A 72,089-nucleotide genomic window follows, 5' to 3' on the forward strand; every position below is an offset into this window, starting at 1 on the left:
TTTATATCACTCTCTCTCTCTCTCACACACACACACATACACACACACACATACACCCCCTATAGCCCTCCTACTCCCTAATCCCTACCTTTTACATCTCCTAGGTCCATCTTTTTTGGATTTAGTCTTATTTTTTATTTTTATCACACACACACACCCCACACCACACATATACACACACGCATGCACATGCACACGAATATGCACAACTATAACTAATTGTCTCAAGCCCCTTAAAAAAATCCATCCCCACCTCCCATTCAATCCCCACCTCTTTAATTTTAACCCCCCCAATCATCCACCCTATCTTCTTTTTTAATGTTTAATGTATAATTGATTTTTACCTCTATTTTTATCTAATTTTAAATTTTAAACCCAAAACCCCTCTCTACTTTTTATTTATTACTTTTCCATTATTTATTATTTACTATCTACCTCCTTTTTTAAAACAAAAAGAATCAATCAATCATGCCCACCACGATGACCCACCTACCCTACCCCCAAAATCATGTGAGCCAGCAGCCACCCACGTGAGCCAACTACCTTGCTCCACTACCCACATGGCTCCACATGCCAACCCACACCACGAACACACACCTAGCAATGCCCACCTAGCAAGACTGGCAAGCCTACTCAATCGCACGCAAGCTTAGCATAGCACTGGCACGAGATGCAGATCTAGGAGTACATGCGTACATTACATTGTAGATCTGGCATATGATGTAGACGGAGCAACAAGGCGGTGCTGCACAAGCGAGCACGTGAGCTAGGCACGTAAAGCAAGGTGGCACATGCATAGGACACAGATCTAGGAGTGCATAAGAGGTGGTTTATGGCAGCTAACTAGGCGGACAGCTAACTAGATGGACAGCTTCGACGGGCCCCACCAAATTTTCTTCAAAGCATTCGGAGTCATTTTTACGAGTCTTTCATCTGTCTCTTGTGTGTGAGTGAGAGAGTGAGTGTGAGTTTGAGGGTTTTCTTCTTCACCTCCAAAGCCATCAACATTGTTCGGTGACAAGCAATGGAAGCTACCATTCGAGCTAGCTGCTACACATAGCGGTTGGAAGGCCTCCCTTGGGAGCCTGAATACAGGTACAACCTTAAACCCCATGACATATTAATCAATAAATCTAAACCTTAAGCTTGATCTACGAGAGTGTATGAGTACAATGCATTTCTATTTGATTGCTTTGGCAGTTAGTAAATATGATTAACATTGGCGCCACTGCCAAGAATTTATGGTTGTTATCCTAGCACGTGTGGTAGTTTGTGATACTTGTCCAAGTATTGTTTCCATTCTGTGAGCGCACTGTGTGAAAATATAGTGAGTGGGAGAAGAGTAAAAAAAGGATAAGGTTGGTTCACTCAGGGATTTGAGTGGGTTGTTTTGTGTTTTGGTTGTTTGATTTTGTGTTTTTCATTTGATTTGATGTTTCCAGTAATAATGTGTGGATTAGATTTGGGTTTATTAGGTGTTTTCTCATTAGATTTGTAAAAATCATGGAGTCGAAACATCAATTTTTGCTCTCTATAAAGTTATGGTACAGTGAACTAAATAGATCTAGTTAATCTTTAATCTCTGTTAATTAAAATTTTAAAAAATTTAACGACTTACATTACATTAATAGCATGAATAGAAGTATTTTTATATATTTTGTTAATTGAGATAGGGAATAATTAAGCACTAATTAATAGATAAGCAAATCATCATTTTTCTTAATATTTTCCAACATGCACGAAATTAGTCATAACTTGAGCTCCCAAACTCAGAATTTGATTTCGTAAACACCATTGGAATAGAGAGATTGAGCTCTATAACCCTATAGGTTCAGTTTGCGCTGAGTGGAACTGTTAAAAATTACTATTTTTAGATCTCTAATTAACATTAGTGATGTAATTAGTCATAATCTAGGCATCTTTTGCTTAATATTGATGTACTTTGCATTTTAGCTTAGGATCTTGTATGGTAGAGTAATTTTTATTTCACTATTATATTATGCAAAGAAAGCTAAAAAAGAGAGAGTGCTTGAATTTGCTTAATTTTATCCATTTTGAAAGAGGAATTGTGTGCAATTTACTTGAGACTGTTTTTATTGAGTATTGTGTTGAAGTCCCGGCTTATTGCTTCAATCAAATGCATGCTTTTCTTGCATGTTTTCATGGCTAATCATCCCCCTGGCTTAAGTCTTGTGAAATTTGCATTGAAGCATGAAAGTTGATTCAGCCTGGAGGAGACAACGGAATAGTAAAAAGTATTGTTGGGTAAACGTTTGTCTTCTCTATCTCACCAAAAGTTTGCAACTTAGGCCATGAGAGCTTTGTCTCTCTTGCCCATTCCATGTATGCATGCATATCTTTTGTGTGGTGAGTAAGATGGATTTTTCATCCACATTATATGTTTAATACATTTGGTATCTTAGTGGTGCTTACAGGTGCAATTTGGCCCCATAGAGCACATCTTTGGAGATTATAGTTTGGCTACGAACAAGAGAAATGAAAAGGTGAAAAGCAAGGCAAATGCAACCTCGTTTGTGGCTTGAACTTCTTTGGTGACTACGGTACGAAGATCAACTGGTATAGTTGCAAGGTATCATTCCTACTTTCAACACGAAGGAAGTGAGTATTTGGTGGGTGATTGGTAAGACTTCTGAGCTCTAAACTCATCACAACTCACATACACTTTATGTTACAACATACCCTGTAAGGTCCCTGTTGTGAGTCCTCACAGAGTCCACGAGCACATACAAGACTATATATGCCATATCTATCTTCTTGGGAATACTTTCATTTATTCGGTTGATTTAAACTACATAGCAATCAAGTCTACGCATCGATGAGGGAGTGGATCAAGTAGAGCTTATAAGGAGATTGGAGACCTTGATTTCTCTAACCTTTTGAGCTCTATAACGACCACTGGTTATGATTCAAAATACGTTGACGTATTAACAACTTCCTACCATGTTGCAAATGATCTTTTGGAAGGTAGTTTTTATGTTATGAACGCAGGTGAGATGTCGGAAGAGATCATACCAAGCCGTAACTCGATGGCCAAGTACAAATGCAACCCTAATTGGAAAGATCATACCATGAGCATGATGCTCCCCTCTGGAGTAATCACTATATATATGACTAATAATATGACAACAAAATGGTCCAGCTCAATAAGGGAACCAAACAACTACATGTTAGATACAGAAGGTAAGATTATAATAAGTATAGCAGAAGCAGAACCAGATTTCAAGACATTGTTGCCCCCTGAAGGCTGAAATCTTTCCAAAATCTAACCAAGTTCCTGCTAAAGAATCTCCTAAAGTCTCAATTCTTCTAAATGTAGACATGCCCAACGCAATATGGACACTGATGGGTGGCACAACAACATTTAGTGAATCCGGCTTCGCCCTTAAGCATAAAACTTGCTTTTGGGTCCCAAAAAGCAAGTACATCACTTGTCAGAGAGCAAAAGATGAACGGAGCCCTCTAGCAGTGAAACCTCAAAGAAATCAAAAGAGGCAACAAAGTAACTATGCTCATCTTGCTATACTAAAAATATATACGTCACTACTAATAGCAAAATCTATTGGGGAACAAGGTTAAAATGGATGTCCACTGGGAAGTTAGTTGTAGTTACATGGAAACCCACAGATGTAGACTTATATGTAGTTAGTGAAAGAGGAATCACTCCAAAAATGATAGGTGAAGTGGCTGCTAAAAAACAGGCTACAAGTCGGTTGGGAGAAGATAACCTAATCTCTCAATGGAGATCCACTTGGAGGACGTGTGAACCCACCTAATCTCTCAATGGAGATCCACTTGGAGGACGTGTGAACCCACATGGCTTTCACTTGACAAAGATAAAGATATAGCCCACGGTTCAAAATGACAAAGGAAAAAAAACTTTGAAGAGTTGATAAAAGCCTTACTCTCAAGATCTAGAACAACTCTTGGTATAATCAACACTCCTATGAGTCTAACACGTGTAATACCAAAGACCCGGACATCACAAATGTAGGTACAATGCTTAAAATCAAAGATATCATCAAAAATGTATTTGCAGTTAACAGGATATGCAAAACTGACATTTTCCTAAACAGCTATAACTTTTGATAAAGCACCCAGTTTTGTAAACTAATTGTGAAAATGGGAAGCTTGTTTTCTAAGAACACCCCAATTGGACCTGTGAGTCAAAAGTTATGCTCCTGGCAAGTTAGGGTTGTCTTGGCTAAGTTTTCTCACAAACTGCAATCATGGCCAAATTGATGTCCACGCCTGGTAGTTTGAGTAGCCAAATGAAGTTAGTATCAAATGAGGCTAAGCATGTGTGTTATCAATATCAATAGGATTTACTTTAACCATACCAAATCCCATGGTTATTGGACACAGGAAGCACCCCAAAAACCCTCATGATAAATGTTGCAGATTGGGCCCTTTGAGCACAAATACCTGGATAAATTTTCCTGAACTATAATAACTTCTACAAAAGTGACCAGTTTTACAAACTAATTGCATCAATGGAAATCTTGGAATCAACAAATAAATTTAGACTACAAGAATACCTCGATGGACCTGTACAACTCAAGTTATGATCTCGGCAAGTTGGGACTGTTTCTGGAGCAATCAAGAATCTTGCAAGATGCTTAAATTTAGACTACAAGAATACCTCGATGGACCTGTACAACTCAAGTTATGATCTCGGCAAGTTGGGACTGTTTCTGGAGCAATCAAGAATCTTGCAAGATGCTTACAAGAAAATGAACAAAGGTTACAAAAATTACCCAATCCTTTCTCACAGATTCAAATCACTTAGAAGCTCCAGCTCTTTCATAGTGTACAAGTGGCTTAGAAATTGTGCCTTATGTGCCAAGAGGAGAACAACACCATGATTGTAACATTCCAGAGACTGACCAATGGTGGGCTGAAGAAGCATTTATGGAAGAGGAACAACCATTTGATCCCAACACTTCTGCAGAGGTGCCAGTTAAACAATGCAAGCACAAAGTATTTAAGGACATTTCCATGGTAGCTCTAACAGCATTAATAAGATATTTGCAGGAGAGGATGTCTTTGAATTCCTGCCAGATAAGGACTACTTGGAAAAGAAGAGATTCCATGGTTATAGTCTCAATTATTTTTTCAAGCATTAATGTAGGTAACCACATTTGACCCTACTTGTCCTTATGATCCCTCTCTTGGAGTACAAACTCCCACAAACAAAATGATTGAAAAGAGGCCATACTTAGCTTATCCACCTATGGGTAATATGAAAGAACACATAGAAAAATATAGATGGAAGGTTACATATTTATGGGTGCCTGTAGCCCATCACACACTGTTTTTAAGAACCCTCATCTGGCTAACCTATTGGATGTGAAAATAGTAGCATTTCTTATAGCATGCATTTGATAAATGGAAGAAGATTATCCAATAGAAGAAAGAGGTGGATATGCTTTACCGTCAAAATACAGTGAAAGGAATCAAGGATGGGAGAGTGAACAACCTGAATGGTGGCAACAGTACTTACAATTAGAACAATATGCTTATACTTATTTCCACTCCCCATGCAGATTAAGGGTTGATCCATGTTATATGCTACATGATGGACAAGGAAGGAATTCACAGGTTACTTACGCCTAGCAAACATGTGTGTAGCTATGGTTTGTATACTTATGGAATATTTATTTCACCAATTTATTGTTGGTTATTTTATAGATGAAGAGGATTCCGAGCAAAGATTAAGAAAAAGTTACACAAATTTATTACTTGGCACACCATTTTTGTAAACAAGCTTTGTATATACATGTGCTAGCTTGTGCACATTTTGATTTAATTAGAAAGCCTTAGTTATTACTATTATCCAAGGGGCAAAGACCAAAAGTTAAGGGGAGGGTGGCAAACTACTCTACAAAAAACCATGAAACCACCTTCTTCTTGAAAAGTGGTTTTCCCAAATCTAAAACCTCTCTATGATCTACCCGTATGATGGAATTAGCTCTTGAAGGGGGTTTGAGTCCCATTATCCAATTGCTAAACCAATGCTACAGAGAAAAATCCATAATAGAGGACCCTTGTTTATCTACAAATCAATTTGTTCGAAGAAGCTTTAATTGCTTTGCAGGCTAAATTTTTATTTATTTTTTAAATAAAGCTTAAAATCTCCTTCTCCCTCTTCTCTTCAATCGGACGGTAGTGAAATTTTTCTTTTCATCTTTCCCAACATTGCAGCGGTAGATAGTTTGAATTTTTTTTTCTCCCTTTTCCACAATGCACAGCCGCCGACACGACGGGAGAGAGAGAGGGGTTGTAACTTTTGTAAAGTTCAAAAGCTTTGTTAAAAGCTTAATAGAATAAGCTTGAAAAAAAAAAGCTTTATAAAGTTTTCCTAATAAAGCTTTAAAGCTTTATAAAAACCCACCTTTAAAGCATCAAAGGGTTTATTCAATGGAAAAAATTTCAAAGAAAATTTAGATCTTCTAGAGGCATAGGAAATTTACAGAAAAAATTCAGAAAAAAGCCCTCTTTCCTTTTTCAGATATTGAAAGCCTTTTGCTCTTAAATTTTTCGGCATCAAGAAAATATTGACTTTCATAAATTCTTGGAGGACGATATCTAGCCAACTATTGGACGACAAATTCAAGAGCTAAGTCTTACGTCTTCATTTATTTGCGTTATTAAATTCCAATGGCTACTTTACCCGCACCACCCAATGTGCAAGAACAAATCTTAGCACTTCAAGAATAAATTGCCAGTGAGTGAGAACTTCGATGCAAATTAGAGCGTCAAGTGAAGTGTTCCAAGTGCAACGTAATTCTTCCAACTCTTCTGACTCAGATGAGGAGGAAAGTGATCATGTTAGACACACTTTTAAAGCTACCTTGCGTGCTTAAAATTCTCGAAAAGACTCACAGATCAGCCGAAAGGCATTCCCTTTCTGAAATTATGATGACAAGAAGGATGCACGAGTTCTTATTGCATGGATTAGCCAACTAGATGACTATTTCTCGAAAGTGCTTCCTTATGCTGAAATGTGATCAAACAAGGTGAACATAGACCTTCAACATGGAAAGAGTTCTAAAAACTCTTAAAGAGACATTTTCTACCATCTCAGTACAAGGCCAAATCACGTCAACGATGGGACACTCTATGCCATATTGACAAAGAGAATGTCCAAGCTTATATTGATAAATTTTGGAATATTCTTTTATAAGTTCAAGTAGTTGAAAAAGTCAAGGAAAAAGAACAATGTAGAAAATTCATTTTGCTAAACTTAAGTCTACCATTAGAGCTTACGTTAATATGTTTCATTCACATGACCTTAGTTCTGCTATGGACCTCGCTTTAAATTCAGAACGTAAAACGTCTATATTTAGAGATTTCAGGATACAAGATAAATCTTTTACAAAGTCTACTAAATCTTCTTTTCCTTCTAGTACTTCTGATAAATCTAGGATGTATAAGGGTAAAGATGTGACAACAACAACAAACCTTCAAATGGTCAACCAAAGAATCGAATCTTCAGATGTTACAAATGTCACAAGGAAGGACACCTCGTGCAAGATTGCCCTAACAAAAAGAAGAATTCTGCATCTATGGCTTGACTCAATGTTATTGAAGAAGAAGATGAAGATTCTTTCAAGTAAGAGGGTAACTCTGATCTCGACTATTCGGATGAAGGTAAGTTTTCAATTGATGCTTTATTGAGAATTCAAGGAAAAATAGAAGGAAAATTAATATTTATATTGCATGATGATGGTAGTTTGCATGATTTCATTTCTAAAAAGCATTGAAAGCACTTAACCTAGATGCATCGTACTCTAGTTACAAAGTAAAAGCTACATTTCAAAGTAAAAGCTACATTTCAAGATACTAAGTACAATTGCACCAAAGAGATTAAGAATTTAGAATTACAAATGGGTTCACTAAAAGAAAAGAGAACATTCCTAGCGGCATCTTGGAAAGGTGTGGATGTCATCTTAGGTATGCCATGGAGACAAGAGCATAATCCCCAGATTGACTATGAAACCCATAACATGTGGTTAATAAAAGGTGACCAAGAAATTTATCTTCAATGTCAGACCAAAGGTGAATTAGGTCTATTCTTAACTCAAACTCAAGCAAAAAGAGCTATACAGAAAAAGAAAAAGATATTTTTTATTTTTGTCAACCAGCTTACTATTCAAGATGACTCCAAATCAAATGTGCCTCATGACCCTTTCATCTCGAAGTTCTCTAATTGCTTCATAGAAGATTTACCACCTGGTTTACCCAAGCCTCGTCTAAAAGACCATAGAATTGAGATAATTCCTGGTAGCTCACCGCCATGTAAAGCTCCTTATAGAGTCAACATGCTTAAGCAAAAGGAGATCCAAAGGCAAGTCAAAGAACATTAGAAAAAGAATTGATTCGACCCAGTAGTTCTCCATTTAGTGCTCCAGTTCTTCTCGTTAAAAAGAAGAATGAAACATATCGATTATCATACACTAAACAAGATTATTGTTAAGAATCGATATTCGATACCTCGAGTGGATGACTTGCTAGATAAGCTTAAGGGAGCCCAAGTCTTTAGCAAGATGGACCTAAAGTCTTGTTATGATCAAATTTAAATGGATGAAGAGGATATCTTCAAGACTGCCTTCAGAACCCAAACTGGTCATTATGAGTTTTTAGTTATGCCATTCGGTTTAACTAGTGGTCCGGCTACTTTCAACAGAATGATGAATAGAATATTCTTGAAATATCAAATCTTTGTTATAGTGTTTTTCCATAATATCTTAGTTTTCAGTAAGAATTGTCAAGAGTACGAATAACATTTAGAAAAAGTGTTCTCACTTCTTCAAGAGAATCAGCTCTATGTCAATTTTGAAAAGAGCAAATTCTTTCAAGAAGAAATTGAATATCTAGGACACATTGTTTCTGCTGATGGTATTCGAGTAGACCCCAAAAATATTAAATTCGAGTAGAAATTGAATATCTAGGACACATTGTTTCTGCTGATGGTATTCGAGTAGACCCCATTGAGCTACTGGTCGAGCACCTTTCGAAAATGTGTATGGAAAACCTTTGTCTATTCCGACAACTAGACTTTTCCACAAAATCGAAGCTGTTGATCAATTCACTATCGAATTTAGTAACATTTTGAATGATGTAATACATTCTATTGCTCATGCTCAAGAAAAATATGTTAAGAAAGTAAACCATAAACGTAAAGCAATATCTTTTGAACTTAAGGATTATGTCCTTTTGAGAATTGAAAAGCGTCGACTTAAGGGGGTTGAAAAATTCCCAGCTGTTAAGCTTGTCCCAAGATTTTATAGACCTTTTAAGGTGATTCACAAAATTAATGATGTTACATATAAACTTAAATTACCTTCTCATTGATAGATTCATAACTCATTTCATGTTAGTTTATTAAAACCTTTCAAAGGATCACTTCCCACTTATCCAATGTGTAAAGAACCACCTCTTATTTTGAAGGTTAGAAAGAAGTTTTACTTCCAGACACTTACATCAACTCGAACTGAAAATCAATATAGCAAATATTTAGTGACTTTCCAAAATCATCCTCGTCCTCGTGAAGATGCAAGATAGGTGCCTAAGAAATATTTTCGTGCTTTCCTTGAGATCCTCCATTCTTTTCAACAAATCGATAATTGAGAGCAATTGCAAACTCAAGCAAGAGAGAATGTTATGGGAATATATTTTAAGTCCTCTTAAAAATATTATTCTACCCTCTTAGATAATTTGGAGACGCTTGGATTATCTTTCTGTCAAGCCAAAATATATTAATATTATAGGTGATGCCATTGTAAATATCTTTCATGAGTAATGCCATTATAAATATCTTTCCCTGAGATCCTTCGTTCTTTTCAACAAATCGACAATTGAGAGTAATTGCAAACTCAAGCAAGAGAGAATGTTATGGGAATATATTTTAAGCCCTCTTAAAAATATTATTCTATCCTCTTAGATAATTCAAGGACGCTTGGATTATCTTTGCGTCAAAACAAATTATGTCAATATCATAGGTGATACCATTATCAATATTAATATGTTTGGTGGATATTAACGTCTATTTAGAGTCTCCAATGTTTGTTTCAGTTAGTTTGTATGAGGGGTGATTCCCGAGTTACTTACGCATGACAAACATGTGTGTGGCTATAGTTTGTATACTTATGGAATATTTGTTTCACCAATTTATTGTTGGTTATTTTATAAGTGAAGAGAATTCCAAAGATTGAAGAGAAGTTACATAAATTTATTACTTGGCACTATGACACAATTTTTGTAGACAAGCTTTGTATATACATGTGTTAGCTTGTGCACATTTTGATTTAATTGAAAAGCCTTAGTTATCAAGCATAGACTTGATCTTTAATCTTTTGTAAAGCATGATATGCTTTAAACCCTAACCTCAATTTATGAAAACTCTATTTTTGAAGATGAGAGAGTGTTATGCAAGAAAAGTACCTTTTTGTATTTTTGGAGACTATGACCTAATTTGGAATAAAGTATCTCGTAAATGCTCGTGTGAAAAAAACAAGCCAGACACACATGAGAAAGGATAATTACACCCAATCTTGGAGTCGTGCTTTGTGAGAAAAATACTTTCTTGTGTTATTTGTGTTTTATTCAATTATTGAATATGTGAAACATATGAAATTGAAAGAGTTAATTTGATTTAATCAATTCTTGCCTCACAGGCGTGCCAGCCATACTTAACTAGGTATTATAGGACCTTTTCTCCAAGTACAAGATTTCAATAAATTTTATAAATTACTTTAAATAAGTTAACTATAAGTTAATACATCAACCTTAGAATAAGAATTAAATGAAAAACTTAAACAAAAAAGTATTTATGAACACAAGACAAAAGCATTGGGTCCAATCTACCCCCTCCCCCCCATATGTAAGACCCGCGGTCTCACATATGGTAACTATAAGTTAATACATCAACCTTAGAATAAGAATTAAATGAAAAACTTAAACAAAAAAATATTTATGAACACAAGATAAAAGCATTGGGTCCAATCTTACCCCCCTCCCCCCCATATGTAAGACCCCGCATATGAGTTTCAATGATTTATTAAGGTATGAAGTAATTTGATACAATCATACATCTTCTCATCAAAGGAGAAAAGAGAACATAGAAAGAAAAGAGAGCTTCATCCAAAGAATCTGCAATTCTTACAAACCATGTTTAATCTCTCTCTCTCTCTCTCTCTCTCTCTCATGAAATAATTAAACCATATAAGAAAAACAATAAGAGAATTAATACTCCCTGTAGACGTTTCCTTGTCTCAGCCTGTCTTGACTCCCTGTATACAAGTACAGGCCTTCAACTTGCAGCCATTGTATCTCTGGTTTTTTGTCAGAATATAGTCAAGTTGATACTTAAAATTACGGGAATAGGCCAAGTCTACAACTCAACGTAAACCGTTTTGCTAAATTCAACCGTATGAAAAAATTAACCTACTTTTGAGAGATCTTTATCATAAATATGTCATTTCATCATAAATTTATTTTCTTTATCTCTCTCTAATTGTTTAGAGATATTCATGTACTCTCATCTCTAACTATAATTTTTATTGAATAAATATGATTAAATTTTCAAGAAAGTTCACTCACATAACACTAGGTGCTTTTATAAGATGGTTAGTGTCCTCTCAACACTAGACCAAGGTGATGTGCACTCCCACAATCGGCAAGGAAAGTGGCGCTGCAGTGGTCGGGGAACCTCTATCGTGACCATCAACGCGAGGAGTGCCAAGAAGCAACTTCACCAAACTAGGGTTCTCTACCAATGGCAAGACCCATGAGACGTCTGACCTCGGACACACACCATCTATTGTGTCATCACGACACCTAGTACACAGTAGTAGAATTTGCTTCCGTTGATTGGTAATACTGGCTCATCTTTTTTTGTGTTTTTTTTTGGGTGGGGCCCTTTAAGAGAAGAAAAACGAAGTGCAATCGTGACTCCATAGCATGGAATCTACCCACAAAAGCTTCAAATCATCAACTCCATGCATAACATGCTATAACATCCCACTCAGGTCATCATCAACGCCCAAGAGTAGGTGCAAGTTCATGCATTGGTACTAGGCAAATCTTCATAGATAAACCATGCATTGAAAGCTATGTCATGATAGTAGACAAATCTTCATAGATATACAACCATCACTCCTTGGGAGGTGAAGGGCAGACTCAACATGATGAAGGCTGGCAATAAAGAGCACACACAATGTCAATCTATAACAGTTGATATATGGAATAGCCAAAGCTACATATCCTTTGAAGTCAATAACCAGCAACAGGACAAATTGATTCAAGAAACAGGCCTACCAATATCCAATAATAATAGAAATACATAGCCTTGACGACACTGCTAACAAAGGAGCTCAAAACTGCTTCGACAATAAAGAGTGTTGCCTTCAGAACAGGGTTATCTTCCATAAGCAGGAGGTACTCACCCCTCCCATGCACTTCTCAATACAAAACAAATTCAAAACTGCTTTTCTATTGGGGTCAGTTTATTGATGGGATTAATGCTCTCAAAACTGCAGTATAAGCCACACATAAAACAGCTCCCACAGGGATCGTCACGATCCACGATGCAACGATCTCTCTGACTGTATCACCATGAACACTGTTGAAACCCCTTGCAAATCCAACTCCCATTACTGCACCAACAAGTGTGTGAGTAGCAGAAATTGGAAGCCCTAATCTTGATGCCAGCACAACAACCGTTGCTGCGGCAAACTCTGCTGCAAAACCCCTTGTTGGGGTCAATTCCGTGATCTTCTTGCCGATGGTTGCAATCACTCTGTAGCCCCAAACAAGCAAGCCAGCAACAATTCCAAAACCACCCCAAGCAAGAACATCCACGGGCATGGCCACATCACCACTTAGGCTTGCTCCTTGAAGAATGGCTAGAGCAACTGAGATAGGGCCTATAGCATTTGCCACATCATTGGCTCCATGCGCAAAGGACATAAAGCAGGCCGAAAGGACTTGCAGGTAGCCGAAAACTGTGTAAACAATTGTCAGATTTGTACCGGTGGGTCCCTCAACTTTTGACATGAGGTTGAACCTCAACGGAGGCCTGGGCTCTGACAACCTCAGAGAAGCGCCTGATGTTGAGTCCTCAAGGAGTTTGCCAAGTTGCCTATGGATAATGAAACTCACAGAAAGGGCCCCCACAATGCCACAGCCCAATGCCTTCACTGCTGCTAAAAGAGGACTGCTGCCTAGAGGGAAGGCTGCATAGACAAGACCAGTGATGCCAAGGAACACTAAGAGAGGCGCTGCGGTAGCAGCAGCACGGCCAGGTTTTGCAGCACTGTAGACAAACTGTTCCAATATTTATGTGAGTCTCACCACTTGAATTTTGGGCTTAAAAATGTGAAGTTACTAGTCTTACCACTCGGATGCACTTGTAAACCACAAAGGCAACCGCGGCACCAATAAACGGAGATATCACCCATGACGATACCACTCTTGCAAGAGATCTCCAAAACACGGCTTCAGAACCTCCAAAAACCAGGCCAAAACCAACCATGGCTCCAATTATACAATGGGTCGTAGATACAGGCCAGCCATAATATGATGCCACCTGAGGAACACAAACCAATAATTTGAATACCTCGCATATCCAATAGCACAAAGATTTGGTATTTTCAAAAGCAAACCAGTCTGGCTGACCCATCTAGGTAAGCTTGATGCAAGGTTGCCAGAAACATTTCAAGAAAAGCATAATGGGCACCTCCAGACGTTTTCAAACATTAGATCTGAATCCAGACTGCGCATGCTAGCAAATATTTATGTCATTGAAAGTTTGAAAGATGGACAAGTGAGTGGCTTCTACATATAAGCAGACAAACATGTGTGGCATAGGCAACCTGGGTATTCAGACATGCGTGCTTACACACACACACCCCTAATCCCACACATAATTGAAACGGAAGCAGAAGCGGTTGATGGATGCTTATAGCATGAGCATATCCTAGAGCTTATCATAACAAAAGATAAAAATGAGAAGGAAATGTGAGGTGACTGAGCATGTAAATCATATCCTAGATCTTATCATAACAAAAGATAAAAATGAGAAGGAAATGTGAGGTGACTGAGCATGTAAATGATAAATCATACAACGAATGCCAAACCCCGCTGAATTTCCTCCCCTCTTGGAGGCCTGTGAGATCCTCTTTGGTTTACAAAGACGCCTAAGGATCTCGTCTTTTGAAGGGCAGTTTGCTGATCTCTCCATGCGTCTAGGAAAGATGTCTCTGATTCCCCTTTGAAAAGCAGTGGTTCAAAGAAGAGCAGAATCGGGACCTTGTCAATTAGTCCTTGATTGAGAGCCCGGCTTAATTAGCAGTCAAAACTCCTCCAAAGACGCCGCAGTTAGGGTCATTTCCCCCACATTCTCAGGGGAAAGTTATCTATATACCTAGATGAATTCATCAAGGTCAACCTTCAATATAGGCAGCACTCTACAACCTATTTCTAAAAATAATTCATATGGGAAGGGATATATAGTTGCCTTTGTCAATCTTGTGCTTCAAATAGCACCCTTGTCCATCAAAGGCTATACTATCACCCACCCTGAGATATTCCAATACATCTCCTTGATGTACTCGAGTGTCTGCTCCGCTTTCTTGCCTTCTTTGAATTGGGGTTTCCTAAAGTCTAAGGTTGACTATGGGTTTCTGCTCGAGTCTGAGAATCCTTCCCATGCTTAAACTTTTGTTTATGTTGGGATCCTGACTCTGTCGAAAAGGGTTGTTGGGGTTTCTTTGGCTCTTTCTTAGCCACGGTCTCATCATAAATCTTAGCATATCATCCATTGTCTTGCTTTGATTAATCCTGATCTGAAGCTGATATTCATCAGGCAATCCATCCACAAAGAATCCAAGAGTAGTATAGGATCCATGTGAATTGCCCAAGCTGTGACTCTTGAAACTTTTGCAAATGTGTCAAAAGGCATATTCTTCATTTCCAAGTTTTTAAACTTGGAGATAATGTCGTAGTCATCCTCGGCCTGCAAGAACTCTTCTCGAAAACCCCCCTCAAAATCTACCCACGTCGTGGGTTTCACGCGTAATTCTTTCCACCACATAAGAACCTTTCCTGTCAAGAACTCTATACCATCTGTATCCTTTTATCCTCAGGGAAAGGGTGGAACTGGAAATGTGTACCCTGCCTGTGGAGCCAGGAGTCAACTGTCTCCTGAGTCCTCTGCTTTTTCTCCCATGTGTAGGGCTCTCGAGTAAAAGAGGGTGCAACCAAAGCTGTTCCAACTCCCCCTACTATCACCAGACCCGCAAAGTTTCTTGCATAACAACCAGTCAGGTTCGTAATCTGCTGCTCTAACAAGGTCATCCTTGCCGTGAAGTCAACCTTCATGACCAAGTCACATCGTCATCCTGATGGCCGTTGTCAGATTGAACATTCTCGTCCATCCCACGATCGTTTTGTACTTCATCAGCCATGAAAAACTCAAGATAATTAGTTGCTGCCCGGGCAAACTCGCATGTCAAGATGAAGCGTTGCCAAATCCCATTTGTCCACAAGTACAAGTCATCGACTGTCACATCGTCATCCTGATGGCCGTTGTCAGATTGAACATTCTCGTCCATCCCACGATCGTTTTGTACTTCATCAGCCATGAAAAACTCAAGATAATTTGCGACTGCCCGGGAAAACTCGCATGTCGAGATGAAGTGTTGCCAAATCCCATTTGTCCACAAGTAGAAGCCCCGTTTTTGGAAGCTTGTCGTGTACTCTCAGCTTTCTTAGCCAAGAGACTTCATCTAGCCATACAACTTCATGAGTGCCTCAGTCCTTGAACTTCGTATAGAATGGTCTGTCTACGACCAGAACCATGCTTCTGTCTGTGGAGGAGAATCTGCTCGGGCTCAATGACTTCAGCTTCGTCAACCATCTCTGGCTATTGCTCATCAGAGACCACATGCAATGTTGGTCCAGCATAGGGCTTCAACCAAGAAACATGGAAGACATTATGCATGGTCCAACCGTCTCGTAGTTTTAGCTTCATGGAGACATCATGGAGCTTTTGGATGATCGGAAAAGGGCCAACGCTTCGGAACGAGAGCTTGGGACAACGCTTGCCCACTTGTACTGCATTTGTTCATCTGGTTGGAGATATCCACCAATAATGTCCTCCTTGGCCTCTTCCTCATGTGTCTTCTTAGACTTGAATTCCCTAACTTTCTTACCTCCTGAGGTGCTCTGGAAATCTTTGTTTGTATCCTGGCTATTTTGAGCTCCCTTCCCCAACTAGGATAATGATTGTTGGATGGTGACAATGACTGCTGGGTGGTGGATGACTCTTGCTGGGGTTTGGCGCTAGCTTGGATCTGCTTGGGCATACCTCCATTCAGCATCATTTCCTGATTCTAAGCGAGAGTAAGAGCCCTGTCATATGACTGTGGCTCAAAATTACGCATGGTGAACCTAATGTTAATATCCAACCCCCTAATGAACTGTTTCAATTAATCCTCCTTGGATATCCCGAGACTGTTGCACTAACATGATAACTCTGTTAGAGTAAGTCAATACTGGGACCCATTTTGGGAGTATCTGTAGAACTCATCCTCAAGGTTGGTCATGTATTGGGGAGAGAGACCGTTTTTTGAGATCGGACACGAAGGTGTCCCATACATACTGAGGAGCCCCTGTGATCGAGTCTACATGTAGACCGGACCAATGTTCCACCAGGTAATTGCTTCAACGGAGAGGTGAGGTGTTGCTAGGTGGACTTGGTCTTGAGGATCTAAAGCTCACCCAAAGGAAAGTATGCCACAAATTGATGAATAAATTGCATAACTACAGCATGATCACACTTACCATCATACTTACTAAAATTTGGTTGAGCTCATATAACGGTGGTGGTTGGGGCGACAGAGGAACTCAAACCATGTTGCGCCAGGATGGGAAGAATTGATAGCGGCTGAAGCTCCCGCGCTCCCCCCCTGCTCGCGCTTCTGTCTGCACACCCCTCACCCTGCCCGCCCTCGCGCTTTCCCCCCTCCGCCTGCCCTCTGGTTTGCACCGCCCCCCCCCCCCCCCCCCCAAGCCTGGTTTGCCTGCGCTGAAGCGCCCCCCTCCCCTGCATTTTGCCTTCGCGCCGGCTGAAGCTCCCGCGCTCCCCCCCCCCTGCTCGCGCTTCTGTCTGCACACCCCTCACCCTGCCCGCCCTCGCGCTTTCCCCCCTCCGCCTGCCCTCTGGTTTGCCCCCCCCCCCCCCCCCCCCCAAACCTGGTTTGCCTGTGCTGAAGCGCCCCCTCCCCTGCATTTCGCCTTCGCGCCCCCCCCCCCTCCCGTAGCTCTTCGCCCTAGCGCCCATCCCCCTCCTCTTCAGCGCCCCCCCCCTTCGCCAGCTCTCGCTTCCCCCTCTCCCGCCTTTTTTTCGTGCTACTCCCCCCCCCCCCCCCCCCCCCCCCCCCCCAGGGTTCCATCTTCGCCGCCTCTCCCCCCCCTCCTCTTCTTTCTGTTTTTCTCCACCCCCCGGGATTTTTTTACCTTTCGCCTTCCCCCTCCTTCGTGTGCAGCTCGGTTCTTGCAGGTTCTCCGTCTCCGCTCCGCCTTCGACACAGCTTCAGACTCTGATGGAGGTTCCTCCCGCCCCACCTCAGAGGGACTCATCCGCAACCCCCTCGCCCGCCCCTGAGGACACCCCCATCAGGCTTTCTCTTTCGCCGGAAGAGGAAGCAAGCCTCGCCGCAAAGGTGGAACGCCTTCAGGCACATTCCACCATTTGCCGTATAGTCGGCACTCGCCCCAGCAGAGGGGAGATCCGGGATCTTCTCCAGGCCCGCCTTCTTGCAGATGTGGGCAAGATCCTGGACGTTCAGCTACTGGGCCGTGGAAATTACCAGATCAAGTTCGAGACAGCCCAGAGTGTGGCCAAGGTCCTAGCCATGAGTCCCCTTGACATCAGGGGTGCTCGGGCTTTCTTCAGACCTTGGCAGCATGGCTTTGACCCAGCAGCGGCCGAGCAGGGGGAGCGCCTTTTCCATGTTACAGTTTGCTTCCCTGGACTCCGCCGAGAGTACCTTCCGCTCCTTCCTAGGCTAGGAGCATTGGTGGGTTCGGTGCTAGAGACTGGCCCCACAACAGCTTCAGTGGTGGCCAGAGCAGCTAGGCTACCTTCAGTCAGAGTTTTGGTGTCTGATATCTCCTCCCTTCCGAAGGTCATTCACCTACCTAGGATAGGGGGGGATGGATTGATCAGAGAGTGGAGTTCTTGGGGCTCCCGAACCAATGCTTTATTTGCAGGCAGGTCGGTCATCTGGCCAAGGCCTGCCCTCGCAGGAGACCCCGACCTTCACCGCAGCAACAGGCCCCTGATGGCCCGCCCACAGATGCGGCTCGGCAGGCAGCCTCCGGGACACCTGCTCAGGCCACAAAGACCTCGGAGTGGCAGCCTGGACAGGGGCGCCGTCGAGGGAGACAGCCGCAGCAGCCACAGTCTCAACATCACTGGGTTCCCGTGAGGAACAGCTTTGCTCCCCTCCACGAGGAGACCCCTGCGACGACTGAGGACCAGGAGATGCCAGCACCCCCTCCTTCACCCATCCCCATACCGCCTCGCTTCCACCTTCGCCGCCTCCCGTCCCCGCTCCGGTTTCGGCAGCGGCTCCTTCTCCACCTCCCTCGCCCCCTCCTCCTCCCCCCCCGCCCACCTCAGCTCCCCGGGAGGCCCTGGCAGTCCCCTGGCGTTCACCTACAGTCAGGAGGGCTCTGAGCATCGATCTTGATCGAGCACCGCAGAGGAGACTTACCATGCCGATTCGGGCTTCACGAATATCATCTATCCGCAATCGGCTGAGTCGCCTCGGCACTAGACGGTGCTCGTAGGTTTCTTATTACTCCTTCACACGGCCTTTTGGAGCAGAGGACCCCCATGAGCCAGCACCCATCCGAGTTCATGTAGTGATACCTCCGGCCCGCAGGGAGGAGGCACTTGATTCAGCGGTGGCCTTCTCGTTCCCTCTCTGTGGCCCATGTGACCGGGAGTGGACTCTGGAGCTCGCTCTTAGCACCTTGAAGACTCAGGCAGTTGAGTTTTCTCACCATGTGAGCGATCTGGAGGTGACAGATGTGATAGGCCGACTATGGGAGTTGGCTCACTTGTTCTTGGATCCCGGGAATGTGGATGCCTCAGGGATTCGTCATTTGGTCGTTCGCATAGTGGCAGACTTAGCACGCGACCCTGGATATGTATGTATACACGAGGTTGCTTTGTCAGAGCGGGAGGCAGTCGCCATGGGCCACAGCCACTGGCGCCTGATCCGTGATTCTTGCACTACACCGGGTGGGCAGATTCGCAGCCGCTCGGATGGGGACTACTCTCCATCCAAGCCGCTTGCGAAGGCCCGCCATACGGCTGAGACAGCATCCACCTCAGCAGGTCATCCATGAGGATCATCTCATGGAATGTACAGGGCCTTGGCGGACCACATTTTATACGCTCGTGGTTGCTTGAGGCAGGAGCTTCAGAGATGCCTGGTTGGTGGCAGCATTGATATTTTGATGATGCAGGGGCACCACTTGGGTGAGAGCAGGATCCGAAGATATGGTTCGGTGATGCCTGGTAGATGGGACACCTTTTGGTCTGCAGGGTTTGGTCCTTTGGGTGGACAGGGAGGAGTATGCATGGTCATTGCAAATGTATGGCGGCAGGCCATTGTGGATCGAGGGATCATTGTGCCTGGTAGAGCACAGTATGTCATTCTGAGGATGCATGATGAGCTATTGGGCGTGCTCAACGTCTATGCGCCCAACCATGCTAGTGCCAGAGCAGAGTTCTGGACCCAGGTTACGGATGCATTGCCAGAGGCCGCACATTGGTGTGTCGGGGGAGACTTCAACATGCTTGAGGACCCGGCCGATAGGATGGGAGGCAGTCATGTTACAGTGCACGGCATGGAGCTTGCACCTTGGGACCGGTTTTGCATGTCACTGAGGATCACTGATGCATGGCAGCATGGGGCCTTCTCCCGCTCTCAGGATAGTCTTAGTTTCTCTCGGTCGGATCGCCGGCAGGGAGGGACTAATCTATCACGGATTGATCACTTTTATGTGGGCGACTGGTTAGGGGAGCGAGGGGGCTCCGTCGGCATTCTCGCTGGCACCTCATTTTCAGATCATGCGCCAGTTATCTTGACATTGGAGGAGAGGACACGGGAGCCCAACTTGCAGTTGAGGATCCCAGAGAGGGTACTTACAGATCCTAGTCTCGCTGAGGACATTGAGAGGATCTGGCATGATAGTCAGTGCTCTGACCAGGATGCAGCAGGCCAGTGTGCCCAGGGACTCATTGAGCTTAGCTCTTTTCTGCACGCTGCAGCTTTGACACGGCTGGGAGAGATTCGCGCGCGGGAGCATCGGCTGAGACGCAGACTTGCTTCGCTTCAGCGCCTTCAGGAGCAGCAGCCTGCATGTGAGTGGGTGGCGTCCCAGCTTAGCCAGGCACGCCAGGAGGTTAGAGAGGAAGAGGAGCAGAGACATGAGTTTTACTATCGTCGTCAGGCCTCTCAGTGGACGCAGCTTGGTGATAGAGTGACTGGGGAGTTCTTTGAGATTATTGGACCCCGCCATGCTCGAGCAGGAGTCCGTCAGCTTGGGAGGCCGGATGGATTGGTAGCTATTGAGCCTGGAGAGATTAGAGCCATTGCCACTGGATTCTATAGAGACCTGCTTTCAACGGAGCCAGCCACTGAGGATCGGGATGCTTGCAGACAGACTGTGTGGGCCCATGTGCAGAGGAGGGTCACAGATCGTATGCGTACAGTTCTTGGTGCACCTCTTTCAGCGATTGACCTTGCTGAGGCCTTGAGGGTCCTGCCCGCGACATAGTTGCCCAGGGGAGGACGGACTGACGCCTGCCTTTTTTATGCGCTATTGGGACCTTTTGGGGCCAGGCCTCCGCAGGGGCTTTCAGTATGTTTTGGACACTGGGGTGATGCCACAGAGCTTTTCAGAGGGCTTGATCTTTCTTATCCCCAAGGGGGAGGGAGTATCAGATGATATTCGGCATTGGAGACCTATTACGATCCTCAATACTGTCTACAAGGTCTTAGCAAAGGCCTTGAGTTTGAGGATCTAGCCCTTCCTGGGGGAGTTGATTCATGCTACCCAGACAGGATTTGTCAAGGAGCGCAGTATCCTTGACAACATCTTCACCTTCTGGGAGGCGACGGCCCGAGCTAGATTTCTTGGTGAGGACTTGGTCGTGATGCTTCTCGATTTTGAGAAGGCATACGATAGAGTCGATTGGGGTTTCTTAGAGGGCACTATGCTTCGCCTGGGCTTTGAGCTAGGTTGGATTAGAGGGGTGGCGGCTCTGTATTCCACAGCTCGTAGCCAGGTGTTGATTGCAGGAGGACGGGGGCCGAGTTTTGAGCTGACCAGATCAGTCCCTCAAGGGTGCCCCCTCGCCCCTTTTCTTTTTCTCTTCTTTGCGGAGGCTATGAGCATGTATTTGACGGCAGAGGAGGTTGGTTTGAGAGGACTCCAACTCCCAGTCCGGGGGGAGGACCTGCTCGATACTGAGTTTGCTGACGACACGGGCTTATTTTTGCATGGCCAAGAGGCCAATCTTCTTCAGGCAGAGCAGTCGCTCCAGGTTTTTAGTGCAGCTTCGGGAGCATTGATCAATTGGCGCAAGACAGTGGCCTTTTGGATCAGCAGCGCTCCCACTCCGGCATGGAGCCCGGACCCCAGTTTTAGATGGATTCCTCCTGGCACAGCAGTGCGGTATTTGGGATGCCAGATTGGACTAGATTTGTCACCTGAGCAGCAGATTGCCCCGCTTCTTCTGAGCATTCGGAAGAAGCTTTTGTATTGGAGTACAGCTCAACTATCCTTGGCTGGGAGGGTGGTGGTGGCAAATCAGGTGCTGTTAGCGACCATGTGGTACATTACGTCTTGCTGGATCTTCTCGAGCTCTTGCATCAGCCAGGTACAGAGGCTGATCAGGAACTTTCTGTGGTCTAGGCAGGACGGTCAGCCAGCCCGGGCAAAGGTTGCATGGGCAGTTATTACACTTCCGCTGGCTCAGGGAGGTTTGGGCATTATAGATCCAGTCGATCAGAGTAGGGCTTTATTGGGGAAGCTTATCGTTCGGGGGCTGCTTCCAGGCGGGCGCTGAGCCTTGGAAAGAGCTTCTCTTGCAGCGGCTGCAGGCTCGGGCTCCCCCAGCAGGGGGCACTTGGGCACCAGAGATTCGATGGATCTTCATAGAGATGAGGAGGACAGGCCTCAGTATAGGATGGGAGGACAGATTTGCTTTGAGCATCCTGAGAGCTTGGGAGCTGCTGAGACCGGGGCTCTCTCAGCGACCTCCTTCTTGTGTTGAGGAGCGGGCCAGACAGCCGCTCATCTGGAGCCCAGCGGTTCGCACAGAGCAGGGTCATATGTTGGGTTCTCGGCCTCGTCTAGCCTAGGGACCTTTGGTGGCAGGCCCAGCACGCAGTTTTGGAGACTGGCAGGCCTTCTGCAGTCTCCCAGAGGAGATCCAGGTGGAGAGGCTGAGTCACTTCAGAGGGGGGTTGATTATGAGGGATGATATTTAGGAGGCACTCACAGAGGAGTGGTTCACGCCTATCGAGCCAGTGGCCCCACGGTGGATGGGAGCCTTTACACAGTTGGAGATCCTGATTGCTGTCAGAGCTTGCACTGAGGATGGCAGATGCCTCTACTATGAGATTCAGGACGAGGACAGACTTCAGAGAGTGGAGGTGGAGTCGCCGTTGGTTGCAGAGTGCACCTTTCAGAGGATACGGATAGTGGCCGCCGCTTCTCGGAAGTGGCATATTGACCCAGACCCTGCAGATGTGCTCCCGGATTGGCGCATATGGGCATATGCAGCGCGCCCCTTGGCCCGGCTACAGTGGGACCCTGGGGAGTACGAGTGGCATGATCCTTATGCATCCCTTGAGGCCACAGAGATCACCTTTTTCCAGTATACTGTTCGGCTGGGGCGGCATATTTTGATGGCGAGGAGGATGGTCTTTCCAGCTGCAGCGGGGCACTGGCGGCTACAGGGACTCTCATAGGAGTTCCTGGAGGATTTTTGGGCCTGGCTCTGGGCTAGTCGACAGGCCCGCAGGATCTCGACTTTCCAGTGGCTGGTCGCCCACAGGGGCTCAGCAGTTGGCACCTGGCTTGTTTTCAGCCGTCTTCCGGCGACCTGCGTCCGATGCGGCTACCCTATGGAGACACAGAGACATTGCCTATGGGATTGCCCTCAGGCGCAGCAGATTTGGCTGCGGATGCTGCGTATTCTGGTCCCCCTCTCTCCAGAGCGTATGTTTACGTGGGGTGCCGCTGCTTGGTCGACTTCGTCAGGGCCTGCTATGGGCTATGAGATGGAGCAGGACAGTCAGGCTATCAGATTCATTAGGGGCCAGCCTCGCCTTGTTCCGTCACCGGATTTCTCGTCCGCCAGCTGGACACAGGAGAGGGATTTACGATGGGAGCTCCTCAGCAGCCTCACCATCTGGTTCACCTGGAGGGCCCGGTGTTTCAGGGCCTTTGAGGGGAGACTGGAGCCTCCAGCAGAGACTGTACGGGGGATTTGGCAAGAGTTGATCCACACCCTGCGAGGACAGTATGACCGCATCCGGGGCGACTCGGATGAGGCGATCTTGCGGCGCCAGGCCTTTCACACCGCCTGGCGGCGCAGCGGCCCCTTCTATACCCTACACGCGGGATCCCCCCGTTGGCATTACAGGCCACCTGTTTGGCTTTTCCCCCCTCCTATTGTATGATTTAGCCCCTCAGTTCTTTGTACTGATGCTTGTATTTTACAGCACCTAGGGAGAGTCTCCCAGGCTGCCTTGCTTTGTTCACTGCTCTGTTTTTCTTAAGAGCAGGAGAGGATCTTTTGTAGCCCTATGGGCGTTTTTATATAACTAATGAAAGGATCTTTTCTCGGAAACAAAAGGAAGAATTGATAGCATGTTTGCCTGCATACATGCTACCAACTGTTGGTTCTGGAGTTGCATAGCATCTTGTTCAAGCCTTTGTTGGTGTTCTTGGGCTACTTGGTCAACCCGTCGTTGGTCGTCTTCAGCCCTACGTTTCGCGTCCTTGGCATTTCATTCATCATCATATCATGTCAGGCTTCTTTGGCCCTTCGTTCTTCAACCTTTTTGGCTCTTCATTTTGTCTTTGTTACTCCATGATGAGGAACAATCTTTCAAGTTCTAAAAGTTCTTTTGGCTTTTCAATTGCTTCCGTCATAACAAAGACTTCTTTAAACCTGTGAGTTTATACAACCCACTTTACTTTAAGAGAAAAGAGTAGAGAGAGAGAAGGTGAGAGTCGACACCAGATTGTGTCCCAATTACCCACTGAAGGGCCCGGCCTCATAGAGTCTTCAACAATGCTATTGGCTCAGCATATGGTTGAGCGTGCGTTCGGTCTTCATCGTCCTTGCGTTGGGAAATCCTCAGTCATCGTTTATTATCATTGTACAAAGTTCTTCAAAGAAATACAAGCAAATACTCTTGCTTGCAGGGACTTATGCAAATCCAAAACTGATGAGGATACGCACATATGCTAGCTAAAGATGAGAGGATCTTCTATGCTGCCTTGGACTCAAGCACGGAGTGCTTGAGGCTGTTTGTATGCTCCAAGAACCCAGGGGATCTGAAGCACACATGTTCTCTTGAACGGCTTTGCTGAATTCTGAATGAATGAATTGATTTATGCAGTGGGCTATGGGCTGCTCTTATATGCATCTTCGCTGCTGGTCGGTCCACATAAGCTGTTGTCGGCCAGGTTTATATGTCCCACGACTTGCTGAAAATAGCATTTAATGCTATTAGTGCTGGCCGACTTGACATGTTATGTTTCTCCGTACATTTGATACTGGCCAACTTGTTATATGCTGGCCGACTGGTTGTTTATGGCCTTGTTAGGCTGGCCGACTAAGGACTACATGGAGTTATGATGCCTTAACATCATGCCAAGGCAAAGCCCATGCAATGGGCTGCCTTATGGGCTGGCCCATCATGCATATTTATTGCTTCTAAATGACTGACCTAATGCTAGGCTCACTTCTACCTGCTTCTATAAGAGGACTGACATATGCAGACTCTCTAAGGCTTGGAACATTGACCTACGTAGCTCGTGCCTGACATGTCCAAGACTGGTACTCGCAATGGCGACATGGCATACAACAAATAATCCTAAAAAGGTATTAATACTATATGATGTTACATATAATGCTGAGCCAGTGTGTCACATAGCACCACAATGCAAGGTGCATGTGACAGTGTGATTGTTCCATATGCAGTTGCAACGGCAGTATAATACGTGTACGGTATCGCTGTGTTGAAGATTGCAAGTTTGCTATAAATGCAAAGGTTTTTGCAAGCACTATTTGGTAAGTCATTGCAGATAATTATGTCTGACAATCTATCCCTGATTATGAGCGAGATGTTGGACAAGAATAACTTCCAACCTGCAGATTGCTGATTTGGTTATGCGTTGTTCATCTTGGTCACCTAACTTCACCTCTCTCATGCGGTTACAGCGTCAGTTTTTGGTTCAGAAATTGTCACCTATGCAACTCCTACACAAAGTCCTAACATTGCGCACCAATTGAAGAGGGGAATACTTGTCACATGCAGGATTGTCAGTTTAGTGTTTGCTCATCTGATGCAGAATTGCATGATGCTACTATGCTTGACATTGATCCTAGAGATGATCCGTATTCTGAATCAGGATTGTCAGTTGGTCCTATGTCTGACATTGATCCTACTGATGATATGTCCTCAGCTGATTATGCTTTATAGCAATTGTCAACAGAGTTGTCTCTATGGCAGTTGCATTTGAGGGGGGACACATGATGTGTATTGCTGATGGTGATGTCTATGGTCACTTATGCACTTGACCTCTTAGTTGTACTATGTCTTGGAGACATATACATATATGCATTGATTTTTACTTGCTAGATGTATTACTTATGCTGACCCAACTCCTTGTTTGAGTCACCTCACCTTTGCATCTCATTGACATAGATGCTAATGGAGTCACACTGTTACATTATTCAGCACTGCCCCCACTTACCAAATTTGTTAAATCGGCCCACTCCATTGCTGCGTCCACCTTGTCGGCTTAGCCATTGACACGGGTTACTTTTTAGATGTATTGGCATTCAGTGGACCTTGACAGTTTATCCCTTGTTGTTGTTCACAATGCTCACATTATCTGATTCTTGCTAACTTAGCTGAGCCTGTTTTGGCTCTGAATCAATCTGTTACATCTGACAATCAATCAAATTCAGCAGCCCAACTTTCCCATATTGTTGTAATGCCATGGGTGACAACAGCGGGTAAACTTCATGGGAAGCCTTCAAGAGAGAGAGCCAAAGAGAATAGCCATCATTAGTGTCAAATCCCCATAGGATCACCTCGTAGAACACTCCTGGTACAAGACTCGAAACCTGTAAAACAAACCAAGCAAACGTGAAGGGGGTGCAGGCCTGACTCACCTCCCAACCTTGACAGCCGTGGGCAAGCCCACAAGTCTTGGCTGTCCCCACCGAGCCACGAGCTGAGCTAACTAGATGGACGTACCGACCAACCTCTACCCCGTGACGTCCCATACCACCACGAAGCTACCCTCGCGGGCCTCGAGACTGCTGCCGGCCTCGGCTGCATAAAGCAGGTGCACGTCTGCACTAGATCCAGGCTCCTGACCATAGAGCTCTCACAAAGACACGCGAGACTCTATGAACTAATGACTAACCTTGGCCACCCTTTTATAGGCTCTTGGCCGGTCACCGGGTATCCACTCTTGGGCGCCCGCCCGTTAGTCTATCCCTAACTCAACTCGCCAATCAGCGTGCCTAGCTCCAAGCTTCCCTAAACCTCGAAGCTAGTCTTGTGTGCATGTAGCACACGATAGATACACACTATGCACATGACATACTCCCCTTCCTCTAAGAGCTCACTCCTCCTGAGCTCACTAAAAAGCCAGGGTAATCCCTTTGAAGGGTAGTCAACATGTAGCGTCCTCCTCAACACGATCCTTCCACTTAATCTTGTATTCCGTGATAAGTGTATTACGCAATCGTCTTTCACAAAATCCAAGAATCTTTTCAGGTTCATGTGGAACAAATGTCATGTCCTCAACATCTATAATTTCTTGAGTAACTAACTGGTCTGTTCCACCCAGTACTTCCTTAAGTCTACTGACATGAAATACACGATGAACTTTCACATGAGAAGACAAATCCAATTCATATGCAACTGAACCAATCCGTCGTATAATGCGAAATGGTCCACAGTATCTAGGGGATAATTTCGGAGATCGACCTGTCTGTAAAGTCTCGGAATCTTTTGGAACTCGCAAATACACCGTCGTTCCTTCAAAGAACTCTCTGGGTAAACGATGTCTATTAGAATAAAATCTGTCTCTGTCCTGAGCATTTCTAATAGATTCGTACGCAACTTGTAACATTTCTTGCATATCTTGTAAAAAATTACGTGCTGCATCATGCTGAAGTCATGAAAATCCCACTGTAACAGGTGATCTAGGTTGAAAACCGTACATAAGCAAATCCCCATAGGATCACCTCGTAGAACGCTCTTGATACAAGACTCGAAACCTGAAAAACAAACCAAGCAAACGTGAAGGGGATGCAGGCCTGACTCATGTCCCAACCTTGAGAGCCGTGGGCAAGCCCACAACTCTTGGCTGTCCCCACCGAGCCACGAGCTGAGCTAACTAGATGGACATACCGACCAATCTCTACCCCGTGACATCCCATACCGCCACGAAGCTACCCTCACGGGCCTCGAGACTGTTGCCGGCCTCGGCTACATAAAGCAGGTGCACGTTTGCACTAGATCTAGGCTCCTGACCATAGAGCTCTCACAAAGACACGCGAGACTCTATGAACTAATCACTAATCTTGGCCACCCTTTTATAGTCTCTTGGCCGGTCACTGGGCGTCCACACTTGGACGCCCGCCCGTTAGTCTATCCCTAACACAGCTCGCCAATCAGCCTGCCTAGCTCAAGCTTCCCCAAACCTCGAAGCTAGTCGTGTGTGCGTGCAGCTGAAACTCGCAGCGGGTGCCCAGGGGACTAGGGCCTTTGACACACTTGTTGATACCATCAATGCATATTAAAACACTTAAACACGGCCACAGCCTTAACACATATCCATCATCACTTTGCATAAATCATAAAAGCTGGACAAAACATCCACAAATGCTGAAAATGGAGCTTACACGTGTGACACCGCATAGAGGCCGGAATGGGCCGACCCCCCCCCTTGGAGATTAAATACCCTTGCCTTCAATATTTCTTTGCGATGGAAGCCTCCAAAACAGTCTCCAACGGCCAGTATTCTTCATGGGCAGCCTTCAAAGGAGAGAAAGAGAGTAGCCATCATTAGGGATGGCCTTGAACGGTGGTAGAGGCTAGTGTGCAGCAAGAGAGCCTCCATTAATGAAGAGAGAGGGCTCCAATTTATAGATTTGGGCCTCCCATGAGCTAAAATGACAAGAGAAGGCTACAATGACAAGTGGAGAGCCACACAATAGCTGAAGTGACAAGTGTGAGGCCACTTGTCTCACTTTGATCCACTTTCTAACAAGTGTCAGGCCACTTGTCTCACTTTGGTCCACTTTCTTGTCACATGTCCCAATCTAAGAGATGGGTCCTTCCATAAACTTTATCTCTAAAAATATCCCAACTCGTAAACATTCTGTCATAGGCACTTTGCTAACTCTTGGTATCTGCTCAATTCCAGATGTAATGACGCGAACAGAATTTTCATCGGAGTCGGGCCAAAAATAGCAACTCTCCTAAATTTTAGGAGTGTGGTCCTTTGTATTCTAGGATAATCCCCCATTCCCAAAGCTTGTACTTTCCAAATATTTAAACATCCTGGAGTCCACCAGACCCCTTTCAGACTGGAAAATGTCCAGGTTGGTGACATCCTCCCCAACTTCTTAAAAGTTGTCCGCAACTTTAAGCTTTAAGCCATATATTCAAGATATATTCATGTCCCATCGATTGGGCGAGACGAGACAGTCTCAAAAATCCAATATAACTGAAGAATCCATGTCCCAAAGAAATGGGCGAGACTAAATAAGTCTCCATAATACCAATATCAAAATCATGTCCCAAGATAAATGGGCGAGACTAAAACAGTCCCATAAGTCCAGATATCATAATCATGTCCCAAGATAAATGGGCGAGACAAATCAATCCCATAAGTCCAGATATCATAATCCATGTCCCAAGTAAATGGGCGAGACAAAATAAGTCTCCTGCCAACAAGACATCAGTCCACATGACCCTTGGCATAGACATAAGTCCCGTCATGTCCACTTTACCACTTGCACTCCATGTTGGTACTCTGACAACACACCTTGGATGAGAGGTGGGCTCAAGTAACAAGATAAAACAATCACTCGCAGGCATAGATAACCTGGTGTTCCATATGCATTTCTGCTACACATAGTTTTTAGGCATTTCTGCCACCAACTCACACTACCCTCTCAAGTGTCCATGTTCCCTTCCATGTGCTCTCTATTGTTCCACCCACACATGGTAGAAACAATCTTCAAGAGAGCACGTAGGACAAGAGAACACTACACAGGGTATGTTGTGCTTGTCACTACCCTTTGAAGTGCCCATGTTCCCTTCCATCTGCTCTCTATTGTTCCACCCTCACATGGTAGAAACAGTCTTCAAGAGAGCACGTAGGACAAGAGAACACTACACAGGGTATGTGAATCATGAGTTTCATAAGTCCAATGCATCCCAAATAAAGGGAGCCAAAAGGAATAATCCATCCCTGTAAAAGGGAGTCAAACATAATCCATAAACCTGAGGATGGATCCAAATCCCTAGAAAAGAAGTCCAAGAATCCATAGACCTGTATACCATAATCCTTGTATACCATAACTCTTACCACATACTCCGTGCTAACCATGTTGGGGTAAAGGCGTTATGCCCACCCTTATAGTGTGTACAAGCCCATAAGTTATAGTACATAGTACACTTAGTACTTTTAATGTACTAAGTGCACTATGTGTACTAGTGCAATATACATGTGTGATAGGGGAGTCACACACTCATACTTGATGAGTTGACTTATCCCCACAACTCTCTCTCTCTCTCCCTTGCTTCTCTGTGTATGTCTCCCATGAATGAACTCTAACCTAACCCTAATTCTGTTTTCTCCCCATCAACTGGTATCAGAGCTAGTTATTTTTCTAGGGTTTTGTCGCTGCAGAGAACAGGCGCGTGCTGCATCAGAACTTGTCGCTGGTCGCCCTTGTGCAGCGCTGGTTACTGGTCGACTGTGTGACCAGTCGCAGGCAGGTGGGTTGAGAGAGCAGCCAGCAGCGTGGACTGCCCCAGCTGCCCAACAGCCAGGCGGGCTGCCCACTGGCGCTAAGCGCGTAGCTCTACACGGCGAAGGCAACGCTGGCTCTTCAGCGTGGAGCGAAGTGAGCGTTGAACCACCAAGCGATGGCGTAGAAGGCTGCTGAACAAGCTCGTTGGGATGGTAAAGATGCGTAGGCTCATGCCTTGATTGCACTTTCTGTCAAACGTAACATCACCCCACATATTCGTTCAGCTAAAACAGCAAAACAGGCTTGGGATATTCTAGCTGGTTTGTATGCAGGTCGTAAACGAGGCAAAAATCTCTTACCTGCGTAAAGAGCTAGAATCGAAGATTATGCAGGAAGATGATGACATGAATGTTTTTCTTGCTGAGATTAAAGATCTCAAGGAACAGTTGATTTCTGCAGGTGAGATTATTCCTGATCATTCTCTTGTGTAGACTGTTCTTGATGCTTTACCCGAGTCATATCAGACTTTTGCTTCCATGTGGAGACTTGTTACTGAGGACAGACCTGATGTTGTCAAGTATGATACTTTAGTCAACAAGCTCTTGCAAGAAGCGCAGTCCAGGCAAAACAAGGCTAGGCAGCGTGCAGTTGATCAAGCATTTGTTGCTGCCCAGTAGAGAAGAAGTGGTAAGGCAGCCCCTTCCAATGTTTCTTCTCCTTCCACAGGTAGCAACAATAGGTCTGAGAAGGCTCTTGATAAAGGCAAGAAAAAATGAGGTGCAACTATTGTAAGGCAACTGATCATGTCATTAAGAATTGCCCTAAGCTAAAGGCTAAAGAGGCAAAGAAGAAAGAGTCAAATGCAGCCACAATAGCGGATGCTTCTACAAATGCAGATTATGCAAATGTTGTGCAGGATACAGAATGGGCGTTCAGCGTGTATTGCCAGTATGATCCATCTGTACATGATGCATGTTTGGCAGTTTCTGTTGACTCTCATGTATGGTATTTTGATAGTGGTGCTACAAAGCACATTACCTCGCATCGTGATATGTTCACTTGTCTTGAGGCTGTCCCTAATGGGAATACTGTCACATGTGCCAATAATGCTTCTTACCCAGTGAAGGACATTGGTAAAATTATGCTTACTACTACAAATGGTAGCGCTTTCACACTTTCAGATGCTTTGTATGTGCCAGGGATAAAGAAGAATCTATTGTCTGTCTCTGCGCTTGCTAGACTTGGACTTGTAATCAAATTTGTGGATGACAGATGTACTGTTCATGATTTGACTTCTGGTGATACGATTATTGTATCTGGCACCTTGTTTCGTGGGCTGTATAGACTCAATTCTTATGACAAGTGTGTGGAAGATTCAGCAAATGCAGTTTCTGATGAAAAGGCAGTTTCAGATGCAAAACTATGGCATGCTCGTTTTGGTCATCTGAACTTTGCTAGTTTGCTGCGTTTGCAGAAATTTGATATGGTTGCTTCATTGCCCCTCTTGAGGCACCATTGAAACGTGTGAAGGCTGTATTTTGGGCAAAATGCAGCGTTCTTCGTTTCCAAAGGATGGTTCTGTGCGGGCCACTCGCAAATTGCAACTTGTACATAGTGATGTATGTGGGCCTATGCAACCTCCGTCATTTGGTAAACACTTGTACATCGTGACTTTCATTGATGATTACTCAAGGCATGCATGGGTATATCCACTGAAGGCAAAGTCCGAAGTATTTTTGTGCTTCAAACAGTTTTTACTTATGGTTGAAAATGTATCCAATTGTACTGTGGGCACCCTCCGTTCTGATCGAGGGGGGGAGTACATGTCTAAAGAGTTTGATGCATTTCTGGCTGGTCGTGGGATAAAACACCAATGTACAGTGCCGTACACCCCTCAGCAAAATGGTGTTGCTGACAGGAAAAACAGGTCACTTATGGAAATGGCACGATGTATGGTTAAGAGCCAAGCTTTGCCACATGCCTTTTGGCTTGAGGCTGTCATGTGTGCTGCATATGTACTCAATAGGTGTCCCACTAAGGCCTTGCAGTCTATTACTCCATATGAAGCTTGGCATGGTAGGAAGCCTTCTATTGGTCACTTGCGTGTCTTTGGTTGCTTGGCCTATGCTTTAGTGCCTGTGCAACAACGTAGAAAATTGGATGATAAGGCTGTCAAATGCATTTTTGTTGGTTACAGTGCTGAGAGCAAGGGTTACAGATTGTATCATCTGCAGTCAAAGTGTATCTTGATTAGTCGCGATGTTGTTTTTGTGGAAGATGCTGTGCAGCCTTTGTTATCATGTACCAAAGAGACAGGTGTGAGCTCACGGGATGTATTTGATATGTTGTTGCCTCTATTTACAGGTGGGAATTCAAATGTAAGTCCTAATGAGGCAAATATTCAGCCTATGCAGATTTCAAACGACATCATAGATCAGCCTATTTCTGATGCAAATTTACAGGATGTAATTTATGAGGATAGGGCTGAAAATGAGCAGGCTAGAGGTATGCCTAAATGACTGGTGCAAACCTTGCGTGATAGTAAAATTGATGCACCTATGTCTAGTCGTACTCGTTCAGGTTTTCAGCATGCCTGGAAGCTCCCGCTCCCCCTCCCTGCTCGCGTTGCCTACACAGCTGCGCCAGTCGCCTTCCCTGCCTGTTCGCCCCCTCGCCTCCCCTCTCTCCTTGCGCCTCCCCTTGCCCCCCCACCTGCCTTCGCTGCTGCGCCTTGCATTGCCCGCCGCCTATCCATTAGCCCCCCCCGCCTACATTCGCTACTGCGCCCCCTCCCGCCTGCCTTCGCTGCCGCCGCCCTGCTCTGCTCGCCGCCCTTCCTCCACTTTCTTCGCGCCCTCCTCCCCTCTGCAGCGCCCCGTCCCCCCCCCTCCGCCAGCTCGCTTTCCTCCCCTCCCTCTTGCGCGCAGCTCCCGCCCTCCCCCCCCTAGGGTTTCTCCTTCGCACCCCCCCCCCCCCCCCGCGGCCCCAGGGGGTTTTGTTTTGCTTTTTGCTCCGTCTTCCGCCTCTCTGTGTGCAACTCGGTTCTGGCAAGATCCCGCCTTCGCCCCGCAGCTTCAGACTCTGATGGAGGCTCCTCCCGCCCCGCCTCAGAGGGACTCATCCGCAGCCCCCTCGCCCGCCCCTGAGGACACCCCCATCAGGCTTTCTCTTTCGCCAGAAGAGGAAGCGAGCCTAACCGCAGAGGTGGAACGCCTCCAGGCTCATTCCACCATCTGCCGGATAGTCCGCACTCGCCCCAGCAGAGGGGAGATCAGGGATCTTCTTCAGGCCCGCCTTCTTGCAGATGTGGGCAAGATCCTGGACGTACAGCTACTGGGCCGTGGACATTACCAGATCAAGTTCGAGGCCGCCCAGTGCGTTGCCAAGGTCCTTGCCATGAGTCCCCTTGACATCAGGGGTGCTCGGGCTTTCTTCAGACCTTGGCAGCATGGATTTGACCCAGCAGCGGCGGAGCAGGGGGAGCGCCTTTTCCATGTTACAGTTTGCTTCCCTGGACTCCGCCGGGAGTATCTTCCACTCCTCTCCAGGCTCGGAGCATTGGTGGGCTCGGTACTAGAGACTGGCCCCTCAACAGCTTCAGTGGTGGCCAGAGCAGCTGGGCTACCTTCGGTCAGAGTGTTGGTGTTTGACATCTCCTCCCTTCCTAAGGTCATTCAGCTACCTAGGATAGGGGGGGGATGGATAGATCAGAGAGTGGAGTTCTCGGGGCTCCCGAATCAGTGCTTCATTTGCAGGCAGGTCGGCCATCTAGCCAAGGCCTGCCCTCGCAGGAGACCCCGACCCTCACCACAGCAGCAGGCTACTGATGGCCCGCCCACAGATTCAGCTCGACAGGCTGCCTCCGGGACACCTGCTCAGGCCACAGAGACCTCGGAGTGGCAGCCTGGACAAGGGCGCCACCGAGGGAGACAGCCACAGCAGCACGCCCAGAGACCGCTGCAGCAGCAGCCACAGTCTCAACCTCACTGGGTTCCCGTGAGGAACAGCTTTTCTCCCCTCCAGGAGGAGACCCCCGCGGCGACGACTGAGGACCAGGAGATGCCAGCACCCCCTCCTTCACCCCCCCCCACCCCTGTCCCCTCCCACCGCCTCGCTTCCACCATAGCCTCCTCCCGTCTCCGCTCCGGTTTCGGCAGCGGCTCCCTCTCCACCCCCCTCGCCCCCCCCTCCGCCCGCCTCACCTTCCCGGGAGGCCCTGGCAGTCCCCTGGCATTCACCTGCAGTCTGGAGGGCGCTGAGCACTGACCTCGCTCGAGCATCACAGAGGAGACCTACTATGCCGATTCGGGCTTCACGGATTTCATCTATCCGCAGTCGACTGAGTCGCCTTGGCATTAGACAGCGCTCGGAGGCTTTTGATTATGCCTTCACACGGCTTTTTGAAGCAGAGGGCCCCCATGAGCCAGCACCCATCCGAGTTCATGTAGTGATACCTCCGGCCCGCGGGGAGGAGGCACTAGACTCAGCGATGGCCTTCTCGTTCCCTCTATGTGGCCCTTGCGACCGGGAGTGGACTCTAGAGCTCGCTCTCAGCACTTTAAAGACTCAGGCAGTTGAGTTTTCTCATCACATGAGCGATCTGGAGGTGACAGATGTGATAGGCCGACTTTGGGAGTTGGCTCATTTTTTCTTGGATCCCGGGAGTGTGGATACCTCAGGGATTCGGCATTTGGTCGTTCGCATAGTGGCAGACTTAGCACGCGACCCTCGATATGTGTGTATACACGAGGTTGCTCTGTCAGAGCGGGAGGCAGTCGCCATGGGCCACAACCACTGGCGCCTGATCCGGGATTCTTGCAGTACACCGGGTGGGCAGATTCGCAGCCGCTCGGATGGGGACTACTCTCCATCCAAGCCGCTTGCGAAGGCCCGCCGTACAGCTGAGACAGCATCCACCTCAGCAGGGCATCCATGAGGATCATCTCATGGAATGTACAGGGCCTTGGCGGAGCACATTTTATACGCTATCGTGGTTGCTTGAGGCAGGAGCTTCAAAGATGCCTGGTTGGTGGCAGCATTGATATTTTGATGATGCAGGAGCACCACTTGGGTGAGAGCAGGATCCGGAGATATGGTTCGGTGATGCCTGGTAGATGGGACACTTTTTGGTCTGCACGGTTTGGTCCTTTGGGTGGACAGGGAGGAGTATGCATGGTCATTGCAGATGTATGGCGGCAGGCCATTGTGGATCGAGGGATCATTGTGCCTGGTAGAGCACAGTATGTCCTTTTGAGGATGCATGATGAGCTATTGGGCGTGCTCAACGTCTATGCGCCCAATCATGCTAGTGCCAGAGCAGAGTTCTGGACCCAGGTTACGGATGCATTGCCAGAGGCCGCACATTGGTGTGTCGGGGGAGACTTCAACATGCTTGAGGACCCGGCAGATAGGGTGGGAGGCAGTCATGTTACAGTGCACGGTACGGAGCTTGCAGCTTGGGACCGATTTTGCATGTCACTGAGGATCACTGATGCATGGCAGCATGGAGCTTTTTCCCAGTCTCAGGACAGTCTTAGTTTCTCTCGGTCGGATCGCCGGCAGGGAAGGACTAATCTATCACGGATTGATCGCTTTTATGTGGGCGACTGGTTAGGGGAGCGAGGGGGCTCCGTTGGCATTCTCGCTGGCACCTCATTTTCAGATCATGCGCCAGTTATCTTGACATTGGAGGAGAGGACACGGGAGCCCAGCTTGCAGTTGAGGATCCCAAAGAGGGTACTTACAGATCCCAGTCTCGCTGAGGACATTGAGAGGATCTGGCATGATAGTCAGTGCTCTGACCAGGATGCAACGGGCCAGTGTGCCCAGGGACTCATCGATCTTAGCTCTTTTCTGCACGCTACAGCTTTGACACGGCTGGGAGAGATTCGCGAGCGGGAGCATCGGCTGAGACGCAGCCTTGCTTCGCTACAGCGCCTTCAGGAGCAGCAGCCTGCATGTGAGTGGGTGGCGTCCCAGCTGAGCCAGGCACGCCAGGAGGTTAGAGAGGTAGAGGAGCAGAGACATGAGTTTTACTATCGTCGTCAGGCCTCTCAGTGGACACAGCTTGGTGATAGAGTGACTGGAGAGTTTTTTGAGATCACTGGACCCCGTCATGCGCGAGCAGGAGTCCGCCAGCTTGGTAGACCGGATGGATCGGTAGCTACTGAGCTCGGGGAGATCAGAGCCATTGCCACTGCATTTTATAGAGACCTACTTTTAGCGGAGCCAGCCACTGAGGATCGAGATGTTTGCAGACAGACTGTGTGGGCCCATGTGCAGAGGAGGGTCACAGACCGTATGCGTACAGTTCTAGGTGCGCCTCTGTCAGAGCTTGAGCTTGCCGAGGCCTTGAGGGTCCTGCTGCAACATAGTTGCCCAGGGGAGGACGGACTGACGCCGGCCTTTTTATGCGCTATTGGGACCTTTTGGGGCCAGGCCTCCGCAGGGGCTTTCAGCATGTTTTGGACACTGGGGTGATGCCGCAGAGCTTTTCAGAGGGTTTGATCTATCTTATCCCCAAGGGGGAGGGAGTATCAGATGATATTCGGCATTGGAGGCCTATTACGATCCTCAATACTGTCTACAAGGTCTTAGCAAAGGCCTTGAGTTTGAGGATCCAGCCCTTCCTGGGGGAGTTGATTCATGCTACTCAGACAGGATTTGTCAAGGAGCGCAGTATCCTTGACAACATCTTTACTTTCTGGGAGGCGACGGCCCGAGCTAGATTTCTTGGCGAGGACTTGGTCGTGATGCTTCTCGATTTTGAGAAGGCATACGATAGAGTTGATTGGGGTTTCTTAGAGGGCACTATGCTTCGCCTGGGCTTTGAGCCAGGATGGATCAGAGGGGTGGCGGCTTTGTATTCCACAGCTCGCAGCCAAGTGTTGATTGCAGGAGGACGGGGGCCGAGTTTTGAGCTGACCAGATCAGTCCGTCAGAGGTGTCCCCTCGCCCCTTTTCTTTTTCTCTTCTTTGCGGAGGCTATGAGCATGTATTTGACGGCAGAGGAGGTTGGTTTGAGAGGACTCCAACTCCCAGTCCGGGGGGAGGACCTGCTTGATGCTGAGTTTGCTGACGACACGGGCTTATTTTTGCATGGTCAAGAGGCCAATCTTCTTCGGGCAGAGCAGTCGCTCCAGGTTTTTAGTGCAGCTTCGGGAGCATTGATCAATTGGCGCAAGACAGTGGCCTTTTGGATCAGTAGTGCTCCCACTCCGGCATGGAGCCCGGACCCCGGTTTTAGATGGATTCCTCCAGGCACAGCAGTGCGGTATTTGGGATGCCAAATTGGCCTAGATTTGTCACCTGAGCAGCAGATTGCCCCGCTTCTTCTGAGCATTCGGAAGAAGCTTTTGTATTGGAGTACAGCTCGACTATCCTTGGCTGGGAGGGTGGTGGTGGCAAATCAGGTGCTGTTAGCGACCATGTGGTACATTACGTCTTGCTGGATCTTCTCGAGCTCTTGCATCAGCCAAGTACAGAGGCTGATCAGGAACTTTCTGTGGTCTAGGCAAGACGGTCAGCCAACTCGGGCAAAGATTGCATGGGCAGTTATTACACTTCCGCTGGCTCAGGGAGGTTTGGGCATTATAGATCCAGTCAATCAGAGTAGGGCTTTATTGGGGAAGCTTATCGTTCGGGGGTTGCTTCCAGGCGCTGAGCCTTGGAAAGAGCTCCTCTTGCAGCGGCTGCAGGCTCGGGCGCCCCCAGCAGGGGGCACTTGGGCACCAGAGATTCGCTGGATCTTCATAGAGATGAGGAGGACAGGCCTCAGTAGAGGATGGGAGGACAGATTTGCTTTGAGTATCCTGAGAGCTTGGGAGCTGCTGAGACCGGGGCTCTCTCAGCGACCTCCTTCTTGTGTTGAGGAGCGGGCCAGACAGCCACTCATCTGGAGCCCAGCGGTTCGCACAGAGCAGGGTCATATGCTGGGTTCTCGGCCTCGTCTAGCCTGGGGGCCTTTAGCGGCACGCCCAGCTCGTAGTTTTGGAGACTGGCAGGCCTTCTGCAGTCTCCCAGAGGAGATCCAGGTGGAGAGGCTGAGTCACTTCAGAGGGGGGTTGATTATGAGGGATGATATTCAAGAGGCACTCACAGAGGAGTGGTTCACGCCTCTCGAGCCAGTGGCCCCATGGTGGCTGGGAGCCTTACACAGTTGGAGATCCTGATTGCTGTCAGAGCTTGCACTGAGGATGGCAGTTGCCTCTACTATGAGATTCAGGATGAGGGCAGACTCCAAAGAGTGGAGGTGGAGTCACCTTTGGTTGCAGAGTGCACCTTTCAGAGGATTCGGGTAGTGGCCGCCGCTTCTCGGAAGTGGCATATTGACCCCGACCCTGCTGATGTGCTCCCGGATTGGCGCATATGGGCATATGCAGCGCGCCCCTTGGCCTGGCTACAGTGGGACCTCGGGGAGCACGAGTGGCATGATCCTTATGCATCCCTTGAGGCCACAGAGATTACCTTTTTCCAGTATACTGTTCGGCTGGGGCGGCATATTTTGACGGCGAGGAGGACGGTCTCTCCAGCGGCGGCAGCGGGGCATTGGCGGCTACAGGGACTCTCACAGGAGTTCCTGGAGGATTTTTGGGCTCGGCTCTGGGCTAGTCGACAGGCCCGCAGGATCTCGACTTTTCAGTGGCTGGTCGCCCACAGGGGCTCAACAGTTGGCACTTGGCTTGTTTACAGCGGTCTTCCGGCGGCTTGCGTCCGATGCGGCCACCCTATGGAGACACACAGACATTGCCTTTGGGATTGCCCTCAGGCACAGCAGATTTGGCTGCGGATGCTGCGTATTCTAGCCCCCCTCTCTCCAGAGGGTATGTTTACGTGGGGTGCCGCTGCTTGGTCGACTTCGTCAGGGCCTGCTATGGGCTATGAGATGGAGCAGGGCAGTCAGGCCATCAGATTTATTAGGGGCCAGCCTCGCCTGGTTCCGGCACCGGATTTCTCGTCCGCCAGTTGGACACAGGAGAGGGATTTACGATGGGAGCTCCTCAGCAGCCTCACCATGTGGTTCACCTGGAGGGCTCGGTGCTTTACGGCCTTTGAGGGGAGATTGGAGCCACCAGCAGAGACTGTACGGGGGAATTGGCAGGAGTTGATCCACACCCTGCGAGGACAGTACGACCGCATCCGGGGAGACTCGGATGAGGCGATCTTGCGGCGCCAGGCCTTTCACACCACTTGGCGCTGTGGCCCCTTCTACACCTTACACACGGGATCCCCCCATTGGCACTACAGGCCACCTGTTTGGCTCTTCCCCCCCCCCCCCCTATTGTATGATTTAGCCTCTCAGTCCTTTGTACTGATGCTTGTATTTTGCAGCATCTAGAGAGAGTCTCCCGAGCTGCCATGCTGTATTCACTGCTCTGTTTCTCTTATGAGCAGGAGAGATCTTTTGTAGCCCTACGGGCGTTTTTTAAATAACTAATGAAAGGATTTTTCTCGAAAAAAAAAAAAAAGGTTTTCAGCATGCCTCTTATGCATCAAATTGTTATGCTTTGGCTGTGTCTAGTATGTGTGGAGAGGAAGAACCTCTTTCATTTGATGAGGCACAAAAATCAGAAAATTGATTGGCTGCAATGCAAAGTGAATATGATGCTATAATGAAGAATGGTACATGGTCTTTGTGTGATTTGCCTATTGGTAAAAAGGCCATTGGATGTAAGTGGGTTTTTAAGTTGAAACGAAATCTAGATGGCAGTGTTGATCGCTATAAGGCTAGACTTGTTGCAAAGGGTTATGCTCAAGAAAAGGGCATTGATTTTGATGAGACCTTTGCTCCCACTTGTCGTATGACTACCATTCGTAGCATTTGTGCATTGACAGCTCATAATGGTTGGAATGTACATCAGTTGGATATAAAGACTGCGTTCTTGAATGGAGATTTGCATGAGGAGGTGTATGTATCGCAGCCTCGTGGTTTTGTTCAAAGAGGGCAAGAAAACAAAGTGTGCAGGTTGAAAAAGGCTTTGTATGGTTTAAAGCAAGCTCCACGAGCTTGGTATGAAAAGATACATGCATATTTGACTGCACATGGTTTTCAGAATAGTACAACAAAAAGCACTTTGTATGTTAAACATATGGATGATGTACATCTAATCATTGCTCTCTATGTCGATGACATGCTGCTCACAGGACCAAATGAGAGTCATATTGCTGATTTTAAGGCTGATTTGAATGCCTCTTTTGAGATGTCAGATTTGGGGCATTTGCATCATTATTTGGGGATTCAATTTAAGCAGTGTGATGGAGGTATTGCTTTGTGTCAAACAAAGTATATTGAGACATTGTTGCGGAGATTTGGCCTTGAAGACTGCAAGCCTATTGCTACTCCAATGGAGACAGGTTTGAAGTTGAGTCTTCATGATGTTGGAGATCACTTTGATGTCACACTCTATCAGACAGCTGTTGGTTGCCTCATTTATGTATGCATTACGAGGCCGGACATTCAGTTTGCAGTCTCACAAGTGAGCAGGTTTATGCATAGCCCAGGGTCTCAGCATTGGAAGGCAGTTAAACGCATCTTTCGCTACTTCAGTGGCACCATACATCTTGGGTTGTTTTATCCCAAGGGGGGATCGTTGCCGCCAGATTTACATGCTTTTTCGGACTCAGATTGGGCTGGTTACGATGACACAAGAGTGTCCACAAGTGGTTTTTGTTTCATGCTTGGTAGCTCATGCATATCTTGGTTGAGCAAGAAGCAACCTCCTGTGGCCACTTCTAGTTGTGAAGCTGAGTACAGGGTAGCTTTCACAGCTACGGTTAAGTGTGTGTGGCTCAGACGGCTTATGGCTGACTTGGATGTTTGACAGGAGTCTGCCACCTCTATCTTCACTGACAGCCAGAGCGCATTGGCAGTTGCGAGAAACCCACATTTTCATGCTCGCACAAAGCACATTGAGGTGCATTATCACTATGTCAGGGAGAGACTCTCAGCAGGAGAGATCAGCTTGGCCTATGTGCCAACACAGGACAACCTCGCCGATCTTTTCACAAAGGCACTTCCTCGTGAGAGGTTTGAAGCTTTCCGCAAAGCTTTGGGCTTGCTTCCCTTTGTGGACTGATCTACTTTGGGCATGGCACTCCCCTATACATAAGTGCCAGCTCTCGTTCACACCATCACTCCCAGGGGGGATTTGTTGCCATATATATAGGCAGTGATGTGTGTGAACACACTTAGGACCGCCGGGGCACTTTTTCCCTCTTTAGGAGGTTTTTTTCCCCGGCTTGTATATACGCCCATTATTCTAGGGCTAACTTATCTTTTGTACATTGACACAATCTAATACACTTTGTGTTGTGTGCATTCTTGCTTCTTCTTCTCCAAGCTTTGTGTGCTTTCCTGCAACCCTAATTCCAACACTTGGTGCTCCGTAAACATTTCTGCTATACATAGTTTATAGGCATTTCGGGCACCAATAGTTCTAGAGGCATTTCGACCGCCAATATAAATCCTCGATCCATGAGATAACCATGAGTTCCGTAAGTCCAATGCATCCCAAATAAAGGGAGCGAAAAACATAATCCATCCCAATAAAGGGAATCATAAACAATGTTTGCCTAAAACCATCTCAAGGCAAACAATAACATCTTTCTCCTTGCATGGCTATACAAGAGTTAGTGAACATCAAAAACACTTCACAGTAAATAGCAAAAGCACCAACTTTACAAACTTAAAGTATACTTAGCTTTTCTTTGCCAGGTTGGTCATGAAGCCAAAAGAAATATCTCCTCACCATATCCTTAAAATATCCCAAGATATATCTCCATATAGCTTGCATGTAAGCTTGATAATATAGTCCACAATATCCATATGGAAAGAGTGCTAAATACGTACACTTAAAGCCAACTCCATACTTCCAAGATAAAATTTTGTGAATTCATAAATTCTTAGATCAACAAGGTGTCTACTGCTCATGCTAGCCTCTAGGCTATGAGGCGGCTGGCCATGCTTAGCAGCAATGATAGTAAGTGTGATCCCCACTTGAGATGATCTTTTCTCTTCCTTATTGACAAAAGAAAGCCTCTGCTTCCAAGAAAGCCTCTGCTTCCAAGAAAGCCTATGCTCTGATACCAATGAAACTCGCGGTGCCGGGGGACTAGGGCCTTTGACACACTTGTTGATACCATCAATGCATCTTAAAACATTTAAACATGGCCACAGCCTTAACACGTATCCATCATCACTTTGCATAAAACATAATAGCTGGATAAAACATCCACAAATGCTAAAAGTGCTTGCACATGTGACACCGCATAGAGGCCGGAATGGGCAGACCCCCCCCCCTTGGAGTATTTTATTACCCAAGGAGGAAATATCATGTACAAGCTTTGAGCGCCTTACTCTCCCCATGGGAGATGCCACATTATCCATATACAAACCATAACACAGCCCAACATGAGGCAACCATAAGATTTAGCATGTACACACGTAGAAATACCAAGCTAACAATATAATCCATATACCTCCGTGAGGGTAGTGATTCTTCCCCCAAAACCACGGGTCTTCATGCAATAGAGCTGGTACAACAGGTTCAGCTCTCCATTCAGTCGGTACAGCAAGTACAATGGCTACTTACGACAAGTACAATGGCTACTACAGCACGTACAAGGGCTGGTACATTGGCAAGTACAGCTCTGGTGCAGCCGGTACAATGCCTAGGACAACAAGTACAATGGCTGGAAATCATAATTACATGATTAAATACCTTGTCTTCACTATTTCTTCGCGATGGAAGCCTTCCTCAAAACAATCCCCGACAGCCGGTATACTTCATGGGCAGCCTTCAAGAGAGAGAGAAAGAGAGTAGCCATCATTAGGACAGCCTGTAACGGTGGTAGAGGCTAGTGTGCAACAAGAGAGCCTCCTTTAATGAAGAAAGAGGGCTCCAATTTATAGATTTGGGGCTCCCATGAGTGAAAATGGAAAGAGAAGCCTATGATGACAAGTGGAAAGCCACACAATAGCTGAAGTGACAAGTGTGAGTCCACTTGTCTCACCTTGATCCACTTTCTAAGAAGTGTCAGGCCACTTGTCTCACTTTGGTCCACTTTCTTGCCACATGTCCCAATCTAAGAGGAGATAAGAAACGTGGTGCTCATGAAAGATCAAGTGTGTGGAGAGGAGAGACTCACAAAATACAAGAATAATATCTTGCTTATTAAGTTGCTTATACATACAACTAGGCCTTGCTCTCATGCAAAATGCCTCATGGCCTCACCTTTAAATAGGTGAACAAGTGGACCTCAAGTCCATTCACACTCACACCCTTCTCTCACCCTTCTACTCAACCTTAGTCTCTTAATACCCCCCCTCAATACCAACTATGGAAGGATGGAATAGGAGGTATTGGACATAAGATGCCTTTATAACATTAGGCGTACAAGGCTTGGAATATAGGTGTGGTAATCTAGGATTTACAAAAGTGTTCCTAGAGCCTTAGAGGCTATTACATTGATGCCATCTAAGTCTTTAATTTGTTGTCGATGAAGATGTACACCTCGATGACGGTGCACCCACTCTTTGTGTTTGCTTGGCTTCTTGTAGATGACATGGTTGAGACATACATGCCATTGCTTCCACCATATGCTTTCCACCGTGACCATTCTCACACAATGATCATAAGCAGGCTGCCACCATTGCTTAAGTGGTTTGCTTTTAGATGGTCTTCCAACATGCTTTATGCTTCCTTGAATACCATATCTCCTCCATGAGTAATGAGGTAGATTTAAATGGGGAAGGGAAAGGGAGGGTCTTACCACTTGCCTTATGCATTGGTCAAGGGCAGTGTCTACTCCACAATTACAATAGCTTTTATGCATGTTAGTTACAAGATACCCATTAGGGTTTGAAGATTCAAGCTTAGTGAAATTAAGTAAATTGTTGAGGTAAATACTCAAACAAATAGGTTTTATCATCTTTGGCTTAAGAAGGAGAGGACATGGCTCATAATGTTGCCAATGTCTCTTACAAAAGTAATGCCAAAAAATGCTTAAAATCATGACAACCAATAAGGTAGAGCACTTAGGGATTCTATGCTCAACTTTACATCTCATCTTATATGATGAAAAATCAGAATATGCAGCGGAATGAAATGCCTTGGGCTTGGGAAACGAGAACATATGGCTTATGGCATGCCTATGCCTCTTACAAACAAGGGCCTCAAGGGTAATACACATAAACATTGAAGATGAGCACTTAATGTACATGTGCCCACCTTTAAGAACACTCAAAAATCTGAGTTTTATGATAAAAAACCAGAATTCTTCAACCTCTTTAGCTTATGAGGTGAAGACAATTGGTTCATGGTTGCACCATTGCTCTTTGGAAGAAGCGGTTGATGATGAAGACTTGAAATGTAGCACTTAATGTGTGTGCCCGGCCTCTATGTTGATGAAGAAGAGCCTCCTTAATGTAGATGACCTCCTTCTTTGATGGTTAAGACCACCTTAGTGTTGAGCAACACTTTAGTTGATGATTAATATCACCATTTGTGTGTATAAAACACAATTAGTGCTAAAAAGCACATTTTTAGTGTAAAATAACACTTATTTTGGTGATTAACTCACCATTAGTGTTTAATAACACTATGAGTGTTTAAAAACACTTTAAGATAACCTCCCTTTGCTGGATTAACAGAGTGATTAGTGTTTAAACAACACAATTAGTGCTTAGAAGTACACTTTAATCACTTTGAAAGCTTAAAAACTTGATGTTGATGTTGAAGCTTGACGGGCATGAGGTTTATGGCTACCTCATGTAGATAGAAAACACTTCAAAATCAAGATTAGGACCAGCAATACTAATGCACTCTCACACTTGAGTGATTAGTGAAAGGGAGAGATGATTAGAGAGAGCAAAAACCCAAAAATCCAAGCTTTAATGGAAACTTGAAAGTGAAAAAACAGAGGCGACTGGATTATTTTGACTGTAGTCGTCGCTTCAGGCCGCCATCGGAGCTCAAACCCGAGCTGTAGACTCTTCACTTAGTGGGCTATCAAAGCCCTAAAGAGTCTTGCCTAATAATGGCCTACAGCCGGCGAATGGCTGTACGGCCAAGGCTGCAACAGCAAACTGGCGCTGATTTGCTACGTGGGCAATGCCGCAGCGGATGAGCGTTGAATCAACCAATCGGCTGTACGAACTGATGCGCCAACGGGTCCTCTACACTTCATTAGTTGAAATCCTTGAGAAATATCCACTCTACAAGCTGCTGTAGCTCCTCAACCATGAGAGGGTTGAGCTCCACACAAGGAAGATGAGGAAAAAAGTGGATATTTTTGACCTAATCTACACCACAAATGGTTCAAATCACCTAGGCTCTAGATACCAAAATAAGAAACGTGGTGCTCATGAAAGATCAAGTGTGTGGAGAGGAGAGACTCACAAAATACAAGAATAATATCTTGCTTATTAAGTTGCTTATACATACAACTAGGCCTTGCTCTCATGCAAAATGCCTCATGGCCTCACCTTTAAATAGGTGAACAAGTGGACCTCAAGTCCATTCACACTCACACCCTTCTCTCACCCTTCTACTCAACCTTAGTCTCTTAATAAGAGGTGGGTCCTTCCATAAACTTTTTCTCTAAAAATATGCCCATTTGTCATAGGTACTTTGGCAACTCTAGGTATTTGCTCAATTCCGGATGTAATGACGCGAACAGAATTTCCATCGGAATCAGGCCAAAAATAGCAACTCTCCTAAATTTTAGGAGCGTGATCCTTTGTATTCTAGGATAATCCCCCATTCCCAAAGCTTGTACTTTCCAAATATTTAGACGTCCTGGAGTCCACCATATCCCTTTCATATTGGAAAATGTCCAGGCTGGTGACAACAAAAACCACCTTGGGTATGGTTGCACTATGTCCAATCCTACCGTTTGGTGAGAACGAGGAGAAGATTTTGCAAGAGTTACTTGTTGAGTTTTTCCAACAAAGCTAATTCATGGGTTGCCTCATTAGAGGAAAGTTGATCGTAGGCTTGAGCTCGAACCGACAGCACACCCAACCTTTAAGAATCCATACTGGTTGACCTCACAAAAATTGTTGTCATACTAGTATCAACAAAAATCTAAAAGGAGAGAATGCTTCACTCTGCACTTGTTTAATTTCAACAATCATGTGTAATTAAATATCCACGCCCAACAATAGTCTTCACAATGGTATCAAAGCAAACAAGTTACAGCTCACAAATGGCATATAGAGCACAAGGTGTCTTCTTCGTTAACAATGACAATGACCCCTCCTACTGAAAATGTTGGTGCACCTTTCCCAACAACTTCAAAAAACTCAAATCCAAAACCAAAAATCGATCCAAGACCAGTAATCGGTTAAGCATCCTCACCACAATTTGACATCTTCAACAAACACCTTGGTGCCATAGAATGTCATCGTTCCACCAGAGGTAGAAGCTAATGAACTTAAAGGCATTTATCACCTTTTGTGATTTAATAATGCTAAAAAACTAGACATCGAACCCCTTGAAGCTTACACTAGTCAATGCAACCGTTGAATCATTGACCAACAATGGCTTATCAAATTGTGTTGATATTTTGAATATTTGGATTTCTTGGAGCTCAAAAAGTTTCTTTGTTGCCTCTCTATTGAAAGACACATACTTGATGGCAAGAAAATAACCATGCGGTAGAAATTTGAGAATGCCCCCCACAAGCAAGTTGTGTCTACCAATCCAGACTTCCAAGCACAATCTCACTTATATCACTTAACACAAACTGGGTCACCTTCCTCCTACATATCCCAATTTACCACATTAGTACTGAAGGTTATTTCCATGGCCCCCAAAGACATGCAACATGCCTTTGTCAAGGCCTTGAACCCACATTATGAGCTAAAGTACAAATCTTCAACCTTGTCATCCTCCATGATGCCATCTAATATGTGTAAAAGTACTGAAGGTTATTTCTATGGCCCCCAAAGACATGCAACATGTCTTTGTCAAGGCCTTGAACCCACATTGTGAGCTGAAGTACAAATCTTCAACCTTGTCATCCTCCATGATGCCATATGTGTAAAAGAGTGAATGACAACAGAAATCAGGATATCATGACAACAGCAATCAGGATATCCTCAATCTACTAAGGAACCTTGCTGATTTTATTTGGATTGGTCCTCTTTAGGACAATCTTAGCATTAATAAGCATTTCAACCACGAGGATCGAACCATGGGCGAGACTTTGGTCGCGATAATTCTCAAAGCTCTAAGTATACTCCCTACACTTCATTTTCAGGTTCCTGTGCACCATCGGTTCTGGTAATCATTGATGGTTCAAATGTCCTCGACCGGTTAACTCCCACCAAAATTCAAATATAAAGAGAAAAAAAGCAACTAGGCATCTACATCTACACTACAAAAACAGCAATTACTAATCTTGTTATACTATTGCCACTCAAAGTCACACAAAATTCACTTAATGCAATAATACAAAACCTTGGTACTATACGAATGATGACACATCCATCCATTCAAGAGTCACACATCTTCCAAGGGGGCCTGACTCCTCACTTGTAACCTTTCGGTCTCTATTCAAAAGAGGCCTTCAACATCTATGCGATATACACAATTCTTTCTGCTATACACTTGTTTGATTTCAGCATTAAGTCTTAATTACATCTGAATTAAATATCCAAGACTGACAACAGTCTTTGAACACTAGCAGTTGAAGCTGGATGACTACAGCTTGTGTACCCTTCTCTCCCTTTGCCTTTTAAAATTGCTCACTCAGCCCCTCCACTTGTGCATGTCTAAAGATCCATGTGCATATGCCTTGTATTAAGATGATGACACCATGAGCAATACCTATACATGGAGCAGTACCTATAGGTGGGAACCCCAAACACAAGGTTCCATTGTAAGCCTTAACTCCAAGAGCAACAAACAGTGTAAGGTCGGACAAGTGTGCACGCCAAATCGGTTTAAGTGCTCTAGGTGTTTGTGTACTACTCGTTGCCAGCATTGATCTATTACCTAAGGTCAAACACCTTTAAACAAATCCATAACGGCCAATCAAAGTCTAAGACAACTACCAAAAGACCCAGAATAAGTTACCTGTAACCAGGTACCAGCAGCAGCAAGGGATGACAGCATGCCAGAAAACAGCAACGAGCTTTTGCCTTTGAAGACATCTGCGACTAGTATACCCTTCTGCATTGTGTGACTCACATGTGAGCCTATTAAGAAAGCACCTGCAAACTCTAAAATAGCCGCTGCCATCACAGCCTGCCGGAGCGTGAGCGCTCCGGAACCAACCGAAGTTCCCATTGCATTGGCAACATCATTTGCACCTATGTTCCAGGCCATATAAAAACCAAAAAGCAGTGTGATATAGGACAACATCCTGGTTTTGAAGGCCAAGCCAGCCCCTAGTGACTGCATAAATAGAGGCAAGACCAAAACTGCTAGAGAAATCATGGTCGTTATGCCATAGGCGGTTTGAGAAGAGATGCCGAACGCGTCCGCCATGCCCTTCATTCCACCATTTACTGAGCTCGCCTTGGTCATTTGGGCTTTTGTGTGGAACTCCCCATCCTTGTGTGAAGCAGAAATCCCTGCTTGTGAGTCAACATCGTAATCCTCTCCCCCAGATTTTGCATAGGAGGAAAGCGAGGCATGCAAGTGCAGCCGTCCAAAATACTTGTCGCCATGCCAAGCCCGTGCATCATGAAAGGGTTTTCCTAAGCTCCCCAAACGTGTATATTTATCAGCTTTAAACTTGGAGCTGATACTGGAACCTCTGTAAATCTTACTTGCAGCATCATGAGGGGTAACCTTTGAGATCACATTTTGATTCACCTTTGGTTCTCTTGGATTATGACCGTCTGCACTTTTCTTTCCATGGAAAATGGAGGGTGAAAAACTAAGCTTTCCAGTAAGTATCCCACTTGACATGCCTGAGTCAGTGGCACCCTTCTTTTCTTTCCAAAAACCTTCTTGTGCTGTAATAGGTTATCAGAAACCTTACTGAAAAATGAGGAGTATTCTTTTGCATGCACACCTACTGCTTCTGTTCAGGGCCAAAAATATTCTCACAAAATTTACAGGAAAGTTCGATCTGTATGATTCAGGTGCTCCAAAAAAATCACTGAAAATGCCCTGTTTGGTCACAAATTATCTCAAAATAACGAAAAAACCCTTGTGCGTAACCACCCACTGCCTTGGAAGCCCTTGCTTCAAGACTGATGCTCGCAAATCTGGAACCCAAATCAGCAAAGCGCTATCCCCACCTTGTTCAGAAAGAAAATGCAGTTATTACTCAACAAATTTAGAAATTAAAAAAGGATAACCTGCATCACGTTTGCCTGCATAGACCAAGCCACAGAATGGGCGCCCTCGATGATGTGGAGGGGGCAAATGTTCTCATGATCGTAGTCTGGACAATTAAGCAGCCCAAAAGAGAGCTTGAGGAGAAGCTGGGTAAGGTTTGGCTACAAAAGAGAAAATGAATGATAAATGGAAAACAAACAACACCAAAACCCAAGGCACCGTTCTTGCACACCGACTAGACACAATGACACTTCTTCTTCTTTTTTTGCCCTTTTCTCTTTAGTACCTTTAATCCTGCCCACATAGGATTTGTTGAGATGGTCTGTCCACGGTCTCACAAAAAAACAAAAGCTGAGAATTCTAGTGGGCTGAAACAACCATGGCTTGCTACTTCAATTTCCAAAAAAAAAAAAAAACTTCCAGTGGTGGTATTGTGATCATAGGTGGGAAGGGTTGGTCACAATACTACCAACCGCCCACTCCAAGTATTCTTCCACCGCATGGGAACATGCTCACAGTGGAGGCTCGTGCTTCCAAAGTCCGTGTCCACCCTGTCTCAAAAGTAGCACGCATATGCCCACATAGAGGAGGCGATGATGACATGCTTGAGCCCGTGGCCCCATCACTATCACGATCACGACAACTTTTGTTTTAGCTGCTATGTCATTGAGGTTATGTCAAAAGTGTGAGAGGTTGAGCAGCAACAAGGGGGTGCTCCCAAGGCCCAACTTTGGGCGTTTTAGATGCAATCTCAAAAGTGGAATAGGTTGGGCATCTAGGGGGTGCTCCCAAGGCCCCAAGGGGTCTCAGAAAGTGGCATCACAAGAAATGATGGCTTCACCAACCCCTCTACACCTTCTCTATGCACTTAGATATATAATGTATATAATAGTAGTATTCAAGTATAATAGTAGTATTCAAGTTCAATAATTTTTATTGTTTATAGTGGCATGGTCTTAGGAAGATTGAGACATGAGGTGAGCACTGAGAGTAGTGCATTGGACAAGGGTAAAAAGAAAGTATATACTAGTAGGTTTTGTAAATAATTTAATACCGCTAGTGAACTGCTTGAAATATAGTTATAAACTATAGAAGAAAATCCATACCATGATCAATGTACATAACATATAGGCATCATATGTCAGAGGGGCCTTTTCACAGTATGTGGTAATGTTTAGAAAGAATAACCAATCCAATTTAAAAACAAGGGATATTCTCTTAGTTCTAAGGTATAACATAGTGCAAAAATAGCCAAACACCCCAATTCCTACATGGCATAAAGCGGCATGATGTGTTAGTAGCCGCTTACTTATAAAGACCCCCTAGCAAGCTACATGCTACAATTTTTGTGGAATGAGAAGTACATGTCGTAAAAGATATCATGACGTATAGGGACTAAGCATTACAGCCTTATTTTTTGTAAGTGCGATGACACACTTACGTATTTTCTGGCACTAACTGCTTAATGATCAAGAGATAATGGGTATTGGCTTGAAAGCATAAATCTATGAGGCAAAACTACATAAGTAGTAGTTTTGGACCACATGCACCCTAGACACATAGTCTTGCGGCCACATGTGAAAAGATCGTCATGTATATATACACCTTTTGCCACATGTGAAAAGGTCGTCATACATATATTTTTATTCAAATTGGTCCAATTAAATCCCACCACATGTTAAATAGAGTTGACCATAGAAGTCTATTTCTACGACAGTAGAAGTTATCCTTTTTTGAGTGTAGGAGTGGGACTTCTATGACTATATGATCAGGTCAAGAAACTTCTCTGATCATAGAAGTGACACTTCCACGCTTCTATGAATATATGATTAGGTCAAGCCTTCTCTAATCATAGGAGTGACACTTCTACACCTCTATGAATATATGATCAGGTCAAGCCTTCTCCAATCATAGGAATGACACTTCTACAATCATAGAGGTGACACTTCTATGACATGGAAATCCCAACTTCTATGACATTGAAATCCCAACTTCTACGAAGGTGGAAATTCAAGTCTATATGACATGGAAAGTACTTTTGAGAAATTTGAAAATTTACTTCTCTAATCATAGAAGTAAGAAAGACTTCCATGATCATAGAAGTACACTTCTCCAACTATAGGACCACATTTGTACGAGCACTTCTACAATTGAGGAAATTACTTCCCCAATTTGTAGAAGGCTCCATAATTCTACAATTCTAGAAGTCTAGAATTCGTAGGAGTCTCCATACTGCTATAATTCTAGAAGTCTCCAAACTTCTACGACCATATAAGTCAGTGAATTCGGGGAAAATTAAAAGTTTAACCAAGAATAATGTTTCTCTACAAGTTTCACCCAATTTATGCATCTTCGCTCAAGGAGGGAGGTTTGTCAAGTACAGCCCACTCTATAAAGAAAGTGCAATAAACATCATTGTAGTAGTAGAGACTCTATCCTTTCACCGGTCAAAAGTACCTAAAAGATCCTTTGTCCCTCAAGAGTGTAGCAATAGGGAGGACGCATCAATAATGAGTTGAGAGGAGAGTGGAGCTCAACCCGATATGACTCAAATGGGTAGAGCAAGTCAATTCACACTAACCATTAAATGGGCATGGTTTGCTAGCTTCATAGGAGCCATAGCAAAATGAAATCTAGATGAAGGAGACACTAATCTAAGGGGGTGCAAGGACTAACATTACAATCATGGTTATTACCATTACAATTCCCGATAGAGCCATAGCAAAATGAAATCTAGATGAAGGAGACACTAATCTAAGGGGGTGCAAGGACTAACATTACAATCATGGTTATTACCATTACAATTCCCGATAGAGCTCAAGTCCTATATTGCCAGACACAAGAAGGAACCATGCACCCAAACACAATTCCAACTATTTCTAGAGTCACTACATCTAATAATCATATAACGTAGTATAATCCAATGCACGCCATAGACACAGAGACATGGAAGAGAAACTTTTAGTTGAATAGGCTCCTGAACTTGATATGGCACGATATGATCAAATCAAAGTGCTTAATGACCCAAATATATTGTTGAACCAAGAGCAAACAGTTGGGAACAATACAAGACCTGCGAGAGTCGGAGCTCTTAGCTCTTTACTAAATAAAATTCCTAGAGCACCATTAGGAGGATTCAAGGAGTACCTTAGGTACCACCAGCAGATCCTAATGCAACAAGCCATTGGAATTTAAGGTCTATCTAATTTGCACTTGATAGCGTACAATCTCTTGTCTAACTAGCCTTATGCTCCTCCACTGTTGCAATGGGAAGAGGGGTGGCCATACAAGTTGTGAGATCGGCGAAACCCACTCACATTTCAAAGCTCTAAGAGCAAATTTAATAGGTTTGGTGTCACTATTCGTTTAAGACCTGGCACTTTAGTGGTTTAGGACCACCTAGTTGGCTCCATAGAGTAATGATTGTTACTATTGTACCCAATGCAATAGGCATGCCAAAATGCAGCTACATCAGTCTTCTGCGCTCAAGGAGGAAGCTAACGTTGTGTATAGAACTAAAGATGAACGAAGACATGTAGGATGCATAATGCTACGCATGCACTTGAATGGATAAAGATAGAAAGGAAAAGGCAACCATACTCACACACCAAGCATTACAAAGAGAGATGACACAATGATAGCTTAGAACAATAGATGACACTCTCCTTGCTTCATTCATATCTATGCCAAAAGCATGTTCTCTCTTAGGAGTCATACTCAAAAATTCTAATTAGAAATTCCTTTCTAGTAGTCTCATAAGTCTCTCTAGAAGTCACGAACCATGCCATGGAGGTTACAAATGGGGGGGGGTACCTTCTTCTTAGCCAATGACTCGCTTCTGTGATCCTAATGGTTTGCCAATTGTGGGGCTAGCAGTGATACTCAACTGCCTCGTTCTTGGCTTTGGCAACTCTCTTCATATGTGGGGCTAGCAGCTCCTTATACTTGACTACCTCATGCTTGGCTTTGGCAACTCTCTTCCTTATGGAAAAACCATGCGTCCAAAAAGACTCTCAAAATCCCAGTCTAACTCCATGGTCTATCCCATCCTTTCTCACCCAAATCCTGTTAAGCAATAATCTCTCCAGGAACAAAATTGAAATGTGTTCCTGATGCATACCTTGGCTCATATGCTCTTCGTCTACTCCTGTTGATTGGGGCATGCTCTAGCCTTATTCTTTCTTTTCACCTTATGTGTTCCACATTAATGGGCTTGGTATGTGGAAACGTTACACTTGTTACATTCAAGACTATGATGGTTACCCTATTTGTGAAGGCATGCAGTTTAATGAGCTTAGCTTGAATGGCATCATCCTCATAAACGTGTTGTTCCTACATTTCAATCCTCCCTCTCCGACATGTGCTCCATGCCCATCCATAAGGTGGTTTTCCTGTCTCCTACTACCAGATGCTTTTCACCTCCTACCTTTGCTCTTCCCTTGTTGTCAGTCTGGCCCGTTGGTGAGAGGCATTGACACTCTTGCTCTGCGAGCCTCTGCCTCCTCACCCAAGTTCGAGAGAGTCATGACACATTGCCACTCCCCTACACAGCTCTTGATCTAGTTTCTCGACCGATGTTAGGGGATGCACGGCGGCGGGTTGCAGTTCAGCTGGGCTCTTCGGATGTGTGCGTCTCCTCTCCATGAATTTGGTGATTTCTACCCAAAAGCATCACAATATGCCAATTTAGTCTTTCTCCCTGTATTACAAAGAGTTTCACATCCAGAAAATCATCCTCCACTCCTGGGGCTTCTCCGGACTCTAGTCTGGACATGAAATATGCCACTGTATGTTGAGATCCAGGAGCATGTTTGATAGTGAAGTTGAACTCTTATAGCCTGTAGCATCCACCAAGCCAGCTTTCAAGTCAAGTCCGGCTTGTTCACAAGGTACAAGAATGCCTTGCGATCCACATGGAATTCAAAGGCATTCCGTAAGAGATAATGCATGTATTTCTTGATTGTGGTGGAATAGTTTCTTTGAGAGCCTATAGAGCATTAGCTACTTCAAGTGGTCCATTTTATTCCGAACACACTGAAGGCATTCACGAAGACTCTCGTGAAGGAGGTTAGGTACTCATAGAAGATTTCTTGAACCATCCTTTGGAATGTGGCATGAGCATTCTTCAACTCAAAAGACATGACGTTAGAGGCAAATGCTCCCCACTCCATCACAAAGGTAGTCTTTTCTTTATACTCCTTAGCCATCCTTACTTGGTTGTATCCACTGAATCCATCTAGAAATGAGTATGTCTTGTGTCCTGCTACTACTGCATCTAACAAGGAATCTTCGAAAGGCAATGAGAATGGATCTACAATGGTTGCAGCATTGAGCTTCCTATATAGTCAATACAAACCCTAAGCTTCCCATTCTTTTTCGAGACAATGACTATGGGAAACAGCCATTCAACCTTGTTCACTGGGTAGATGAACCCAACTCTTAGGAGTTTGTCGATCTCCTCGTTGACTTGCTTTGCATAGTTTGGATTCATCCTGTATATGCTCTATTTTATTGGAATTGCATCCTCCTTCACATTAATCATGTGTTGATAAAAACCTAGGTCAATTCCCTTCACTTCATCATCTTCTACGCCTTCCAAGTAGTTTAGTCCTTTTGCATGCAAAGGTCGACTGGTAGTATTTATTTTGTCTTTGTTTTCCACATAACCCTTTACCTTCTTCTTTCCTTTCCGGATGATGATCTAGTCATACTCCTTGTTGTGCTTGATCTTCTCACTTCTAAGCCAAGGCCTTCCGAGCAGCATTAGATATGCACCTGATATTTCTGTAATTTTTAAGACAATAAATATCATTGAGAAAGTGTATCTTGCTATTTCAATTTCCACCCCTCGAACAATTTTGATTGGCTTGACTCTTCTTTGATCTGCAATTCTTATCTAGAAAGGAATAGGTTAAATTGTTGTGATCCCTAACTTCCTTGCCAAGCTATCCGATAGTATGTTTACTCTTGACCCTCTATCTAGAATTACTTGTGATACTGTCTGCCCTCTTAACTTTATTGTTACTTTAGGGACAACAATGTCACATTCCTGCACTTGCTCAATGATCTTGCAATTTGTAGTCAGGATTTCCACTTCTACATTTGCCGCTTTTACTAGATTTTTGGTGGGTATGATTTCTTGGAGTAACTTGTTGTCTATAATTCGGCACTAGATTCAGGAATTGGTCTAGGGTGATATTTGGCTTCATTTGGCTAAGGTCTCTCCACAAATCATATCCTTGTTTATAAGACCATGATACATGGAGATTAGAATATTTCATAAATAAAATAATAGAAGAAATAAACCCTAAACACCATAGCATAAAGAGCATAAAAATCAAAGACCACAAGATTGGGTGCAATCTCTTCCCCGACATGTGTGGCTCTACTCCCATACGCGGTATGTAAATCATATTATCATAAATTTAACCCTTGGAGCCATATATAGCATAGCTTTTCCAAAATTGGGCTTTTACAAAATCGAACCATAGTCCAATGCTTTTAAAGTATCTCATAAAAAAATAAACCTTGCCCAATATATGTATAATGGGCCAACCCATATAAAATCAAATATTTAGCACACATGTGCTTGGTTAGATAATCTCGTCCAATGTCCACCTTGGTTGTTTCAGACTCATGATCTATACTCAACATAGTCTACAATGTTAGATCACAATTACTTTGGAATCATTCACAAAAATAATTCTAACAAATGGAAATCATTTACTACAATGCTTCACACATAAACCATGCATCACACATAATTAATTGGATTCACTCCCATAATAAAATATTCAAAAAAATCTCACTCCCATAATAGTCCTTCTATTTGAGAAGACCACCGTCCTCGGTTGTAACTATTAGCACACATGAGTGATCAAACACATTAATCCCTCCCACATGAGTGATCAAACACATTAATCCCTCCCACATTGGATTCACTCCCAATGTCCTCACACACGTCACACGTCTTAAAGTTGATCGGATTTACTCACGATCAAACTCCCATAATCTTTGCATGCGTCACATGTGTCTTAGAGTTGATCGGATTGACTCACAAATCAAACCCCTACATTGGATTCACTCACAATGTTTTCATATGTGTCACACGTATTCATAGAGTATACCACACATTTCACACGTGTCACAGCTGGTTGGATTCACTCACAACCAACAAGGGTCACCCTTTAAAGAATCAGTTTCACTCTTAATTCTTATACCACACTGGGTCACTCTTAATTCTTATACCACACTGGGTCACCCTCATCAAGAATTAATTCAAAAGAGTTGATCGGATTCACTCACAATCAAACTCACACATTTCTTACATGCATCATACGTGTCACAGTTGGTTGGATTCACTCACAACCAAATAATTCTTTAATCACACTTGGGTCACCCAAGATATTCTTTTCACTTATTGGGTCACCCAATAATAAATATATTATTATCGCATCCCTCTTGCTTGGGTTGTAAAACTGACCTCAGTTTCCAAAGAATTATATTCAGAATATGCACGTCCGCTTCTTACAAGTAAATTTTCACTTAAGGTCTTCTCTTTGATTAAGCTTAGTGTCAAGTTGAGCTTGAAGTGCATTTAATTGATCTTAGATAGTTGGTGGTTGTGGATAGATTGCCATTGTAGAAGAAGCAAGTAAAATAATATGGAAATACAGAAATTTAAAAAAAAGTAGCAAGCTTATTTGACTCCTGTGTATTTTGTTTGTTGAAGTGTTTGAAGTCGATGGCGTCCCCAACGAACAATAAGAATAATAATCCAGTATTTCCTTGATGTCAACAATAAACCCAAGTAATAACTCATTGAAGTAGTCTTCAAATGAGTTTAAAAAAATTGTTGAAGAAGAAGCCTAATTGATCACTTGCTGAATTTCTTTGTAGAAGGAGTAATTTTGTAAGGCTCCTTGTCTTTATCTCTTTTTGTATCCAATGAAGGTTGTAAAGCTTATAATAGTTTTAAGCTTTAAAGCTTACAAAAGTTAATCTTTTGATAAAGCTTCTCCATGGCTGTAATTATGTGTAGCGGGTATCCGAATTGAAAAGTAGGAGGAAAAATATATATATGTCCGCACCTCTCCCACAATCTGCACTTGTGGATGTTCTTGGAAGGTATATAAAAGCTTTATTTAAAAACTTTTGTAAGCCTTATAATAACCCAAAAAAAAACTTTAGCTTTGGATAGTAAGCTTTTGTAAGGCTTGTTTAAAGCTTATTTAAGCTTTGTAAAGAGCTCAAGAAACAAATGTGCGCTTAGTATAACCCGCCAGCGCCGCGCAGCGCGAATTTGAGAAAAAGGAACAATAAAAGAGCTTCAGTCTCGCCGTCACTCTATGAATTAAAGAGAGTGGAGAGAAGAAAAATATTTTCAAAGCTTTAAAAGAAAAAATAAGTGGTTAAAGCTTTGATATAAAAAAAAACTTTAGACTTCTCCCTCTCTTGAAATCGGCAAAGTAAAGGAGAGAGAAAGAACCAAGTAGACCGTCCATGATGGATTTTCTACTAATTCAATCTTTCGAAAATCAGAGAGTGGGGATAAAGGTTTTGGGCCATGGTGAATCCATCCATATGATTGGATCCAGGAGAGGTTGAGAGATTCAGAAAACCACTTTTGATGAAAAGGGTAGTTTCTTGTAAATCCACTTGTGGTATTCCACCTTCTTTCCTTGCCCTTGATCTTCAAACACATCCAAGGGTAAGATCAAACACATCCAAGGGTGTACAAAATTCACATAACCATGTCTTCTTTTGCCCAAAGGTCTTCCACACTTTCTCTTTCTTTATCTCTTGGATTTTTGAATGAACTCTGTCTTTGTCCCAAGCCTTTGTACCTGTGCTGCCTCCACATTCTCCTCTTCCTGTGCAAGTATTTTCAATTTGTTGAAAAGCCTTCAAATTTGCTCCAAGCCAATAACCTTTGAGAAAAAACCAATTTCTTAATTTTTCTTCAAGTCTCCATGACCCAAATTCAATACTTGAATTTTTCGTGCTTTGATACCACAGTTATAGGACCATGGTACATGGAGATTAGAATATTTCACAAATTAAATAATAGAAGAAATAAACCATAAACACCATAGCATAATTCAAGAGCATAAAAATAAAAAAACAAAAGATTGGGTGCAATCTCCCCCTACGTGTGTGGCTCCACTCTCACACATGGTATTTAAATCATATTATCATAAATTAATCCAGTAGTTAATTGCTATGTACATGAACAGGACACCCATTGCAACTGTTCACGGTATGATGCCTGAAGAGAAGTTTATAGGCATAAAACCGGATGTATCAGGCTTGAAAGTGTTTGAGTGTATTACATATGTGCATGTTTCAGATGATGTAAGAATAAAGTTGGAGAGAAATGAATCTTTATTGGTTATGCTTTGGAGTAAAAAGGTTATAGATGTTATAACCCTACCACTTGTGAGATGCGAGTAAGCAGAGATGTCTTTGATGAGATGAGTAGCTAGTATGCAGCAACCGTGAAGGCAACAGAAGATGAAGATGTACGAAGTGTTGAATGTTGCACCACATGTAGTGCATAAAAAATAACAGGTTCTTAGTGGACATAGAGAGTCCTCTAGTAGTGGCTCCAATGTTATTCCATGGTTAGGTAGGTTGAGGATAGATGTAGGTACACATGTATCACACAAAGGGAAGGAAAAGGTAGATCAACCTTTTGTGCCTGATTTGTCAACAGGTCACTTATATGTGTATAGTGATTCTAGCAGCTCTGAGCAGAGCCTTGATGAGGAGCTTGGCACTCTGTCTGTGGTTACTCTTGGCATAAGGAGAACTAGGGTTGTTTTGAGGATACATGGCAGTGATCCAAGTGTACGCAAGTCTACTAGGGTTAGGTACCCTGTTTTATAGGTTGAGATATAATGGATATATAGCCCATCATTATGCTTAATGGTTAAAGCAATATAGGAGTTGGAGCCCATTTGTTTTGAGTAGGCACTTGGAAATAAGAAATGGGAAGATGCCATGAATGAGGAGATGGTAGCACTAGATACAAATGCAACATGGGAGTTAGTGCCTTTGCTTAAGAAAAATAAAGCAATTGGATATAAGTGGGTGTATAAAGTCAAGCATAACACTGATGATTCAGTGAGTAGGTATAAGGCAAGATTAGTTGACAAGGGCTATGTGTAGACTTATGGCATTGACTATGAGGAGACATTCAGCCCGGTTGGCAACCGTGAGAGCTGTCATTACTATGGTTGCAACAAAATGTTAGTCTTTATATCAGATAGATGCAAAGAATACCTTCTTGCATGGTGATTTACAAGAAGAACTTTACATGATGTAGCCACCAGGCTATGAGAGTGATGCACACCCAAATTTTTGTAAAGCCTTGTATGGCTTGAAGCAAGCACCCAAAGCATGGTCAAATAAGATTGGGGAGTATCTTGTTACCATTGGATTTCAAATATCCAATGTAGATTTTTCACTTTATGTTAATAAGATAGAGAGATCATGCTATTAGTCATCTATGTGGATAACTTTGGTGATAGTGATGCTGACATACATGATGTCATGAGGCTTTTGATGTAGAAGTTTGAAATGAAGGATTTGGGTGAGTTGTGGTATTTCTTGGGCACAGAGATGGTGAGATCACCTTATGGCATTTTTTTAATTGCAGAGGAAGTATGGCTTGGACCAAGTATGGTACGACAGGCTATAAGTCTATTTTAGTGCCATTGGAGCATAACACAAAGCTTTTTGCAGATACAAGTGAGCTTTTGGAGGACCCCACTACGTACAAGCGCATAGTGGGTAGCTTGATCTACATGACCATTACTAGGCCATAATTGAGCTATGTTGTTGGACTTGTGAGTCAGTTTATGCAGGCCCCTAGGAAGCCACACTTGGATGCGACTAGATAGATTCTCAGGTACATAAAGTCCATAGTTAATTATGGACTTTTCTATGAGGCTGGAATAGAGATACGGCTACATGGGTACATAGATGCTGATTGGGCTGATAGTGTTGCAGACAAGAGATCTACTAGTGATGTAAGTCAAGTTGCAAGCACTGATGTTATGATACCCATCGTTCGTGTCCCAGAGTGTAAGCTTTGGTGGGACATTGGCATTGGATGGTAAGGTTGTTATTATGAGATTGATGAGAAGACAGTAGGGAGATGCAGGGTCCAATATGAAACGGGAAAATATTCACATACTTTTTCCCTCTTTAGGAGGTTTTTTCCCGAAGCGTATTTACACACTCTTATGAGTGTGTATGTTATGTCGTAGCTCACCATGGCCATGGGAGAGTGGAGGGGAAGAAGAATACTCTAATATATTCATGAGATTTTTTGGTGACCACTATATGGCTTATGGGGACTTTTGTATGTAAAGCATTTTGGGCACCACATTTTTGTATAGTTTTTAATGTATTATTTTTTGTGTACAATGTTCATTCAAAATTCTAATTATCATTTTGGTCATTTACAAAATTTTCAAGTTGAGAGAGAGAGAGAGAGAGAGAGAGAGAGAGAGAGAGAGAGAGAGATTATAGGAGATGATGAAATCTACAAGAGAGATTGGATTACCTATTGAATTGGAGTGGATTTGTGACTTTGTCCAACCTATTTTCTTTGGATGAACCCAACAAGTTAGTAGTTTTGCTACATTAGAAAAACCAGATAGTCCTAAGAAATATTTGAGCGCAGTAATGTCTTGTGGGATAGGCCAAGCCAAGATTACTACTACTTTCTTTGGATCCATCTTTACACCTAGCGCCGATATAATGTGTCCCAAATATTCAACTTCCTCTTGACATAAGAAAGTCTTTCGTTTATTGGCAGTTTATAGTTGCGACGAGTATAGCCGCAGCTATAACTACGAGTGTAGCTGTGTAGTACTAGGGAAAAAATCCAGATATTTTCCTATCATTGATCGTGTTCATCTCGTCCTTTGTTAGTACCCATGGTGTGTGACGATAAGTCGTCTTTCTTGTTTTAGGACTTACAATAGGCCATAAAGATGGTTTATAGTTTTATTCCTTTAAATCTGCCCTCGCAGCCTCTGTATCTTTGATACCCACAAGATGTTTCCAAGGTGAGTGTACAACATTTTTGAAAATATGCATGATTTTCAATTCTTTCCAATATTCCAAACTATACCATATTGAAATCTTGGGTGTCGGATTTTTTTCCTTTGTCTTTGCCGATAATCCTTATCTTCCTTGTCGCTTGTGAGCTTGCATTTAGATCTAGGCCCAACTATCCATTTTATGTACCAGTCCATAGGAGTCATTTGTATAGGGCACACTCCACTCTCAATCCTTCTATTGAAATTTCTTGCTTATTCTTTTGATAGCAATATGTGTCCTTCAGTCATAAATCTTATATGCCGGAGCTATATATTCTTGTTGAGATTCTTGATATATTTTGATCGTAGTAGCCAATCTCCGCATGGTGGACATGCCTTGTAATCCTTTGTTGATAGACCTACACACTTTCAAATCCAAAAAAAGTAACTCTAATCATGTACCTGAAGAATTATCGTAGGCAAGATAGTCATGAATAGTCCATGTTAGAATGCTGTGAACCTCAAAGCTTTGTTCGCCTATAGGCTTGGGCATTTCACTAAATTATGGCCATGTTCTATCAATGTGCTTGAATTATGGCCATGTTCTATCAATGTTCTTGAAAGCTTCACAATTAGACAAAATGCGTAGGATCCCGTCTATGCTCACATTCTTTGTTTCCCAATCCATAAGCTTTTATAACTTCGAGCTCAAAATAGGTACTCTATTCGTGGGGGGATGGTGGAAAATGTCTTAGAACCTGAGGAATAAGTGTTGCTCCCTCCTTAAAACATGAAGCACCACATTTGGGATAGAGAACGGAGTTTTAATGCTCTCCTTTATACAAAATGCAATCATTGATGCATGCATGGATCATTTCGTAGTCAAGTCCAAGACTCGACATCATCTTTCGTGCCTCGTTTCTTGTTTTTAGGATGGTATTATTGGGTAGTAGAATCTTACTAGAAAGTAATATGACAACAACAGTTTACTAGGAAAATAAACATACCCTATCACTTAGCATTCATGTATATGATCCACTTATATTAGTAATGCTGAAACTAATACATTGCTCCATGAATAACGAGCTTGGAGGTTCAAGATGAGGAAAGTCATAGATAATCTCATCAAACCTCATAGATCTTTGTGAGTGCTTCTTCTTGGAGATATTTTTCATGAGGATCACTGTCATTTGTATTATTCTGAAACTAATCATCAAGAAATCCCAATCATGCCATTAGCATCATGCTCTGCATCATTATGTTTCTTTGTCTGATATGCATATTGATCTCTCAACCTTTGAAAAGTACTAGGATCCTGTGCTCTAAGAACCCGCATACACTCTACTGACAATCGAGAGTAACCTTGATGATAGAAAGGCACATCCTCTGCAATATCATAATCTAGAACTTGTGATTCAATACAAATTAGACAATCATAAAGATAGAATAATTCATAATAAGACAGAAGTGCCAACAAAGTAATAAGACGTGATAACAAAGCACGAATAAACACAATTGCAAAGTCTCATCAAATTAAATTTTGACATCATGTACACATGTTGTTTCAAATATACTCAAATTAATAGGACCTTTAGGGCCCTAAGATGTAATAAGTGAAAAATATTAATATACTACTAGAATGTCATGGATCTAACCCATTTTCTTACAAAAGACATGTGTACTAAAAATGTTATAAATACATATATTCTATATGCGAAGCTGGTGATTGCCTACACCAACCATAATTCACTAGCAACTCCTCACTAGCATGCAACGATCTAATAGCATTGACTACAATGTATCTAGGCATATCTCTACTCATGTGCACTGAACATGCTATGAATAATTTCACTACAAAATATAGTTGTCCTAATTTTTCTTTTGTTCCAATAGCAAACAGGTTCCGACTCATCCTTCTATACACAGCCTCCTCTAGCACGCCTATGAGCTCCGATGTGATAGGGCGAGGAGGTGTGTCCTCGCCCTATTATAGGCAAACAGGTTCCAACTCATCCTTTGGTGCACCGCCTCCTCCAACATGCCTATGAGCTCCTATGATAGGGTGAGGAGGTGTGTCCTCGTCTTCATCGACATCTTCTGCGACATCCTCTAGATCCCTGCAACATAAAGTTGATGAGGCACAGACATACTACATGCAGAGAGTTCCATGTTGGTGTGTGAATTATCGAGGTACTCATTGATGGAGACGATAGCAATGTTATATCCACAAGCTAGAGTTTGTAAGGTGTCATGATGCACCAGTACCAGCAAAGAGACAAGATGAGCCTATGGTAAGTGATATTTCTTTTTCTAAGCATTCTACATTGACTCGTTCAAATTCTATATGATCTTGATAGACAAAGTGATATATAACATGCATCTAGGTACAATCATCATGGCCAAATCTAGTTGTACATATTTCTGATGATGACAATGGCTTTCATGGGCTTGATCGATCTATGCTTCCTTGTACACACCACAATTAAGCTGTTCTTTAGTTACAGATGGAGGCATGTGCACACCAATTACCTCCTGGTTCTCAGTCCGAGACATCTGGTGAGATCATTCCTTACCTCATAGATATATATAATTGCAAACATTATGGTGGCTAGTTGGGAGCATCACTTCCACTCTGATGGAGAGGTTTTCAGCTTCTGGGGTTATCGCGCCATCTGCGATTGTCGGCAGGGGTCAAGGTCTTTTTATTGCACAAGATTTACATGTCCCAATTCACTCTAAGGTCACTCTTATGACATTTTGTTGACCTCTCTATTCATGGGTTTCATGGTATTATCTTGCTCACTATATCAGGAGTATGACGACATATGGTCTATGTGCTAATGCTGCCTCTATTGCTGGAAGAGGCATTACCCATAATGAATCAAAGAGATTGTATATCGGTTAGTAGACCTTACACTTAAGGAAATATATCAAGGCTAAACAATAGTAGCAGAGGGAGGAATGAAAGAACTAATTATACTTTTGTGGAGTGTGACACTGGTCATGAGCCAATTTTTTCACTTATGAACCTAGTAAGTATTATCTCTAGTTGTAATCTATATTTAGACACATTGTTTTCTGCAACCAATGTCTACATGACATGAAATTTGGTGACAGCTTGATGGCCGAGTGTTTCACATCTTATATTTTTTGATACATGCATTTATTTGTTATTCTACCTTCTTGGATGTGACTTCGAAATGTGTAGGAGATATTGCTCAGTAGTAAAGAATACCCGCTCCACTAGTATACATCCTAAGTCATGGAGGGCCCTATTGACAATCCGAATATGGGATTGATCATGATGGATAAACATATATTAAGCATAAATATTAAGGTGGATTAACCACACACAAGAAACTCCATGAGTAGAGAGAGAGAGAGATTGCACACTCAACAATAGCTCTATTGCAATATGTTGTAAACCATACAATGATATAGGCCTTCTAGCCTTATCTTGTTTTACACATCATCATGCCATGTGGCACTCTCTTTTTCCACATTCTTTTATGTGGCTCTCAATATTCACACCACACAATATTATCTTGCACCTCTAAGGTGCATTCACACACTCAAGCCCAAGATTTACTCTCACATTTTACATTGAAAATTTCGACACCTCTCCTCAATGTAAACTTGGGTGTGTACATACAATCTCTCCAATTAATTTGACCAACTCACTTCTCACTCCCAACAATTTGGCATTGCCAATCTCAACACTCCCCCTCAATGTGTGTTTGCATGTGTCACCATCCTAGACACGAAGTCCATTTTGAGCCCACTTGCCCATAGCGGAACCATTAAGTAAAATTTAAACATAAATGTTTGGGTGGGAACCAACCTATGAAGTGCGATGCTTATGCGTGCAAAACTCTCAACGCACACCACATTTATAAACCATTTCGAGCACCCATGGTCTTGGGAAGGGGACCCTCATAAATCTGGGTAAGAGAAAACACAATCCTTTTTATGTGTGCAAGTAGGGGCAGGGTACCCACAAAATCCAAGTGGTCAAAACAATTTCCACGGCTTTATTTTTACAAGCCGATATTTGCTTGCTCTTTTAGGATGATACAAATTTAATGTGATATTTGCTTGCTATTTTAGGATGATACAAATTTAATGTGATAATTACAATTCTGCTTGTGGCCACAGTCGAGCAGGGGATCCCTGTGTGAACATCTTCTTGTGGAAAAATACAACTCGGGCTCTACACCACATGTGTGAAACCACTTATATAGGGCACTTTTGACACCAACCATTTTAATGTTGTTTAACACCTTATCTTTTAAGTGGAGATTTTCACTCACACCACAAAAAAATAGGAGATTACGTTGTGAGTTTTTGTCACTAAAGCTTCCATGTTCTTTGCACGGGCTGTGGTGGGTGGCCCTTATCCACCCACTACCTCCTCTCTTATTTGCTTTTGTTCATCATCACCTATGTGCTCCAGAGGTAGTCGCTTGCCTCTGATGCTTTGATAGTAGGAATATCATTTTAATCCCTTACTTTCTTGTACACGTAATGCTACCTTACTACTGTTGTTTGCTTTGATGCTTGCCTATTGTTCATGAGGCGGTCTCTCTATAGATGCCAGTTTCAGTTTGCAGAGCTCTTTCTAGGTGGGCATCTGTGTAATAATATACTATTGGTTGCCTTTCTCTCATTCTTTATGACCAACTGCATTACCCAACACCAAGCCGCCTTTGGGCCTTCCGTTGCCTGCACTACAGCCTCCTGCAAACTGCTTGTTGGTTCTAGTCATCACTATCTGCTTTCCTGGGCTAGTGGCATGTCAAGGCTGGGCTAGTGGCATGTCAAGGCTGGGCTAGTGGCATGTCAAGGTCACCATTGACACTTGTTTCTTTTCTACTATAGCAGTTGAGTCATTGCCTTCTCGACTCTACATAACCATCTCTCATGGCTACATCAATGTCTTTTACTTGTCATCCTGAGTGCCGTGTGCTTAGTTTCCATAGTTGCTACTTCCAAGCTCTTTTCTACTACAACAGTTGATTCATTGCCTTCTCGACTCTACACAATCATCTCTCATGGTTGCATAAATGTTCTACCTGTCATCTTGAGTGCCGTGTGCTCAGTTTCCATAGTTGCTACTTCCAAACTCTTGACTGTTTGATGATTGCTTGCTGCTTCACAACCACCTCCATTGTTTTCATTCTATCAGGACTACTTCCAAGCTCTTAACTATGATTGCTACTACTTTCGACTTTGATCTTCTTACTAAGCTCCATAGTTCACTTTCTAGAAACCCACAACCTCCTTGAGGTTTCTGTGATGACCATCAACATGTTCTTTGCTACCCTGTTGGAGCTCCCATTTGAGCTCCATATGCAGCTCCTTGTTGGTTACCTCTTCCATATTGGCATCTCTGCATTGTAGATGCCTATAACTTGCCTAAATCATCAACCTTTTTCATGAGGTTTACATAGCCATATTTGTGACCAATCATAGCTCACCAATGAGCTCCAAACATGCATGCTACTATTGTGCATGCTACCAAGGGTGCTTTCATTGGTTTCTCACAAGAAACCATGAGTGCAAAACCATTGTGAAAGTCTCTGTTTCTTCCACACAAGTTTTCTCATCTTCCATGAGCAGATATGTAAGAATCACCCCTTTAGGTGTTTCAACCATGGGCTCTATTCCTTAGCCCAAACTTGCTTATCCTGCACCTCATAATACTCTTTGCTCACTTGCAACAAAGAACCATGGGATTCAAATATCCCATCAAATAGCAACCCTTATCAATAGAAATTTCTCATGCTCAAACCAAAAATTAATGAGGTAACAAATCACAAAACAACTTTTTTGGTAATCTTCTTGGCAGCTTCCTTGTTGACACCGAAGATTTCATAGCCTTCATACTTGCTGAAAATCCTTATTTTAGCTTCTTTAATGATGAGCAAGCTCTCCATGTTGCAAAAATCCCATTTGCAACTCTCTTGGGTAGCTTCTTTGATGTTGATGAAGACTTCATAGTCTTCATATTACTGAAATCTTCATTTACAGCATCTATGGCAGCACCATAATCTCCAAATCTCCATGAGCATCTTCCAAGACTCCAAATGCAATCCATAATGATGAGTGTGCATAATTTTCTCATAATAGAAATGCTAAAATAGAAAATATGCTTAATCAAATGAACACGTACACTAATACACATACATAAGTACCATGATCAAGAGCCCATCCTACCTCTGATACCATAATAACAATCCAAATATGGGATTGATCATGGTGGATAAACATATATTAAGCATAAAGATTAAGGTGGATTAAACCACACAAGAAACTCCATAACTAGAGAGAGAGAGAGATTGCACACTCTCAACAATAGCTCTATTGTAATATGTTGTAAACCATACAATGAAATAGGCCTTCTAGCCTTATCCCACTTTACACATCATCATGCCATGTGGCACTCCCTTTTACACATTCTTTTATGTGGCTCTCAACATTTACACCACACAATATTATCTTGCACCTCTAAGGTGTGTTCACACACTCAAGCCCAAGATTCACTCTCACACATTTTACATTGCACATTTCAATAGGCCCTTTGGCGGGCGGGAGATGCGACTCAGGACACATTTAGCAGAAGGTATGTAATATTTACTCTGTAGCTATGTACTAGTGTCTCTCTTAAATCTTAAGTCTATGTACACATGTTTTTTGATTGTAAGATTTCTCCCTCCAGTTTTTGAGGTGTACAGGAGTAAGAACCTCCCCTTTTGATCTTTTAATTATTCTCCTCTTTGAAATAAAAGAAAGATCTTATTTTATCCTGTTTTGGCCTGGAGAGAGAAAATGTCTAGAGGGAGGTAGTCCAGAATTGAGATATTTTTGGATGTAAAAATCCTCCTAGTGTCTAAAATGGTTTTCCCTAAAATAGAAATTCAAAATGAACTTTCCAATAATCAATTTAAAGGACGTTAGCCTTAGGGTCTAGATTTTTAGAATTTTTTGGATTATGGTCCAATTAAGGTTCCTATGGGCCAATTGGATCAATCCACGTGTGGGGAGGAGATAAATCCAATTTATAAAAGAAAAATACCGAAAAATGAGTAAATTCCCACATAAGATGAAGAGTTGACTGAGTACAAGGTTTATTAGTAAAAAACTATGAATATTACTAAAAAAATGAGCTATTTTGGATATAATGATACATTTTTGACACCTTGGTAAGGAGAAGGGGGCTCTTTAAGGAGACGCTTATTTCACATGTGTGGAGGAGTTTTAAACTCAAAAATAATAAGATATTTTTATCTCTTCTCTCTCCTAGATCAAACCAAATAAAAAAGGGAGCCAAACTGGTCTAAATCTTGTCCAAATTTAGCCAAACTGAACCTAGAAAATTCTAGAAGCTAGTTGGACTTGGTTAGAGGCCTCCCTCACCTATAAATAGACCCTTAGTTCTTTGTAAAAAAATAAGTGAACTATACCATGCCAGTATTATATTGAAATAATGATATTTTCTATTATCCTCTAAAAATTCTCTACAATTTGGAGAGAATGGAGTTTCTCTCTCTCTTCAACCCTCTTTGGAGCCTTCTTCCAATTGATCGGTTGGGGGCCTCTCCAATGACTAAAGAATCAAGCAAAATAAGAGGTAAAGTGTGAGTTTATGGTCTTTTTCTTAATCTCTAAATGTTTCTCACTTCTTAACCCCTCTCAAGCTTGAGAAGTATTCAATTGAATGGCTCTTTAATGCAATTGAAGCTCTCTAATGAATTTTAGTGATAAATTTTATAAAGTTTCCATTTATGCTGAAATTAAATATTTTTTTTAAAGCATATCTCTCTCTTCCCCAATGAATGGTCATTCCTATGACCTATTCTATATTCAAATGATGCTTCTCATGAAGCAATTCTCAAATCTAAAAGTAAATTCTATGCTTGTCAAATTTGAGGCCAAAGAAAGTGGCTTTTTTAATGCTTTTATGCTATTGACTTTATGGAAAACTTGGGAATCAAGTCCATAATTGGATATTGATCCAAATAATAGTTATTCTATTATATGGTATTACTAAACTTTATGCTTTCAAAATTATTGAAAATTATCGGTAATAGCAGCGGAGCTATGGTAAAATTTCTTAAAAATTAACACATAAATCATTTTCATTCATAATATGAAAAGAGGACTTCCTACCATGTTCTAGGATTAATCATCCTAGGTTAATTAAAAAATTTTCATCATAACCTAGGATTAATCATCCTAGGTTAACTAAAAAATTCTCATCATAACCATGCAAAAAATGATTTTAATGTTTATGCATAAATAGTTAATTAGCAAAAAGAGGAGTTTATAGTAATTCATTTTTATGATGAAAGAAGAATTCCCACCATATTTGCAATCCAATCATTTGAATGAGAAAAGTGGAATTCCTAGCATATTGAAATTATTGGATATTTTATTTAAATTCAAAGATAAATTTTAGATAAATTTATTTTATCTATGAGAAATAATTAAATGTTAAAAGAGAAATTCCTATGACATTTGGAATTCCATCATTTAGACGGGAAAAGAGAAAATCCTAGCATATTGGAATTATTGGATATTTTATTTAAATTCAAAGATAAATTTTAGATAAATTTATTTTATCTATGAGAAATAATAAAAAGAGGAATTCCTATGACATTTGGAATTCCATCATTTAGAGGAAAAGAGAAATTCCTAGCATATTAGAATTATTGGATATTTTATTTAAATTTAAAGATGAATTTTAGATAAATTTATTTTATCTATGTGAAATAATTAAATGGTAAAAGACGAATTCCTATGACATTTGAAATTCCATCATTTAGATGGAAAAAGAGAAATTCCTAGCATATTGGAATTATTGGATATTTTATTTAAATTCAAAGACGAATTTTAGATAAAGTTATTTTATTTATGAGAAATAATTAAATGGTAAAAGAGGAATTCCTATGACATTTGGAATTCCATCATTTAGATGGGAAAAGAGAAATTTCTATCATATTGAATTAATGGGTATTTTAGTTTAGATGAAATTATTTTATGAGAAATATTTGATGATAAAAGAGGAATTCCGATGACATTGGAATGCAAATAATTAAATGCAAAAAAAGGAATTACCATGGTATTTGAGATCCAAGAAACTAAATGGGAAGAAGAGGAATTTTTAGTATAATTCAATTTATGATACCCGCACGTGCATCGGGGAAGATATTGAAACAAGGAGTAAGAGTTGTTTTCTGAAACCGGGCATGGATCTGGTTGATGATCTTGTTGGTCCTCAACGGATGAGTCCATGGCTCTTTTATATGGATCTGTTGGTTGATCTTGTTGATCTTCAACAGAGATTCCATTTTGATTTTTATAAGTGAATATATTGCCGGGTACTATGAGCCAGGAACTATCAAAAAGGCCCTTTGAGTGGATAGGTGGTGAGCGTTCTAGAGTTACCAATGATGCCATATGTACACCGATGAAGGAATAATTTGAAATGAGAATTCAACCAGATATTTTAGAGGATTATGATCAGTGATACTATGGTTTCATTAAAAGATTGTTTTAAAGTCACCCGAATCTGTGAAAAAGGTAATTTCATATTGGGTGTGTAAGTGGTGTGACTAGCTTTAAGTTTGCATGAATATCCGGCTAGGGGACCTGGGAACTCTTTTCCCTGATACCTGGGACAAAACCTAACCAAATTCCTAATTGGATCCCATCACTACAGTGGTTGGGCGGTTGGCTAACCCACGAGACTGGATGGGATTAGGCTGGATTGATGGATCCCTAAATGAGACTCAATTCTGTTATGGTACGATAGATGAAGTAAATCCCGGATAGTAATTGTTCTATGGAAAAGAATCAACGGATGTGCCACTTAATGAGGAAAAAAGCATTGGTCTCTATGATCCAAGTGCAAGTTTCTTCCTTGATCTGACCAAGTGACTTACAGGTTCGATCGGAATAGCTTGGTCAGTGATGACCTTGACTACGTTAGAGTAGAAATTATCCTGGAGAAATCGCCCGCGCTTTTCGGGCGGGAGAAGTTTTTCCGAGTCCGTCGATTTTGGAAGAATCGAGGGACTAGTCTCTTGTCCGGATATCCGTGGTGGGCGAGGCCCCGACGAGTGAGAGGACCCTGCACCGTGCAAGGAGCGCTACTTCCACTGCTAGCACCCCCGAATCCGTTGCACGGAGGGGGTCGGGATATTTCAATTGGTATCAGAGCGAATTGGCTAAAGTGGATCAACCGAGAAGCCAGAAATGTCAAAAATTTATGAAGTAGCAGTAAAAGGTTGTAATTGTGTGATGAAATTCATATAAATTGATTAGATAATTGGGTCTTCAAATAGAAGTACCGCAATTGTATGGAATCCCTGACTTGCTTGAGGC

General features: G+C 43.4%; 1 protein-coding gene across 1 annotated transcript; it reads right to left on the minus strand.

Moving 5' to 3' along the window:
• Positions 1-12,112: 12,112 nt before the first annotated feature.
• On the minus strand, positions 12,113-49,904 carry LOC147636605 (inorganic phosphate transporter 2-1, chloroplastic-like). Its single transcript, XM_086800046.1, has 4 exons — positions 49,671-49,904; positions 48,436-49,577; positions 13,418-13,609; positions 12,113-13,347 (listed from the first exon to the last, which is right to left on the minus strand). The coding sequence occupies exons 2-4, from the start codon at positions 49,273-49,275 to the stop codon at positions 12,523-12,525; spliced, it is 1,857 nt and encodes a 618-aa protein (XP_086656172.1). The 5' UTR covers positions 49,276-49,577; positions 49,671-49,904; the 3' UTR covers positions 12,113-12,522.
• Positions 49,905-72,089: the final 22,185 nt, after the last annotated feature.

This window comes from Cibotium barometz, chromosome 7 (genome assembly GCF_041138505.1).
Source record: "Cibotium barometz isolate CiBa-2024 chromosome 7, ASM4113850v1, whole genome shotgun sequence".
In the NCBI taxonomy this organism is placed as follows: Eukaryota; Viridiplantae; Streptophyta; class Polypodiopsida; order Cyatheales; family Cibotiaceae; genus Cibotium; species Cibotium barometz.

Excerpts from the sequence above, each read along its gene's own strand:
- LOC147636605 (XM_086800046.1), bottom strand. The coding sequence starts at position 49,275 with ATGTCAAGTGGGATACTTACTGGAAAGCTTAGTTTTTCACCCTCCATT. Across the intron at positions 13,610-48,435 it reads CTGCTGGTACCTGGTTACAG|GTGGCATCATATTATGGCTG; the intron begins GTAACTTATTCT and ends TGTGTTCCTCAG. Across the intron at positions 13,348-13,417 it reads TTTACAAGTGCATCCGAGTG|TTTGTCTACAGTGCTGCAAA; the intron begins GTAAGACTAGTA and ends ATATTGGAACAG.